Source organism: Scleropages formosus, chromosome 25 (genome assembly GCF_900964775.1).
Source record: "Scleropages formosus chromosome 25, fSclFor1.1, whole genome shotgun sequence".
Taxonomy (NCBI): Eukaryota; Metazoa; Chordata; class Actinopteri; order Osteoglossiformes; family Osteoglossidae; genus Scleropages; species Scleropages formosus.
The window spans coordinates 644,451-716,539 of NC_041830.1; the positions used below are offsets into that span (position 1 = coordinate 644,451).

The 72,089-nt window shown below is 46.5% G+C and overlaps 1 protein-coding gene across 4 annotated transcripts; it reads right to left on the minus strand.

Moving 5' to 3' along the window:
• Nucleotides 1-2,814: 2,814 nt before the first annotated feature.
• On the minus strand, nucleotides 2,815-47,900 carry LOC108928231 (monocarboxylate transporter 1-like). 4 transcript variants are annotated; one of them, XM_018742077.2, is made up of 5 exons: nucleotides 47,641-47,900; nucleotides 11,297-11,553; nucleotides 6,685-6,828; nucleotides 5,692-6,504; nucleotides 2,815-5,316 (listed from the first exon to the last, which is right to left on the minus strand). In XM_018742077.2, exons 2-5 carry the CDS (start codon nucleotides 11,511-11,513, stop codon nucleotides 5,066-5,068), a joined length of 1,425 nt encoding a protein of 474 aa, XP_018597593.1. In that variant the 5' UTR covers nucleotides 11,514-11,553; nucleotides 47,641-47,900; the 3' UTR covers nucleotides 2,815-5,065. The 4 variants fall into 4 exon arrangements, with proteins under 4 accessions (XP_018597593.1, XP_018597594.1, XP_029105029.1 ...); XM_018742078.2 differs by lacking the exon at nucleotides 47,641-47,900 and adding an exon at nucleotides 38,390-38,619; XM_029249196.1 differs by lacking the exon at nucleotides 47,641-47,900 and adding an exon at nucleotides 35,090-35,176.
• Nucleotides 47,901-72,089: the final 24,189 nt, after the last annotated feature.

The following is a 72,089-nucleotide window of genomic DNA, read 5'->3' on the forward strand; positions in this document are numbered from 1 at the left end:
GAGGCGATATACCTCACCTCTAGTGAGTGGCCCAGCCCTTCATGTTTTTTCTGTATGTGGCCCTCAGTGAAAAAAGTTTGGACACCCCTGATCTAGAGGAAACCCACATAGACACGGGGAGAACATGCAAACTCCACACACACTGAGCAGGAATCGAACCAATATCCTCTAGCACCACCCAGGCGCTGTGAGACGCCAACGCTACTTGCTGTGCCACCGTGCTGTCAGAAAATGTTTCCCTGTATGGGACCACATATGGCACTGTAACAACATCCCTTTGGAACAAGGCCCTGATCGCTGTGTTATTTCTACGAAAACTGGGTGAGACACAGATTTGCTCCACAGCAGAGGAGCGCGGATCCATGTGTGGGGTGGCAGGCATTAAAAAAGGTTGTTGGTTTTTAACAGCATGATGACACTTGAAGGTATTGCATCCATAACTATGGCGAATTCCTTTGGAGTAACAGATATCTAATATTTACTCAGGAATTCATCATAGCGCATTAAGTGCTCACTAGAATTGAAGAGCTGTTCCACCAATAAAATGTCGTTTCGAACCTAGTTCTCAGGAAACATAGACTTGCGTTTATGCGGAATATCCCTGTTGTTCCAGATTGACATATTTATATGGAGAGAAGTTGTGTTTATAAGCCAGTGACCAGGCCAAGAGCACCTGTTTATGGAAATGTGACAATTTTATGGGGATTTTACTAACACTGTATCATGTGGAACTGAGGACTTGGGGACAGCTGGACCCAAGTTCAGGATCGTTTTTTAGGAACTGTGGGGTCAGGCGAAGAGCCAGTCGATAGGCGGTCAGAGTGGCAGCAAGGATCCATGGACATAGTCAGGAAATGAGGGGAATGGTCAGAAGCCAGGGAACAAAGATCTGGGACTAGGGATCAAGGAGATCGGGCCATGAGCCCAGAGGGGACAGTTGTCTCAGTGAGATTCTATTAGTACAAAGACCCTAAAGATGCTCTTTTAAAGCCGAATACTCTAATTGTCATCAGGTGCCTGATCGCCGTCAGGTGCTGCCGATTGCAGTGCGAGTGTGGACATGGATGTGACACACTGCCATTAGAAATCGCAGGCCACCTATCTTAGAGAAGATATGATGAGGGATGAGATTCCAAATAGAAGATGGAGTATTAAAGAATTGCTTTGGCCACTTTACATTAAACGTGTTATTCAGTGTTGCAAAGTCAAGAAAATTCATATCCCCACATGTGAATGTGTTCATTATTACATATTTTTTAACACAATGTGTCCTGTTCTTCCATATAACATTGAAAAGCACCTTGTCAATTGGTTTGCCCAGGGTGGTGAAACATGGTGACGTCATGCGAGGGGACAGAACAGATTTGCGACACGGATCCTTTCGTTGCATCCCTCAGCGAGCTGTCAGTGGAAGGACCACTGATGTCCTCAACACACCGATTGCTCACACAACGGCCTTGCTTCGCCTTACCATCATTCCGTGTGAAAATGTTGTGGGTTCCGGACGAAAGATGGTACCTAATTAAAAATTAACCTGAAGATAGTTTCTTGAGGTGTAACAATTACATCACCAACACATCTGTCACACTAAATCATTGAATTATATCAGTATCTGCATTTTTAAAAGCTGGTAAATGTTTCAGCCATCAGTGTCACCACTGGACTCTAACTCCTGACCATCAGGAGACGCACCTTTTTATTCGAGTAAAGCAGCACAGTGGCACAGCAGGTAACACTGGTGCCTCACTTCTCCTGGGCTGCATATCGCTGGGCAATTTTTCAGGGTAAATACCTTCCATCAAAGGTACTAGAGCAGGTGGGATTCAAACCCAGGTCATTCTGGGCTGCATATTTGGTTGTGGGTTCAAATCCAACTTGGTGTGTGCAGCTTGTGTGGCCTCCTTTACCACAGATACCTCATGAGTGGTTTTCAGTCAGCATCATTCCACTTTGTGTGTTAGAGAAACTGTGGATATGGTTTAAATCAGTTGTATTTAAATGTATACAGCTTCTTGTCCAAAATGAATATTGAAGCTGCTCTTAAGCTGTAATGTATTTGCTGCAATTGGTTGAGACTGTCCATGTGACTAATACAGCGGCTGGTTTTTGTCATATAAGCATATGGCTGAGCTCTGTAAACTGTAGTACAGTGGAGGAAGTAAACACCTGGTTAGAGAAATAAAATAACCACGTGACAGGGCAAAAATGCTGTTACACTAAGAAAAATGGTATTTGTTTCTGTAAAATGTTGCAGTATTTTCTTCATTGTGTGTGACCCATCATTATGTAAGGGCTGAGTGTGTTTCAAATGTGTAAAATACAAGTATTCATATTTTGCAGAAAAATATTGCAAAGTACATCACCACATTAAACAGCTACAGTCAACATTTTGTCTCACACACACACACACACACACACACACACACACACACACAGGCTGAAGTTGCTAGACCCAAGCGGGGTCATGGCGAGCTGGAGCCTAACCCAGCAACACAGGGCGTAAGGCTGGAGGGGAAGGGGACACACAGACCCAGGATGGGATGCCAGTCCATCACAAGGCACCCCAAGCAGGACTCAAACTCCAGACCTGCCAGAGAGCAGGATCCGGCCAAGCCCGCTGCACCACCGCGCCCCCTTACATTTTATCTCTTGGAAGCTTATTTGAAGGCACAGCTGATGAGATTTGTGCTGTATTTTCACACCAGTGTTCACTGTGCACAAGATGGGAGTGCTTGTGTTGGCCAGCTGAATACAGACTTCCCTGGAGATCTGCTTGGAAAAGGAACAGCTATAAAAACCACCACTACCAAGGGCTTGGCTTTTGGAAAAGAATTTATTAATTCTCTGTGGTATAGAGCAGAAAAGATGAGGCACATCAATAAGTCACTCATTTCTTGTACATAAAACTATTGTCAGAGTCCACGTCAGTCACTACTTTTACAGTTTAAAGCTTTTGAAATGTTATGTTGCCCAAATGTCTCTCCCTTTGTGATTAAAGCCCGAGAAGAAAAAAGACATCAAAATATCAATGTGCAACACTGTCTACTGGCAGCCTGTTAAAACTCCTTGCCTACCTGATGCTTTATTCAAAGCAACTTCAGATTTTATCTGTTCATAAAAGTATTTTATTGTATCAGTTCAGGTTGAGTACCTTTCTCACGGGCTCGAGAGTGAGTAAAGCGGGAGTCAAACCAGCAACCTTCAGGTGAGAAGTCTGTGTGGTTAACACAGGAAACCATGTGCACTAAAGGTGTGACAGAAACAGACATCAGTAGTCAATGCCCCATAATGTCAGGGTTGGGGACCGAAGCTCTGCTAGCACCCACACAACTGGGCTCAATTCACCCCACCCCCACCAGGTCCATTGACAGTGTTAGTGTTTGAAGTAAAACAATTTGGAAATAGTTTTGTATAATTTGTGGAAATAAGTCTAAAAAGGAGCAAACAGCACCTTGAAGCCTTACCTTTACAGTTTACAGGTATACAGTATAATATACTTTGTTTTCGGCTCAATATTTATTCCTCGTATATCCAAGGATTGCACATGTACACACGACATTGCCTGAGCAAAGATTCGAGTTATTAGTAGCACATGCAAATTTGGTCAAAGATGTGACTTCTAATGAAAAGTCACATATGGGCACCGTCCTTCAAGTGAGCATTAACGAACTCGCTTCAACAACAGCACTTGTAAGTGGGCAATGAGCAAAAGTGTTTTTTTTTTTTTTTTTTTTTTTTAAAAGACATTTTTAAACACATTATGCACTGGATATGGTGGGCTCAACTTGAGCGGGGACACTTCCATGGGGTCTCCGTTACATGTCCTACTGGTTTGGCTCTAGCGCTTCATCCACATATTCTTACCACGTATTGAAGTGAAATGACCAGTTGTCATCATACCACAGGCTGTGTTAAACTAGCCAGTTCTGCATTTACTGCAGTACAGCTCAGAACCAAGAAGCTTTTTATTTTTAAAAGGTGAACTCAGGAATGGAGTCCTGCACACTACTGTACACTACAGTGCGAGCTCCATCAAGGCACTTTGGAGCCAGTGGCTTTGCTGCTCTGCATCGGGTTCGAGTAACAGAGACAGAACGAGTGCAAGGATGACGATTACAACACAGCAGCTAATTGTACAAACTGTGTATACTTGTCAGCAAGCTTGGCACGAAAACAAGAGGCCCCAAAACAAGGTAGGTTGCTAACAGGAGGGAGAATAGGAGTGCACATTCCCACCAGAACTTTCTACAAACACTAACACGTGAGAACGTCCTCCTGTATCCCCACAATTTCAACAGAATTCTAATCAAACCTCAACTTTAAAGATACTAAAATCTAAAATAAAATTTAAAAAAACCCTCAAATAATACCAGGAAATTAATATAAGAAAGATCTGAAGAGGTGGGGAGGAGCACGATAGAAAAAAGTAATTAAAATGTGTGAGATAAATGCAACAGGATTAACTGCCCTGTGCAGCCCTGGATTGTGTGTCAAACGTGGCTGTACTGTGTAGCGCAGTTACAGTAGCCCTCGGAGTGAGTTCACATGACGCGAACAAGTTGCTTGGTGACTATTATGTTTTACCATAGACATCTTCGAGCAGGAGTGCATCTGTAGCAGGGGGCTGCTGTTGGCGTGTCTAGCAAAAGGCAACTGTGCCCCACCCTTCCTGCAGGGGGCACTGCTCACTCACCATTTTGAGGCAGGTGGCTGAAGTGGAGGTAGCCTACTCAGGTGTCAAGCACCCACAGGCCTCTGGGTGCAAGAAAAGAGCCCTTCAGAGAAAGACCCTCCTCAGAAGAGCCAAAACCAGTTTGCTGTGGGGAAAGGCTCCTCCTGGCTGATATGACAAACGTCGTTACCACGTTGACCCAGTGAGCCATCGGCTGGGTGGCACAAAGGGCCGTGTCCAATGCTGGTGAGAGGAAAAGGGCACTTTCGCAAAACTGGCTTCTTGTTGAACTCGGGTACGACTGTCCGTAGAGAGTAGTGGTTGAGCTGAGGCCCGAGCTGCCAGGGGACTCTGGAAGACTACGAGGCCTGCTAGGGGGAGGATGGCATGTCCTCACACTGTCTCCTCCGCCACCTTGTCCAGGTCGGCTGCTCGCAGGGGTGTTGTCACGTCTCCGTCGCCATCCTGCTTGCCGTCTTTGGTGCCCTCTGCTTGGTCGTACTTGGCCTCCGCGTGCTGCTCACGCTCCAGCAAGCGGTAGTTGATGCTCATGCCCACAAAGAGGAAGATGCTGGCGATCATGAGGACGATGCCGCACGCATAGTACGTGTACTTGTAGTCATGGTAGATGTCATTGAGCTTGCCTGTTTGGGGCACAAGGACACCAGTGTGAGCGCTCTTTCTGCAACACGCTAACGTGGGGCACTGCAGCGCTTTCATTCTCACATTATGTCATTCACACTTCAGTGTTACAGTCTTCCACTGCTTCTCCTTGAGGAGGAGACGCCTTCTTAAAAAGCCCTTCATAAGCTCTATATTCATAACTCAGTTATTTCCAATGGAATTTTTTTCTGCAATAAATAAAGCCAAAATATTAACATAAGGCAACGCAAGGTAATTTCCCCTATCCCAGACTCATGTGGATATGCAGTGTGTGAGGATGACCTCACATACAGAAAACACTACCCAGGCAAGGTTGCCCTTGCATCTGAGCAACACTTCACTCTCACAGCACTCACCCAACAGGGGGGGCCCCAGTAGCACAGGGGCGCACTCGACGATGGTGACGAGGCCCACGGCGCTGGAGAAGCGCTGCGTTCCCACCAGGTCCATGAGTGTCTCGAAGAGCACAGAGCTGAGCCATCCAAAGGCGAAGCCGAAGAAGATGGCATAGATGACGAAGCCTGTGTAGTCGGCCGAAATGGGCGCCAGCACATGGCACACGCCGTTGTACAGGATGGAGGCGGCGAAGAAGAACTGCACGCGCGGCCGCACCAACGCTGTGTTGGCCACGAGGCCCATTGACGGCCTCGCCACCATGTCCACAAAGGCAAGCACAGAGAGCAGGAAGGCCGCCTTCTCCTTGGAGATCTGCTTGCTCTTGGCGTAGTTGCTGAGGAAGACGAGGGGTGCAAAGAGGCCGAAGAACATGATCACGTTGCCCAGCAAGTAGAGCAGGAAGCCACGGTGCGCGAACAGCGTTAGGTCAATGAACGAGTTGATGCGCTGCAAGAGCCTCCTGGGCCCTGCCGGCTCGCTGCTACCCCCGGCCATCGCCTTGGCTGAGTCGCCAGCTGCCCTGGGCACTGCCGGGGGCCCGATGGGTCGCATAAGTGAGCCTGCCACGCAGCAGTTGAGCAGAAGCCCCCCGAGGATGAGGAAGCTGCCACGCCAGCCAAACTGGTCAAAGAGCCAGCTGTTGAGGGGCGCCAGCGTGGACAGGAAAACGGGACTGCCTGCCATGGCGATGCCATTGGCAATGGGGCGCCGCTTGTAGAAGTACTTGCCAATCATGGTGAGCGCAGGGTTCAGATTGAAGGCCAGCCCCAGACCTGCATAGAGTTCGCAGATCAACGCCGGCACATGAGCTAGTCACAGGAAAGGTCCTCGTTTACATGCACAGTGACAATGAACCAGCAACGATGCTTGTACCATTTAAACCGTTAAAGGCCGAAGCAAAGTTCAGAGCACTGACAAACTCGTCAAGTGCACATGGTTTAAAGAACACGCACCGCCAATGACGCCCACGCAGAAGTAGAGGCCCTCAACCGTGTTGCAGAAGGAGGCGGCCACTAGGCCACAGCCAGCCAGACAGCCCCCGATGATCATGATGGGACGGCTGCCATACTTGTTTACCAGGATGCTGCTGATTGGGCCTGAAGAAAGGGAGAGGTGCCAGCATTAGTAGTAGGGGAGAGAACACACACACACACAGTTAAGATCAACAGTTTCTGGTGACACATGAGCAATCAAAAGGAACTTTATGATTCTCAGGAACAAGAGTCAGTTTCGTTTTCCTTCAATGTCAACATGTACCATCTAGAAAGCTGTAAATATGTATTATTCTAGTACTTTGACATAAGTTGTGATGTTACCAAAAAGACACACACACACACAAAAAAATGCAGTATTCAGCCAGTCACCCCAAGGCATTCACTGTGGTTAAGGTTTTGCAATAACTTGCACAACACACACGTCATCCGCATGCACTTGGAATGGTCACTAGGTGGCACCCCAACTTCGGCAGCAGCAGCCTGCTCATGCCGCACCACTCTGCACCTGGAGACGGTCAGAACCGCACTAGAACTCCTGCCATCTTGTGCCTTCACCAGTACTGGCACGTGACTCCAGGGTCACAGGGCTGCTGCTGCTGCCATTGACTCAGCTCATTCTACTGGACAGTCAGGCCATGAACTTTGATAATGAGGACAGGAAGTGGGCTTCAAATGCAGGGTTCCCAAGACCAGGACCGACACGGCCAGCTTTAGAGTGGTGGGGAAAATGCGTCACACTCTTGAAAAAGTTAAGTTCCTTTAGCATGGCCAACTGTGCCAGTATACCTCCTGCTCAGTACTGCAGAAGACCCACTGTTGGGTACACATAATACATGCGAGTCCATTGAAGGACGCATGCCAGCCGGCTCAGACACTTCATCTTCGGAAACACACCTAGATCACAGAGAAAGATTGCAGGCTGACTGCACTCAGGTCTCATTTCTACACGTACACCTCTGGGTCACTACAGAGGACACTCTTCACCCAGCCAGGTTGCCCCCTAGCGCACAAGGCAGCATTCCTTTTGGGAAAGGTCTTCCACGTCATGTCAACATGCTCCACATGTGAACACTTGACAGAAAGAAGGGCTGGAGCAGCACACTACTCAGGCACACCTGTCAAAATGCTCGTGATCTGGGCAAGATGGGCAGAGCCTCTGCTAGCTTGTTTGACCATTACTGTGGTTTCAGCTCCAGTAAATTTAAACTCCCACATAGAAGTCGGGCACGCTGGGTTTATGAGGTATCGACATAAAACAAGAAACAATGGCACGGCTAATGGGCCAGCAGGTGGCATAGTGCTTAAGTGACAATATCCAAATGTATGAACGTGTATAAATCAGCGTAAAGTCAACCAAGTCACCATGGACAAAGAAGTCAGCTGATTTGACAGTTAATTCAAAGTTAAAGCAAATACCCAATCTGTTGAGAACATGCAGAAGCTGTCTAGCTGGAACACCTGTCCTCAAGATCCATGAGGTGTGGCTGAATATTTGAACAAAGCAGCTTCTCAATGTCATAGCCAGCCTGCAGGAGGCACTCCAGAGCACCTGTGTGACAATTTCCACGCAGTAAGGCATCAACACTGTACCACAAAAGCACAGGACAGGGTTAATTTGTTCTGCAAAGTCAGTGAGACAAAGTCATTGAGTTCCTGGATGGGGAGTGGGGTGACACCTGAAATTTAAATGACAATTTTCATTCCTTTTATTTTGGAAGCTACCACGACAATGCCAACATATATTTAACAAAATTATTTCTAGCTTGTCTTAATGTTCATGTTAACATCCTTCATTACTAACAACTCCTTGTCCAGTGGAGGACTGTGGAAGTCTGGGATCTACCCAGGAAACAGGGTATGGCACAGGGACACTGATAACCTGGCTTATGCATGCTGGGATGTAAAGAAGTAAAGTTCACACAAGATCACTGCCTGCACATTTTATTCTGCAAAGTAAACACTGTTTCATGTCCACTCTTGCTCTAAGTACCCTTGAGAGCAGGGAAAATCGTGACAGACCCCTCTCACCCGGAGCACTGCTTTTTCTAACTTCTCCCATCCAGCAGGCGTTACAGATCACTGTGCGCTAAAGCAACCAGATACAAAAAGTTTCTTTTCCTACACTTTTAAGTCCATGAATAGCTGATTGCTGTTTGCCTGTGCAAAAACTCTCTCCCTCTTAATTATTCCCTCCCACATTATTTTCCCTGGTTTATTCTCCAGCACTGTCAATGCATCTTTGCAGATCTTGTATGTATGTATATTGTGTGGGTTTTTTTTTTTTTTTTTTTTTGCCCTTCTCTACTCTACACAATGAGCCATTGGGAACCAAAGCCAAATTCCTTGTATGTGTGTACATACTTGGCTAAATAAACTGGATTTTGATTCTGAGTAAGACAATCATCAACCCCCCACGCAGATTAATTTCACTTCCTTACTCAAGGAAATGCTGCAGTACCATGCGGGTGCGAGGCTCTACGTGTTGCTGCGATTATTAGGAGAGATACCACAGCATGCCACTTACATTGAGCCTCTGACTGCGAGTGTGTGCATACCTCCCTGGAGCCAGCCACCATAGCAACAGTAAACAGAGTTGAAAAACCTTCATTCATAAGGGTGCATTACTGACACACGAGAAAAGATGTGCGTCAATATTTAACCAACCTGGACGCAGCCATGCACTTTAGAGATAACTGGCTGATTACGCTCGACTGCTGCTTGCACCTGGGCCAAGTCGGGCAGCGACACAGCCAGAAGAAACAAGAGGAGCAGAGTAACCCGGCTCTGCGCACCATGCAGGCTTGTGAAAGCGGTGTGAGCGCGTGACTTGGAACGCCATGACATATGCACAATGGGGTCACCATAGAGGACACTGTGCCCCCCCGAGCTGCCATAATGTGCGCAACACCTTGCAACCAGTCGGTCCCATGAAGGTGTGTCTTATGGACGTTGACTGGGATGCCGCTCGGCTCTCCTGTTGGCTGTGTGATGCCGCTCAAGGAGAACCTACAGAGACGAGAGCCAGACAAAGTGAATCACCTGTCTGGACAAGATGCCAAATAAGCGTGTCTAAACAGGACCTCCTCACACAGGCCGAACAACAAGAAAGCTCCCTGCTGACTTGGCACCATTTTGCAACACTCTGCATCGATCGCTAACACTTTAAGAACTGATGTCCTGCTCCCAAGAACGACACTGTCAAGGTTTCAGCCAGATTTCCCCCAAACTTCAGCCCTGCTACTTTGCAGAGTGCAATCCCGTTTAGCTTTTTAACCTTTAACGTTTCAATGAAACTAAAGCCAAGCGCATGTACTTTGACATCACCTTAGCTTGTTCAGCCTACTGCAGTAGATGTCCTCCTGTTGACAGGTCTTCAGCGCTGTAAGAAGAACTGTCAGGGACTCTCACACTTGGCGTCTAAAACAAAGGGGTTTCATCCCTCAGCGGTGTCAAGCCAGCCATCTTCTGGTCAAATCTAGGTGTTTTAACCACTACATGACGCTGGAAGTGGTGTCCACTAGCATGATGTTGGACTCTTAACATTCAAATTTCAATTAGCAACGCTACGCAGAGCCTCTAACAGCATAGGATTTGTGCCCTTTAGAGTGACACAAAGTGACCTTAACATTACAGGTCTTCATGTCTTAAAGACCCGTGAGGCAAAATTGCCAGGATGTTCAAGGTGCACCCAGTGCTTCCAGGACAGAATCTGGACCTCCAACAATCCTGCACTAAACAAGCAAGGACAGCAAGCCAGAGAGTGAGCGAGCGAAGCCGGCTAAGTGAGGAATGACTGCATTAGGACTGTTTATTTAGAAAACACACACACACACACACACACACACACACACACACACACAGAAATTAAAAAGGGAATCATGGCCAACTCTGAGCATGAAGTGATTCATTCTTTTGTGTTTCATAACTTCCAAGCCTGTGACTCACCGTGGAGCCGTACCCGACTCCTGGAAATGGACACCAATGGCGCGGGCACTCAAGGAGGGAAGGAGAAATGAAAACCCAGAGCAGAGCACAGTATAGAACAGGCTCTCAAGAGGCCCGGAGTGCAGGAATAACCGCAGGTACCACTGCTGATTTTCAGACATGCAGGGTGCGCTAGGCGGATTTTCCATTCACAAGCAGTCTATAAGTGGAGCCGCACACCGCGTGCCTCCAGAACAGGAACTGGAAGAAAACCTGACCGTCTTTTCTAACCACAAGGCCGACTGTCCATGCTTGGCAACATCATTCAACGCTCTACAACGGGCAGTAAATCTGCACTCTGCCCAAACCGCAGATCAGCTTCCCCAGCCATGGTTGTTTCCAGGTTGTGTGTCTGCATATTTGCGCGCGTGTTGCAAGCCCAAGAAGTCAGCTAGACCGCAGTACCTAGGACTATGCTGTTGGACACACACGAGTGCACACCCACACTCCACACGTCAAGGGAGAGAGCTCTGCATCGGCACGACGACAGCTCTTCTGGGAGCGCGTGGGTTTTAGTTCAAACATAACGAGAAGTTTATAGGACCACCTACATACGTCTGGCACTCCAAATGGGTGTTGTACTTACCGCCACCATACATGACAGCCAGCATGATAGAGGAGATCCAGGAGACCTGGCTGCTGGTTGCATTGAAGATCACCTCAATCTCCTTGAAGAAGACTGTGATGGACTTCGGGAAGGCATAGGAGAAGCCGATGGAAATGAAGGCGCCAACTACCACAACCCAGCCCCAGCCTCCTTCAGGGGGAGTGTAGCCCACCGGTCCTCCAACAGCAGCTGGCATGGTTGTTCTGGCTCGGTCCAACTGGGCTGCTATTCACCACCTTGTGGGGGTGAGAGAGACAGCAGGGTTACAGGAATGTAACTGGTGACATGTGTCAACGTCTCACCTGGCAACCAGGGCTGCAATGCACCCGAAGCTTAGTTCGCAGACAACACCACACTCATTGGCCTCATCCAGGATGGTGACGAGTCTGCTTACAGACAGGAGGTCCAAGAGCTGGCTGTCTGGTGCAGTCATAACAACCTGGAGCTGAACACGCTCAAAACAATGGAGATGACTGTGGACTTCAGGAGAAACACCTCAGCATTATCCTCACTCACCATCATGAACAGTAGTGTGGCAACAGTGGAGTCATTCAGGTTCCTGGGCACCACCATCTCACAGGACCTGAAGTGGGAGCCCCACATAGACTCCATTGTAAAGAAGGCCCAGCAGAGGTTGTACTTCCTTCGCCAGCTGAGGAAGTTCAACCTGCCACAGGAGCTACTGATGCAATTCTACTCCGCAGTCATCCAGTCTGTCCTCTGCACCTCTATTACTATCTGGTTCGGCTCAGCCACGAAATCAGACACCAGAAGATTACAGCAGATAGTTCGGACTGCTGGAAGAATCATCGGCACATCCCCCCCCCCAGCTCTCCAAGAAATGTACTCGTCCAGAGTCAGTAAAAGGGCTAGCAAAATCATTCTAGACTCCTCGCATCCAGGCCACTTCCTCTTTGAACCTTGGCCATCTGGCCGGCGCTACAGAGCACTGAGCACCAGGACAGCCAGGCACAAGAAAAGTTTCTTTCCTCAGGCCATCTACCTCATGTATGGCTAAATCCCCCTAGAGAGTAAACCAGTGGAATACACGATGCTATTTACAACTATTTATCACATCAGATATCTTAATCACACTCCCTTGCATTTGTATAGAACATACCTGTACATACATACAATGTCTAGTGACTTTTTTTATATTGGGTACTTTATATTTTTATATAATTTTTATCCTTCATTCACATACTCTATCTTCTCATGTCTTGTCACTGTCATTCTGTCTGTGCTGTGGAAGTCTGTCACCAAGTCAAATTCCTTGTATGTGTGAACATACTTGGCAATAAAGCTCGTTCTGATTCTGATGCTTAGCGTTCCAGCTTCCCAAATCTGAATAGCACATCATTTAATATTTCCAGGTACAAACAAGCCCTTTAAGGTAAGCCCACCTGCAGCACACAGAGGAATGGGGGGGGGGGGGGGGGGGGGGGTGTCACAAGAAAATTCCAAAACGCAGCACAAAAGGTTCAATTTATGTGTTCTGGAAACATGTCATGTGGTTCAGGCTTAAGGCCTTTTAAGCCATTTCCTCCCTAGTGAAAATAATGGTGAATGCTAGAGCTGAGTTTTTCCCCACCCCCCACACACACACACCTTATACACATGAATGATGGGACTTACCGCACACCAAATACCTTCCATACATCAACCACCACATTGCTGCATGTGTATGAGGAATTGATAAAAGTTAATGGTACGGTACTTTTAGCATTACCTTCCATCTCAACACCATCACAATCATATGCAATTTGCTGTCTCTCATTCAACGCTTGCTCTATGCATACTGCAGTCACAACGCTATTGCACCTACCTACCTTCATAAAGAAAATTACTCTTACATGTTTTGAATCACTACCACAAGTTGCACTAATAGCAGAACGCCTGCCAGCCATGTTCACACAATGCTGAAACCGTACCATTAAAAGTACTACATGGGAGACGACTCGACCATGGCTGGGACCACAGAATCAGTACACCAGCATGTCTGACGCAGCAACAACAGTGCCTTCCAGCAGCCAACAGCGTAACTCATTTGCATTGACTTGCACCGCATACTTTAAACAACTATATACATGAGGGTGTAAAGCATTATTTTATAGTTATCTATCAAGAACCTTAACACTTGGAGCCACACACTAGTTAGAGCCTGCAGTCCACCTTCTACGGAGAAGTGTTTGAAGACATAGCTGGATGTCCCTATGATACTATGTTCATGATGGTGCCGCGGACGGCCGCCTCGGTGTGGAGCTCCACAGTTGTTTTACTGTTTTTGTTAGTTTGCCCTGTCTTTAGTTATACTCTGACAATCAGTTTTACCAGGGAAGAACTGCTGAACATTCGGCAGTACACACCACCCGACATTTTACCGGTTTTCGACTATTCTGACGTTTTGCTGGACATTGTAGTCGGAGGTGCAGCGGCGCTACTCAAGCGCTCCAAGACGCGCAAGCGTGGAAAGCGAGCCGGCGCGCTTGTCAAGCTCCGAAAGCGCGGCTTTAGAACAGCGCTGCCTAGTATCCATCTGGCGAACCTCCGCTCCTTACCCAACAAAATGGACGAACTTTTCCTCCTGTCCCAAAGAAACAAGGACTTTTTCAACTCTGCTGCTCTGTGCTTCACGGAAACCTGGCCGAATGAAGCCATCCCGGACAGCGCGCTACATCTGCCGGGCTTCCAGCTGTTCAGAGCGGATCGCGACGCGGAATCAGCGGGGAAATCACGTGGCGGTAGGACATGCTTCTACATCAACGAAAGGTGGTGTACAGATGTAACAGCGTTGAAGAAGATGTGCTGTCCCGACCTAGAAGCGCTCTTCATCAACTGCAAGCCTTTCTACTCGCCGTGGGAGTTTTCCTCGTTCATCCTCGTAAGTATTTACATTCCACCGCAAGCGTGCGTGAACGCAGCGCTGCAACAGCTGGGCGACCAGATCACAGACACAGAGCAACAACACCCGGACTCTGTTATAATCATTCTCGGGGACTTTAATAAAGCAAATCTCTCCCGTGAACTGCCAAAATACAGACAGCATATTACATGTCCCACCAGAGACAGTAATATTTTGGACCACTGCTACACCACAGTAAAGGATGCATATCACTCTGTCCCCCGGGCAGCTTTGGGGCTCTCTGATCACTACCTGGTTCATCTTATACTAACCTACAGGCAGAAACTGAAATCAGCTAAACCTGTAATAAGGACTGTTAAAAGATGGACTGGGGAAGCAGAGCAGGACTTACAAGCCTGCTTCGAGTGCACTGATTGGAGTGTTTTTGAGGCTGCTGCTAGCGATCTACATGAGCTCACAGACTCTGTAACATCATGCCAGTTTCTGCGAGGATATGTGCATCCCTACCAGGACTCGTTTAACATACAACAATGACAAACCGTGGTTCACTGCAAAACTCAAGACAGCTTCGTCAGGCCAAAGAAGACGCCTACAAGAACGGGGACGGAATCTTGTATAAACAAGCCAAAAACACACTGGCAAAAGAGATCAGAGTGGCTAAGAGAAACTACTCTGAAAAGCTGAAGAAAGTTTTCAGCCAACGATCCTGCGTCAGTGTGGAAAGGCATGAAAGACATCACAAATTACAAGACACCACCCCCCCAGCACCGTGTCAACTGAACAACTAGCCGACGATTTGAATGAGTTTTATTGCAGGTTTGATAAACCCTGTCTCACACCCCACACCCATTCAGACCCTCTCTCCACAAATCAATTAACAGCTTCAGTAACCCCCACCTTCCCCCCTCCTGCACCTTTGATCTGCGAAGAGGAGGTGCGTCGGGTCATCGTCAAACAGAAGACAAGGAAAGCACCAGGCCTAGACGGCGTCTCACCGGCCTGCCTAAAAACCTGTGCTGACCAGCTGGCCCCTATCTTCACAAAGATCTTCAACAGATCACTGGAGATGTGCGAAGTTCCTTCCTGCTTCAAATGCTCCACCATCATCCCCATCCCAAAGAAACCCAAGATCACAGGACTTAATGACTACAGACCTGTCGCCCTAACGTCTGTGGTCATGAAGTCACTTGAAAACCTGGTGTTGGACTACCTGAAAGACATCACTGGACCCTTGCTGGACCCCCTGCAGTTTGCTTACCGAGCAAACAGGTCTGTGGATGATGCAGTCAACATGGGACTGCACTACATTCTACAACATCTGGACAAACCAGGGACTTATGCGAGAATCCTGTTCGTGGACTTCAGCTCAGCCTTCAACACCATCATCCCATACCTCCTCCTGTCCAAATTAACCCAACTCTCTGTGCCCACCTCCATCTGTCAGTGGATCACCAACTTTCTGACAGACAGGCAGCAGATAGTGAGGCTGGGAAAATTCTCATCCAAAACTCGCACAATCAGTACTGGAGCCCCCCAGGGATGTGTGCTCTCCCCACTGCTCTTCTCCCTGTACACCAACGACTGCACCGCAAAAGACCCCTCTGTCAAACTCCTGAAGTTTGCAGATGACACCACACTCATCGGCCTCATACGGAATGGCGACGAGTCTGCTTACAGACAGGAGGTCCAAGAGCTGGCTGTCTGGTGCAGTCATAACAACCTAGAGCTGAACACGCTCAAAACAGTGGAGATGATCGTAGACTTCAGGAGAAACACCTCAGCATTATCCCCACTCACCATCATGAACAGTAGTGTGGCAACAGTGGAGTCATTCAGGTTCCTGGGCACCACCATCTCACAGGACCTGAAGTGGGAGCCCCACATAGACTCCATTGTGAAGAAGGCCCAGCAGAGGTTGTACTTCCTTCGCCAGCTGAGGAAGTTCAACCTGCCACAGGAGCTACTGATGCAATTCTACTCCGCAGTCATTGAGTCTGTCCTCTGCACCTCTATAACTGTCTGGTTCGGCTCAGCTACAAAGTCAGACATCAGAAGACTGCAGCGGATAGTTCGGACTGCTGGAAGAATCATCGGCACATCCCCCCCAGCTCTCCAAGAACTGCACTCGTCCAGAGTCAGTAAAAGGGCTAGCAAAATCATTCTAGACTCCTCGCATCCAGGCCACTTCCTCTTCGAACCCTTGCCATCTGGCCGGCGCTACAGAGCACTGAGCACCAGGAAAGCCAGGCACAAGAAAAGTTTCTTTCCTCAGGCCATCTACCTCATGAACACCTAAATCTCTCCCCTAGAGAGTAAACCGTGCAATACATAAATAGTTATAAATATAAATAGCATTATCACATATCTCTTACTCACACTCCCTTGCATTTGTATCTAGTGACTATTTTTGTATATTGGGTACTTTATATTTTTAAATATTTTTTTATCCCTTGCTCACATACTCTTCTCACCTGTCTTGTCACTGTCATTCTGTCTGTGCTGTGGTAGTTCCTGTCACCAAGACAAATTCCTTGTATGTGCGAACATACCTGGCAATAAAGCTCGTTCTGATTCTGATTCTGATTCTAATAAGCAAAATGTGCCTCCAGAATTCCTCTCGGCTCCCTTGTCAATCCTCAAGGTTATGAGAGTCACACACACAGACATTCTTACTTGAGCAGCTACAGGGTAACAGCTGTAAAAGCTGGCGACCAGGAAGTGCAGGAGCCCAACGCAGAGGCAAGGTGAGGAACAGCCATAAGTGCTGCAATTTCACGTGACAACTGTCGCCACTTAACTTTGCATACATTTAAACACACCGTAGCAAACTGAGGGAGCACTCTGATTCCTCATTCAACTCAATTCTTTTTTATAGAGCGCTCTTCTCATACTGTGACAGAGCGCTGAACAAAGGGAAAAGGGCAAAGAAAGAAAAATAACTTGATTACAGACTAGCATAACACATTATTAATGTATTAAAGTTATAATTATGCCTACTGGCCACGAAGAAGAACAACAAAAAACTCCCAACTGAAAGTCGAGGGAGGAAAAAAAGACACTCTGGGGGTCCAAGTGCCAGTGGCTGCCCACCCCGGGCTTTCTACATTAAATAAGACTTTTAAGTCAGTTCACAGCTAATAATGGCATAGTTGCTGTATGTTGTCGATTTCCCAGTTCACCAAGGTATGTCTCATCCATCATGGTAGTTGCTCATCATCTTCAGTCAGCATAGCGTGCTAGAACAATGGCCGGCCAGCAGGCCTCCTCAGGTCTTATCATAAGGGAAAAGCTCAACAAGAAGAAATTGTTAGTAATTTATAACTTAAATAAATTAAATACTGAGGGGAAAAAACAAACACAGCTCAGCGGGATTACGTTATTTACTGAAAATGCCTGAGTGAACATGTAAGTCTTTAGTTTGGATTTAAAGGGTGAGACAGGGCATTTCTAACAGTTACTTGTAGACTATTCCACAGTTTAGGTGCTCTGTAGCTAAAGGTGTGCCCTCCTACTGATTGATCACAGGTACTTTAAGGTAACTCGCATCTAATGAACAAAGATATCGTCCTGGGATAAAATAATCACCCTCACAAAGGAAAGCATTGGAGCAATGCAAAAACTTAAGTACTGGTGCTATATGATTATACTTCCGACATCTAGTGACAATTCGCACAGAAGCATTTTATACCAACTGTACCCTGGATACAGTGTGGTATAGACAACCCAATAATAAAGCATTACAACAGTCCAGCCTGCTTGAGACAAAAGCATGAACCAGTTTCTCAGCATCCTGCCTACAAAGGAATCGCCTTAATTTAGCTGTTTCTCAACTGAAGGAAGCACTATGTAGTCAGTGTAGTAACACGAGACACAAATGACAACTTTCCGTCCAACAAGACACCCAAATCCTCAACACAATCTGTACACTTAATGCTTATACCACTTGTGGTAAAGATTATTATAATTATGTCAAGAGTTTTGCTATCACCACCCACCACAAGTACCTCTGTTCTACTGGCATTCAGAGATAAATTTTTCCCCATTCATAGTTTTATATTGATAAAACAATTAGCTAAAGACACCACATGTGAAGAATCATCAAGCTTAAATGAAACATATAGCTCTGTGTCATCAGCATATGAGTGGAAACTTACATTTTGTTTGTGAATATCATCACCCAATGGTAACATATAGAGACAACATTAATGGACCCAGCACAGAACCCTGAGGCACACCATATTGAACCATAGATGAGACAGAGGGGGTGCAATCATCTGATTCAATGCAAATTGCTCAAGGTTAGCTAAATATGAGTCAAACCACTTCAGGAGAGTACCCCTTAATCCAAACAGGTTTTCAAGTCTACTCAGTAAAATACTACAGGCAGTCCCGGGATTACAAACAAGTTTTGTGTCCTCAGTCTAAGTCGGATTTGTATGTAAATCAGAATAGTTAGGCATGGTGGGTATCTAACATCAGTTTGTCAACTGTTTGTCTTAGTATATCGTGTACCTTTCTGTGCATGAAAAGATTAAAGAAACACTTCTGAACACACTAAAACATGTTTAACATAATGCAGTAATAGTAATAAAAGGTAACGAGAATAAATGTAACTACAGCATTCATAAGAAAGACAGAGATAAACATTACTAGTGCCACGATGAACAGAGGACACGGAGGAGGGCTGGACCCAAGTGCAGGATCGTTTATTCAGAATCGAAGGGACTAGATGTGTTCTTGTGGTTGGGGGCGGTCGGTAGGTCGGTGAACTGAACAGAGGCGAGGATCCTAAATTGTGGTCAAGGGACAAGGCTGGCGGTCGTTAAAGACACGTGGAATGGGTATGGAGAACAATGAGGGACAGGACTTGGATAAGCAAAGCAAGATGGGTTTGAGAATGCAGAAGGGGGGTTGTCTGGACTGAGATTCTGCAACTGGAAAGAGTCTTTTATAGCTGAGTGCTCCGATTGAAGCGGCTGGTTGAGGTGCGAGCATGGCGTCGCAACTACACAACTACAGTATTTATAAGAGAGAGAGAGCGCACGTGCAAAACAAGGAAACTTCAATGATTGCTTTTCCAATGTCCGTTGGCGTTTCACCTTTCTCTATTATTTCCACTTTAGTTTCAATCGTGATCATTTTCCTTTTCTTGGAAACATCACCATAACTTGCATCACATTAACGCTTTGGTGGCATAGTTAGGAGCGGGGAAAAAAAAAAAAAAAATTAAAGCCAAATACAATGACACACAAGACACTCTTTACAGCAATTTGGTCCAACTGAAAAGAAGGAAGTCTTCGTCCTACCTCGGCTCAGGCGCCCCTCCCGAGACTACAAACTGACAAACCATGTTCTGATGCGTGTCACAAGTAGCACCAGTTTGTTATTACAAATCATGGTATGTCACTCAAATTTTAAACAGAATGACACTATGGGTTCTGCTGGGGGGGGTGACAAACCTGAGAATCAAGACTAGGATCTTATGCCTTATGATGAGGGATCCAACCATTTTCAATTTTCTACAGGTGGTCCTCTTCTGACATCGTATTATAGACGATTAACCTCGGTGCAGCAAGCGGTAGGGAACAAACTAGGTTTGCTTGAGACTTTCATGTCTGCAGCTATGTCTCCTTCTCTCAATGTAATGCATAAATTGTACTTTTGCTGAGATGTACGCTGCTTTGGACAAAAGTGTCTGCTAAATGAATAAATGTAAATATAAATTATATGGAAATAGAAGCAATAAACACATGAATGCTGACTGTTGTACAACTTCCACATCTTGGCAGCAGCTGGGGATTGGTATAATGGCCGGATGCACAATCTCGCCTCTGGCTTTTACCATGGCTATAGAGGTGTTAATAAGGGCGTCGAGATGGGTGGTTAGGGGTATGAGGCTGAAGGATGGTTCTCGCCTTCCACCAATCAGAGCATATATGGATGATATGACTCTGCTTACTACTACTGTCCCATGTACTCGTTGCTTATTAACGAAGTTGAATGGAAATCTAAAACAGGCCGGATTGAAAATTAAACCTAGTAAGTGTAGGAGTTTGTCGATAGTTAAAGGAAAGTTATCACGGGAGAATTTCCAGATTGATGGGGAGAAGATTCCGTCAGTGGCTGAAAGGCCAATTAAGAGCCTGGGTCGCTGGTATGATTCTTCATTTAGCAACAAGGAGCAGGTCAAAAGATTAAGGGAGGATGTTGTACAGGCAATTAATAGGATTGATAAATCTTTTTTGCCAGGGAAGCTGAAGGTTTGGTGTCTTCAGTTTGGTTTATTGCCTCGTATTAGATGGCCGCTAACTATATACGAGGTCTGTATGTCAGAGGTTGAAAGACTGGAAAGGGTTATGAGCAAAGCTATTAGGAGATGGTTGGGGGTTCCTCATTGTTTGAGCAGTGTGGCTTTGTATGGAAAGGGGGTCTTGGAATTACCACTGACTAGCCTCGTGGAAGAATTCAAGTGTGCCAAGGTTGGTTTGGAATTAACACTGTCAAGCTCAAGAGACCCAGTGGTGAGATCGGTTCCTGTAAGTTTAAAAAAAGGACGTAAGTGGGATCCAGGGGAAGCTGTTGCGCAAGCGCAGACAGCGCTTGAGCACAGAGATGTGGTCGGTCAGGTGCAGGTAGGTAGGGGGGGGCTCGGTGCCGGTGATCGAATGAAGCTGTGGAGTAAAGCTAAGTTGCCGGAGAGGAGAAAGATGGTGATTGGTTTTATTCGCGAAGAGGAGACAAGGCAGGTAACTGCGATGTCACATGGTGTGCAAGGGCGATGTTTGGCTTGGGAGCATGTGGAGAAGCGGAAGATCAGCTGGCGTGATCTGTGGGCGATGGACGCCGGTCGTATTAAGTTTCTCATCGGAGCCACCTATGATGTTCTCCCTACTCCGCAGAATCTTAAATCGCTGGGTAGGTACAGAGCTGACTTGCAGCTTGTGCGGTGGTGTAGCCTCTTTGAGGCACATTCTATCTACATGTAAGGTTGGCTTATCTCAGGGAAGATATACTTGGAGGCATAATGAAGTGTTAAGATCCTTGGCATGCTTGTTGGAGAACAAGCGGGTTGAAGTTAATTCACTCCCGCAGTATGGAAGAAATAAGCTTATTTCTTTTGTGCGGGAGGGGGAGAGTGTTATAAGTCACGTGTGTGGTCGTGGTGATACGAGTTTTAAATGGGGGGAGGTGCGTGACTGGAAGTTGGTAGCGGACGTGGGAAAACAGCTGCAGATGCCGCAGTGCATTGCGATCACGGCCTTGAGACCCGATATTGTGCTGTACTCTGAGGATGCACGGATAGTGTACTTCATTGAATTAACAATACCCTTGGAAGATGCCTTTGAGAGGAAGAAATTGAAGTACACCGAGTTGGCTGGTGAGGTGAGGGAGCGAGGCTGGCAGTGCGTTATTAGACCAGTGGAGATCGGTACTAGAGGGTTTGTTGCAAAATCAACCACGTCGCTACTGTTGGAGTTTGGTTTTAGGGGTCAGTTGTTAAGAGCAGCCATTAAAGGCTTGTCAGAGGTAGCAGAAAGATCCAGTCAGTGGTTGTGGATGAGAAGGCACCAGGGTGTTTGGGGGAAGCACACTTGAGTGGGGAGTACTCACCTAGGTGAACATCAATGGTTTGAGTTTTGTTGTCACCTCCATATGCTGATGTGGTGTATTGGTTGGTTGTTGATGGTTGGGGTGGGTTTCTTTCTTTTTTTTTTTTGTGGGTGGAGTCGCTGGGATGGCACTGTGGGCATGGAGGGGGGTGGGTCTGGGACGCCAGATCTCGCCGTTGAGCCTTCTGGAGGTGTCGTGGGCTCAATTCAATGAAACATCAACGAAGGAAGGTGCCCACTTGACAACCCCAACGAAGTGCAAACGGTGGCTCCTGGTAAGGAGGATGGTGTTTGCCCATGATGTGGGCTGGTTCTTGTGAAGGGAATCGTTTGGTGGGGTTTTGGGAGGGATGGAATATTGCGGTGTGGTTGGTTTGTGTCTAGCCCCCCTTGATTTTGGCACAAGGGGTTGAACATCTTTCCCTGTGTATTATTGTATAATGTTCCACTAATTTCAACACCCATGACCCTTGACCTGCTCAACTGGAGGCTGAGTTTCAGGCCCTGGCACACAGGGCATCCATGAGAAAGTGACCTTGGAGAGAAGAGCTGCTTCATTAGGTAGCTCTTCAGTGACACTGCCATTTCACCTTGGGCCTAGAAACCAGTCCTGGTGTATTATCTAGGGAACACCGAAGTCGAGCAGAAGCTATACACCTCCAACAGACCGGGCGGCACAAGACGTGGGGATGGCTAAGAACTGGCCATAGTGCTTCCCCACCGCTGACTAGAATAGGCCTGGACAGAAACTCCTTCCTCTTTTGGCAACAAAGTACTGCTGAAGGTTTAGACAGAAGCACACAGTCACTTCACAACTGCGCTTTCAGGAGGATTCCATGTTTCATAGCAAGCTAGAGGGGAAGGTGGTGTGAAAAATCGTTCAAGTAGTTAATATTTTCAAGCGATTAATATGTTTTAGTGTAATGCAAAAGCTAAGACGTTCAGAAAATGTATGCTATCTGTTTAACACAATGGAGAAATGTTGACACGGAAACTGATAAAGTTTAACTTTTAGGATGCGTCTCGACACAATTAAACGGGGGACAAATTGTGTGGAGTAAAGATCACTTTTGCGTCCGACGCAAGGGAACTTTCGAAAGTGTTGCCATGGCTTGAAAACCTGGTTGAACTAAGGGGTAATGTTCTGAAGTGGTTCAACTTGCATTTGGCTAACTGAACAATTTGTACTGAAATCTGATGACTGTGCCTCCATCAGGCAGTAGGACAAAGTCTGTTTCAAGCGAAGGTTGTTGACATATCTGGTTATGTATTGTACTTTGCGTGTTAACGTAGTCTGTCATGTTTGTGTGTCAAATTTGCCAGTTAGAGTTGCAATCCACACAAAATTGTTTGGGACTGAACGTGACAGATGCGTGAAATTTTAAGTGCCCATGTAGTTTTGTAATAATATTGTATTTGCAAAAATAAAAACAAGTCAAACTGCTGATTTCTGTTAAGACTAACAAGAAAGGAAACTGGCGTTCAAATAAATTGCTAATTAGTTAATGGGTCTCTCTAGCTGCAGGGAGGAAACAACAAGCCCTAGCGATGGTTGGTCTGCACAGTGAAAAACAAGTCAAATTAACTGACTGAAAGAATAAAAAGACAAGTCAAGTTAATTTCAGTGGCATACAGTTAACGGGTCTGTATCTTGCAACCGAAATAAGACGTGTCATGTTGAGCGCATTGAAAGCTGGTAAGTGATAAGTCCTTGCGATCAACCTGTACTAGCTCCGCCGGGTGGGGAGGGCTCCAAGTGCAGGGTTATTTCTGTAAAGCCTGCGAAGATTCAGTCTTAGCAGACCATACGCTGAAATTCATGCACGTTGGATGGTTCGTTGCCACTTGTGTGTAATGGAGCCGATATCCTATGGAGAATGTTCATTTCCCTGTGTAAGAAATTAGTTGCAGAAAAAGAAATGGGATCAGCCACAAGAGATCCACGCAAAACACTGCCACGTACAGACTTTTCATGACAACATCAGCCAATGGGAGAGCTCTGTAGAGGTGGAATTCTGAGATTGGTTTGCGTTGCCTCCTTTTATTTGCAAGCTCATTCACAGGTAATCACAAGGCATGGCAACACTTTTGAGACTTCCCTTGCATCGGACACGAAAGTGATCTTTACGCCGCAATTTGTCCCTGTTTAAGTGGGTCGGGATGCATCCTAAAAATTACTTTCGTTTTCCCTATCAACATTTCATTTCAGTAGACACCACGCTCTCAGTCTTTATGCATGTATAATACTTCATACACTATATACATGATATACAATGGTACCATGTGGGTTTGTTGGTTTGGTTCATTGGTTAGAGAAGGTAGTTAAGCTTCTTGGTCTCAAGTCATGGAGATAGATGGTGGATACGCTAGAGGTTGTCCTCTGTGGCTTCATGCTGTTGGATGAACTGGGTCTTTATGTACAGCCATTATAATATACACGGGGTATAACATCTTGTCCTGTCTATCTTGAACGTACAGTATATAGAGCAGTACAGGCAGTCCCCGGATTACGAACGAGTTCCATTCCTAAGTCCGTCTTTTTACGCAAGCTGACTGTTAGACACGAACCATACCTGTTTGTCAAGCGTTTGTCTTAGTATATCGTGTACCTTTTGACGCATTAAAAACATTAAAGAAACACAGATACACAAACATCTTTACTATAACAATACAGTGATGAGAATGTAATAATAGTCACGACCACACCCACACCTCAACCAGCAGCACCTGGCTCCAATCGGAGCACTTGGCTATAAAAACACTGCTCAGCCTCTTCCCATTTACAGAATATCATTTGAGACAACCATCCCATCCATGCTTTCCAACCTACGTCGCCTTGCTTTTCCCATATCCAGAAACGACCACCCACCTTGTCCTCCTACCACAGCTTCTGATCTTCGCCTCTGTCCAGATTGCCAATCGACTAGCCATGAGAACAAGTCATCCCTTGGTTCTGAATAAACAATCCTGCACTTGGATCCAGCCTCCTCCATGTCCTCTCTTGTCCATGACAAATGTAATATTTATACTAGAGAAAGGAGGAGGAGAGAATGTGTGTGGTGGTATAAAAACAAAAAATTGTTCGCTTTTGCAATATTCGTTGGTATTTCACCATTTTCCCCGATCGTTTTATTTCCACTTTAGTTTCAATCGTGCTTGTTTTCCTTTTTTTGATGCATCACCATTACTTGCACCACATTTATGCCATGGTTAGAAGGGTAAAACCAAAAAAAAAATTAAAACCAAATACAGTAACACACCAGACACTTAACAGGAACGTGGCCCGTCTCATATTGAGTGGGCAAGAGACTGAGGTAGGGGTGTGTGTGGATCCAATTGCAGGCTCTTTGTCGGTACACAAGGGGGGGTAAGCAAGATTAAGGGTCAGGGACAGGTGCGGGTTGGTCGATGCACAAACATAGGTCTTGGGGATAAGCCGATGTAGTCAAGGAGGCGCTGCAAGCGTCGGGAACCGAGGACATCAGGAGAGGGAACAAGGGACTTAGACTGGACGAAGGAAGGACGGGTAGACTGTTGGGGGTTTACCTGAGAGCGCTGGAGAAACAGGTTTCTCAAATAAGATTCTGCAACCAGGGTGTGCAGGTGCGGCTTCTTTAGACTCTGTTACTCTGACTTTGGGCAGGTGCGGACAGTTGGGGCCAGGTCATGGGTGTGACAGTTCGACTGAAAAGAACGAAGTCTTTATCCTACCTCAGGCTCATGAGCCGATGAACGGCTGTAGACGAGCAATGTTTTGCTGCGCGTCAAAGTGGCATCTGTCTTATTACAAATCATTGTATGTAACTTGAATTAACATAATAGGCTTTATGGGGTCAGTGGTTCGTAACTACGGCTTGTACGTAACTTGGACATTTGCTCCTCTTCTGTCACGACATTGTGTGTGTGTGTGTGTGTGTGTGTGTGTGTGTGTGAAAGTCCCGAGTTACAATCACGGCTCTGAAAACAAAGTGTGCAAATAAACGAAAGTACTTGTGGCAGCACAATACCACAGGGACAAAATGAGGTAAAGGTTCTAGTCCAACAGCAAGAGCACTCACTTTAAAGCCTAATGGCTGTCGGCAGGAAGGAGCTCAGGAGGATCGCTAGAACAGCACAGCTGGGCCCATCTGTTGCCATAGGTGCCCCTCTAAGCCAGGCTGGCATGCAGTAATGTCAAGGGCATCAGGAGCCAAGTCATAAAGCGCAATTGTTGGCATCCCATGAGTCAGCAAGTCATAGCGAGGAACTAAAGGAGCGGAGCAGAGCAGCAACACAGGCAGTCAAGTACAGGCAGAGCTTACAGTGCAATTAAAGTGGGACTCTGGGGAAAAAGTTCAAGCTTCACCGAAATCAACACTGCTGTGTTCCATTGCTTACTTGTAGTACTAGCTGTAATTGTGCACAGACCGGGTTTGACTGCAAGCCTCTCTTCCCAGACACGGAGAACTTAAACACAGCGACAGCCATTGTAACAAATTATCTTTGAAACTCTACCTAGGCGTATGAGAAATGCACTGTTTAGCTCAATCCATAGTGCAGAATTTCTGTGGAAAAAAGTAAACTATAAAACTGTACCATCTGAACTACACTGCATTAGAACAATGGCAATGCCTCAAACTATGGTGCTGTAGCACAAATACTCCAGCAAGACAAGTAGAGCGGCAACCACCCAGAGAAGGAGCCGTGACACTCCGCATTTCGTTCGCTCAGAGGCACTTCAACACACGTGCTACAAGCATGCTACTGCGGCCTGACCTTCAGCCTGCGCACACAGTGAGGTGTGAAGAGCCACACACAACTAAGAATGAACGCATGCCTGGCAGCACGTGGAGACCCAAAATAAGTCACATCGCTGAGCTGCAGCCTTTGCTGGAATGCAAAGAGGGCCATGGAATGTTCTGGAGAGGAAGCAGAGCAACTCCCCTAGTCAGCTACTATAACCTGAAAAGGAGAGTTTCTAAAGCAAAGCACAGGGAGCAGCAAAGAAGAGACAGAAGAGCATGCAGCTGAGGCAACAGCCTTGACATGGGGTCAGCGCTTTGAGTGAAGAGCAAAGCTTTAGTATGACACCCAACTGGGACAACGGTCAGTGCTGACAAGAAGCTGTGGAACACGAGGATGCTGAGGACCTGTGTCGGTAAGAGTGCGTTGCAGGCGCTGTTAACAGTCCATAGCGAAAGCCAACCACCGCACAAGTGGCCATGCAACCTGCTAGTCCACTGTCAATGCAGACTCATGTCATGGTCAGACTGGTCATGTGGCCAGCTCTGACATGGCACACCAAAGATGATACACCGTTGCTAACCTATTAGCTCTATTCCAACACATCTAATTCCACACAGCTCAAACTGCTAACAGATACAAAACAGAAGGTAAATGCATACAGACGAGGCATTTACTGGAGTAGGGGAATTATTGGGTGGGATTTCAACCCTCAGATGAGTACAGAGAGGGAGTGCTAGTCCCCAAAAGCATCCAGGGCTGCTCTCTTCCAGAGCAGATGTCCAAACACAGTGTTGGACTCTGAGCCCTGCTGACAGACGCCTGTTGTGCGTGTTGCCCTAAAATCTCCCGTGTCTACTTTGGAGTCAATGGAAAGCAGCAGCTGATCACTCCCACCCAACAAGGGAGCAGACAACATACAGAAGGTGCCCTGAGAGCACAGCCTTCATTCATACTGTAGAACGACATAAAGGCATTCTTCCAGTCACTTCACCTTTTCAGTATGACATTTGTGACGGTTACAGGACACACAGCAAATTTTGAACCCTGAGATGTTCCAATACACTTACTGACCACAGGTGGTGGTGGTGGTGGGGGGGGGGGGGGGCAGAACACTCCAGTCGTACAAAAATGGTCAATGCTGACTGATAGAGACTACTCTTTGAAGCAATATCATCCTGACTCAGAACTTCTGATCCTCCAGAGGTGTCCCGAAGTTCATGTGCAGAAGTTAAACCAAATCCCACTACAACCCAACATTATCTATAGATTGCAGTATCTGTAGGAGAACCTCTGGATGCCACCATTCCATGACCTATGCTATTCTGCCTCTGTTCTTCAGTTCCATCTCATTTTCTGTACAGCCCTGAAAATAGAATTCAATAAACAGACAAATAAGAAGGGATATTTGTCAAAGTCTTTCGGGGGGGGGATTGTGGCCAAAGCAGTCATCTTCCATTTACATATATTCTTCTAGCAGACACTTTTCTTACTTTACACCTCACAGAAAAAAACAAAGTGTGCGTCAGCAGAAAAACAGGCGTTCTATAGATTGCTACAGCTGCTATCCCCTTCTTTAATAAAATTTAATGTAGTAATAAAAATTTAATGAAATTTAATTTAAAAATGAAAAATTTTCAAACCTTACAACCTTATCATATGATCAAAAAAAAATCTTTAGCAACATAGGGCAGGGTTTAACCTGTAAAATTGGCTTCATATAGCAATAGTGAATCTGTTGTCAATGTTCGTCACCTGTGTGAGAGTGTACATGGGGCAGTGGTCCAGCAAATGTTTTGCAGTTTGTTGCTGCTCTTCACATGCGCATTAAAGGCTGTCTACTAGTCATATTTTGTACACGTGTGCCCTGAATCGGCCGTGCCCAGCGCGTAATTCGTTTAAGCGCTCCCAGCAGCGTCAGTGTAACTTGCTTCCAGGCAGTTCAGAGGATGGCACTGGGATAAATCTGTATAGCCATGAGTCGCCAGTCTTTGTCCATTGCTTTTGCCATGCAACGAATCACCAAAAGCCTGGGTGGAAACTATTGCTTCTGTCAAGTAGCTGTATCACTTATTGATGGAATGGTTTGAGATTTCAGGCAGAGTTGCTTTTGTTGGCCAGAGGCAATAGCAGTTACATAACTGTAAAGCAATGAGCTTTTGTCATTTATGGAGTGTTTTCCTAGTGATATGCATTGTGCATTTCTTCTGTTATCAGGAGGAGGTATACCACTTACAATAGGTAGGGAATTTGTTGGTATGGAGCAAATACAGCCAAATAAAATTCTCATTGTGGTGTTCAAAGCAGTCTACTTTAATATGGGCACTTGTAGCCCATACTGGTGCACAGTACTTTGCTGCAGAGTATGAGTGCTATTGATGTTATCTGTAGCACTTTGAAGTTTGCCCCCCATGAGAGGCCAGCAAGTCTTCAATAGGTTGTTCCTTGCGTTTGTGACAGTTTATCTAGATGGTGTTTGTATAAAAGTGTTCTGTCAAGTGTTACTCCAAGATGTTTTGGGAAATTGAGAGAACAGCATTTCCTTTGCATGTAACTTTCAGTCTGTAGTCTGCTAAGGCATTGGTAAGGTAACGACAGGGTCCCAAGGCAAGGATTACTATTGCAGCAAAACATCAGTAGAGTAAAACTAACCGGCCGCCACAAGCCAGTTATCCCTGTAGTAACTGACACCTCCTGCTTGGAACCCAAAAACCTGACGGTTCATGAGGCCCCGCTTTCATAGTCTGTACTCATTCTGAAAATCAAGATCAAGCAAGCTTTTGCCCTTCTGCTGCACGGTAGGTTTCTGTCCTCCCTGAGCTCGCCTTAGGACCCCGTGTTACTTAGGAAACTCAGAATTCCAAACAAGACACTAGTCAACACACTCAACCAACCAAAGCTTCACAATGACAGTAGGTAAGGACAGGAAGTAAAAAGTCCTGGAAAATGAGTTTCAAGGATCAGTTCCTGCTCCCCTGCTGTTCAACATATACACTGCAGATATACCAACAAGTGTCCAAGAAATTCATCTACGCAGACGATGTTGCTTTATTAACTGTAGCAAAAAACATCAAGTTCTGACAAACTAAGTGACTTTCAAAACTGAAGACTTAAGCTCAATGTCAGTAAGACTATGTAACCTTAGAACCTGTTCTGGTGTTATGGTTGTAACACCAAACTGAACTGCAGTTTCAACCATGCATTTACACTTCAGAACAAGGCACTGTGAAACAGACAAGTCACTGGATGTAGCTTGAAATTATACATGGGTCAATCCAGCTTTCAAAACAGAGACCCAGACTGTGGAGTCCTGGAGATGTGAAATAACCCCTCCAAGTGTAGCCCAGCCATCGCACGTGCACAGCTTGAGTTCTGAGAAGAAGCAGTGCCACGCTTCAAAACGAAAACTATTATCACGAGGTAGTTGTCAATATGCAGGGAGGCATGGTTTCCAAAGGCCAAGGAGGCAGTGACATGAGGAGCTGCATGAAGACTGTACTTGTCACATTCATCCTCCAGTGAGCAAAGGCTGTAATGCTACAGAATGGCACAGATAAGTGCCATGGAGTTTGTGAGAAAGCATATGATCACACACAGAGTCACTAGCAGAGACGCAGCAAAGCTCAACAGCCACCTCTTTTCCCCGAAAGCCACTTGCGGATTTCCATCTCCAGTGAGCATTTGTGCTGTAAACATGTCATCCTCCTGAGCAACCCACAACAGAAAGCATATTTAGCTAACTGTGAACAATTTGTACTGAAATCTGATGACTGCATCCCCTCCTCTCAACTACAGTTCAGTATGGTGTGCCACAGGGCTCTGTGTTGGGTCCATTACTGTTCTCACACTGTATGTTAGCATTGGGTGACATTTGCAAACAATGAACTTCCATTTGTATGCTGATGACACAGTTGTGTTTTGTTTAAGCTTGATGATCCATCACATGGTGTCTTTAGCTATTTGTTTTAACAATATAAATAAAAATAATTAAAAAAAAAAAAAAAAAACACTTCATCCATAGTTTCTCTAAACGCCAGTAAAACAGAGGTACTTGTGGTGGGTGCTGATGTCAAAGCTCGACACAATCACACCAGTCTTTACCACAAATGGTATTAGGTTCCAGCATACTGATTGTGTCAAGGATTTGGGTGTCCTGTTGGATAGAAAGCTGTCATCTGTATCAAATACTTTAAGACATGCTTCCTTCAGTTAACATAGCTAAATTACGGTGTGTTGAGAAACTGGTTCATGCTTTTGTCTCAAGCAGGCTGGACTATTGTAATGCTTTATTATTGGGTTGTCCATACCAGACTGTATCTAGGCTACAGTCAGGACAAAATGCTTCTGTGAGAACTGTCACTAAAACTAGGAAGTCTGACCATATAACACCAGTATTTAAATCACTGTATTGGCTCCTGGTCACATTTAGAGTTGATTATAAAATCCTACTTTTTACCTATAAGGCAGTACATGGCATCGCTCCCACTTACCTTTGTGAGATTGATTCTCATACCCCAGGACGATGTTTTCATTCACTGGATGCAGGCTACCTTAAAGTACCTGTGGTCAATAAGACCTCAGTAAGAGGTTGTGCCTTTAGTTACAGAGCACCTAAACTGTGGAATAGTCTACCAGTTACTGTCAGGAATATCCTGTCTCAGTTTTTAAATCCAGACTAAAGATTACATGTTTACTCAGGCATTCCACCTTGAAATTTAATTCCACTTGGCTGTGTTTTTCCACCTCTATACCAAAGCAAATTAAATTTACTAACCGTTTCTTCTTGTTGAGCATTGTCTCTCTACTTAAGACCTGAGAAGGCCAGCCGGCCGGCGGTCACAGACGCATCCCCATGCCAACTGAAGATGACCAATTGCCATGATAGACGAGACATACCATGCTAAGCTGGGAACTCAAGCTACCATACAGCAACAGTATCATCATTATCAGAATCAGAATGAGCTTTATTGCCAAGTATGTTCGCACATACAAGGAATTTGTCTTGGTGACAGGAACTACCACAGCACAGACAGAATGACAGTCACAAGACAGGTGAGAAGAGTATGTGAGCAAGGGATAAAAAAATATTTAAAAATATAAAGTACCCAATATACAAAAATAGTCACTAGATACAAATGCAAGGGAGTGTGAGTAAGAGATATGTGATAAATAGTTATAAATATAAATATAAATAACATTATGTATTGCACAGTTTACTCTCTAGGGGAGAGATTTAGGTGTTCATGAGGTAGATGGCCTGAGGAAAGAAACTTTTCTTATGCCTGGCTGTCCTGGTGCTCAGTGCTCTGTAGCGCCGGCCAGATGGCAAGGGTTCGAAGAGGAAGTGGCCTGGATGCGAGGGGTCTAGAAAACTGAGAAAAATTATTACTTGTAAACTGGTGGTGGCGCAGCAGGTTTGGCTAGGTCCCGGTCTCTGGTGGGTCTGGGGTTCAAGTCCCGCTTGAGGCGCCTTGTGACGGACCAGCGTCCCGTCCTGGATGTCCCCCCTCCAACCTTGCACCGTGTTAGGCTTGCCGCGATCCCGCTCGGGACAAGCTGCTTCAGCCAGTGTATGCGTGTGGCTTAGAATTGTTACTTAATCTAGAATGCCCAGGAGGGATGGGAAGCGACTAGCCCCCTTGGAGCCCCAGAGGTTTTTTTTCCTTTTTTTCCCCCTTCTTTTCTTCCTCAGTTTTCAGTTGGGAGTTTTTGTTCCTTTCCTCTGTGGCCAGTAGGCATACTAATAGCTCTATAAAAGCATTATGAGTCAACCATCTTCTTTATTTCTTTATCTGATGTACGCATTTTTCTTGCCTTATGCATGTGTCACTGCGTGAGAAGAGCGCTCTATAAAAATAAACTGAACTGGGTGTCAAGAAAGGTGAAAAGCAGACACTGCACTGAGGCAACTACACAGGAGAGTGTGTGAATGAAAGCAGCATTTCAGTTCAGCGTTTGTGGTGGAAATCTGCCACTGGTGGGACACCTCACTTGCTGCATACGGTCACCTATAGGAAAGTCACCATGTTCACCAGCAGGGGTTGCTCTGTAGAAACTCAGGCAGAACTGCACCTCACCACGCCACATGTACCACCAGGTGTGGGGGTGGGTGTCACACACTTCAACAAGTGCTGGACCACAATGACACTGCAGCGAGGGCCTCACAATTCTGCACTTGAGCGCTATACAAACGGAGACAGAGTGACCTACAGAACTGCTACCTACCATTCTACAACCACATTTGCAGTTGCAAATCAAGCATTAAGTGGTTTCACCACGAGCCCATTTGACTGGGCCAGGTGCACCAGCTACACCTGTGTAGAGAAACAGCTCTCCAAACATGTCTGTTTTCCCAGAACACACCACAAGCCAGCCCACATTTTTACGTGTGTCTGCGAGACAATGAGCTAGGCAGTGTCCCCATGAGAGAGTGAGAGGTGCCTCACAAACCATCCTCAAGCAGCCGTGACCATTCTGGGCCATTCCTTCGGCACTCCTTACATCAGGAGTAGGAAGGACCTCCAAGCAAGGCATCAGCAAGCACTTTGTGTGCGTTTCATACTGATTTATTCTCCCAATCAACATTTCCCAACAAGCACCATACTCTGTAGCGGGACACACCTGTTAGTACTGTGGGCTGCATCAACACATTCAGCATCTGACATCCTCTTACGTAGGCCTCGAAAGTAGACAGCTCAATAGACAGGCCAGCTCTTCAATGTCTGGAGGTGGCAACTAACAGCACCATGCACACATAGTATTGTAATAAGGTGGAGAGCTGAGCTCTGTGGAGGTGATCACTTTCCTATGTATTCTGCAAGCTTGTAGCACCATAAGGACTTGTCATTTGGACTTGGGCACTGATCCACTGAACTAGCAATACACAGTCCTAAACTTGTCAGAGTCAGTTAGTGTTAGGAACATCAAAACTTCAGGCCAGTTTACAGCTCAGAGCTGTTCTCACAAGTTTCTGTGAACTCCCACCCCATGTTCTTTATTCTTCAACCACCTTCCACATACCCAGAGATGTGGGGGAGGGAGGGTTTACAAAGCCCTTTGTCCTCATGTCTAGCATGGCCGGCAGGGAGGGGAATACAAGACAAACAGATCTTTACAGGGTTCACATAAGTCTGCACCAGTCAAGGTGCATTTTACCATGGAGCAGGGCAACCCAGTGGGAACTACACTGCTTGGGCCTCACCTTTCACAGCAGGTTCAGCTCAGGGCACAGCATTTCCAGGTGACCAACACAATGTTTTTTGTCTGTGGCGCCTGGGGGTCTCACTGCAAGGCTGTCTGGATAAGATCCAAACGCACAGCAAATGGGATCCTGTGTGAAGCGGTAACATAAGAAGCACTGGTGCACAAAGAGTAGCTCGATCAACCGACACTTCAGAGCTTTGAACGCCAAAACCTGTCACTCGCAAGCAAAGGCCAACCGATAGACACAAAAAGCCCATCCAGTACTAAGGAAAGCAGCTGTCTTCTGTGAAGTGAGTGCTGTAAAGGAACAGTTCACGTAAAGCACCACTGGGGATCAGGTGGCATTTGGGCACTGGGATATACACATCAATGTAGAAACAAGTCACTACAATACCAGCGTAAAATTAAGGTAATATGGATTGCAGACAACTAACAGGGATCATGCCATCAATACGTTGCTTGTAGAAATGGGTTTAAGTATCACACAACACATACAGATTTCCCCAAGTCCAGCACAATGCGAGAAGCAGGTGTGCGTCAGAGGCAGACTGATCCAAAAAGTAGCAGATCCCACAGAAAACTGACCAACCGCTGCGAGTGTAACATAACTGCAAAGCACAATCAGGTAGTGCTGTAGCCAGGATTTGGGTGTCCTGTTGGATGGGAAGCTGTCATTTGTATCTCATGTAAATGCTTTGACTAAACCATGCTTCCTTCATTTAAGCAGCAGCTAAATAACGACGATTCCTATGCAGACGGGATGCTGAGAAACTGGTTCATGATTTTGTTTCAAGCAGGCTGGACAATTGTAATGCTTTATTGTTGGTTTGTCCATGCCAGACTGTATCCAGGCTACAGTTGGTACAAAATGCTGCAGCGAGAATTGTCACTAGAACTAGAAGCACGACCATATAACACCAGTACTTAAATCGTTATATTGGCTCCCGGTCGCATTTATAGTTGATTTTAAAATCCTTCTTTTGACCTATAAGGCAGTACATGGTATTGCTCCTGCTTACCTTTTTGAGATTATTGATTCTTATATCCCTGGACGATATCTTCGTTTGTTGAATGCAGGTTACCTTAAAGTATCTGCGATCAATAAGAACTCAGTAGGAGGTCGCGCCTTTAGTTATAGAGCACCTCAACTGTGGAATACTTTGCCAGTTACTGTCAGAAATGCCCTGTCCGTTTCTGTTTTCAAATCCAGACTAAAGACTTACATGTTCACTCAGGCATTCCACCTCAAAATGTAATTCCACTTGCCTTGGTTGTTTTTACCGCCTTATATATATATATATATATATATATATATATATATATATATATATATATATATGCACATTAAATTGACTTAAGTTACAAAGTACTAACCTTGTTCGTTCTTGTTGAGAACTGCCTCGCTACATAAGAGTTGAGAAGACCGGCCTGTGGTGACAGACGAATCCCATGCTCACTGAAGATGATGACCAACTACTATGATGGACGAGACGTTCCATGCTGAGCTGGGGATTCAAGATACCATATAGCAACAATATCATTATTACTTGTTAACTGGCTTAGAATTGTTATTTAAAGTAGAATGCCCAGAAGGAGTGGGCAATCACTGGCCCTTGAACCCCCAGAGGTTGAGGACCTCCCTCAACTTTCAATTCGGAGTTTTTGTTCCTTTCCTCTGTGGCCAGCAGGCATACTTATCTCTATAAAAGTACTATATTATGGTAATTAGTCAACTGTTTTCTTTGTTTCTTATCTGATGTATTTGTTTTTCTTGCCTTAGGTCTGCGTTAAAGCGCTCTGTATCACTGCATGAGAAGAGTGCTCTTTAAAAATAAATTGAATTGAATCAGTGACTGTTCCCCTCCCAGTCAGTTTTAATGACATTAAATACTTAGCAGCACACCTAAGCAGGAAACTAAGCCTTGCACCAGAGGGCGCCAGCTCTGCTGGGCTGTGTCCAGCTGGCACCGGGCCTCTCCAACAACTTGCTGCACCTCTGGGGCCTGATTAATACCCTCCCCCAGCACATCTGTGTCTTTGGCACCACACGTCCACACCACTGTCACAGGCCAGCAGTGAGAGAAGACCGCACACAGGGCACTATGTGTTCCGAATGACCTCACAGGTTCAGCAGAGATGGAAGATGACCATCTCCACAGGAACTAAAGACACCAACATTACACACAGCTCTTCACTGCATCACAGCAATATTTTGTAAAAGTTTAATATTTCAAAATTAAAGAGGGGAAAACTTTCATTTCAAAAAAAGTGATTTACTTGCATAAAACTTGAAATTATGAACTAGAACTTATAAGGTCATAAAAGCCATACTGTTTTCCAACATCTATTTTGTCATATTGTTTCAACAAACATTTAAAATTGTTCGTCACGTACAGTGCTGCTTGACAGTACGTAAGCCGAATGTCCCTTAGTTTTATCACAAAATAGTTAATGAGAAGCAATTTTTCCTCAGCTGGCATAATAGGTGTAATTACAAATTCCATATGTTGCTTTGGACAAAATCGTGTGTAGTAAAAACTCTGTAGTAGTGTAGGTACAAAAAAGTGAACTGCAAGTTACACTGGTTACACCAAGTAGGTAAGTAGAATCAGGTGCATAAGTTACCACCATTTTGTCATTTTAACACAAATTATACAATGATTACCACCCATACAGGGTGACTTCCAATCAGTACTGTGTATGATACACTGGAATGTCTCAGTTGAATGACTGGACACTAGGATGGTCATGTGGGGGTCAACTGAAAGTAAAGGTACAAAACATTGTGATGTTTTTACACCACAAGCTTAATGGAAACTAAAACTTTGAACAGAAAGTATCAGAAAGTGCACAGAGCGGTAAGTATTTCAGACATGTCCATCTCTTTCAGAATTCATCCTTCCAGACAGCTGTGTGTGTGGGGGAGGGGGGGATACCTCTGCACAACAGGGCTACCAAGCAGTCCTGCTGAACACACCCTCTCATCCCATGACACAGTGAGTGAAATGTAGCACCGAGGGACCCTGTGTATTAACAACCCACAGCTATGAATGCTGTCACATCTCAAACACACACACACACAGAAACATTTCCAAATGACTTCAGAAGAGCTTGATAAGCAGTAAAGATAAGAATCTCCAGCAAGATGGGTTGTCACACAGGATCAGGACAAAGATCAGATGGGCAGACCAGCACTGTCCACCTGACCCAACAGAAGCTTAGTGAGCTCATTTGGCCATGTGACCCACACACATACATAGAGCAGTCCTTGCCACTCTAATGTAGTGTGTCCTGTATAAGAGCACACACACACAGGCCAGACTGTGCTGAAGGTCAGCACCCTTTATCATGCAAGTGAGCAGCATAATACCTACTGCTGTGCCTTGAATTCCAAAGGTACTGGTGAGCCCATCGACACACACTGTACTGCTGGTGAGCAACAGAGCACACGAACAAGAGGAGACATCTTCACCACATCTTCCTGGACAGCAGAGTGCTGCACTTACATTTACCTCACACTTTTCTCCAAGACGACTTACATTAATCTACTTACAGCTAGATAACCATACAGCTGGATACCTTCATCAAGGGTGCTAGAGAGCAGGAAGCGGGATTCAAACCCAGGTTTTTCAGGTTCAAAAAGGCAGCAGCTCCAAACCCTACCCTATCTGCTACCCCACCCCCATGCCATGGTACCATGTATAGTAAAGCAACATGAAGAATGTGTACACTGGTAGTAGGCAGGGTGCACTCACTACCACAAGGTGAGCTGAGTCCAAACCCCACTGCCACCACAGCATGCCTCCTGAGGGGGCTAAGTGGATGCAGTCAGATAGACGGCCCTGCTACAGCTTATAGTAAGCTAGATGAGAGACGCGCGAAGCACAGGACAGCTACATGATGAACCACTGGAAGCGCCGACAAACCCAAACGGGGTGCATGCGGGGGGCTACGAATGAAGAGCTCCTGCTGGCCACGAACACAAACTTGACGCACTTCGTTGGCGAAGGCTCTAAGGCTTGCCTTAAGTGACAAACGGCCACTCCCGCGTCCACTTCAACTAACACAAGTGGGTTAAATTAACTTTAATATTTAACAAAACGAACCGAAAAAACTGTTACAGTTAAGTGAGGCAGACCGGTCGTCGCGCCCAGAAACTTTGTGAGAAGGCAGCCGCAAGTCAAGCACTGGAGGCACGATTTGGCGCGACCGAGTCGGAAGCGGAGGGATCGCGACAGACCGCACGTGCAGCTCATCAGCGAACTCGCGCCACGACCTTCCCGAGAAACGCGAGGGCAGTTGCTAGGGGGACTGGCGTCCGCATTGTCTCGCGCTGCCGTCACACTCGTCGTACTTCCCCTACATGGATGCGCGTCGCGCCGAGAGCCGTGGATAGCGTGAACACGCAGTCAGGCGGAAACGTACCGAGAAGGCGGATAAGAAGATAGCGAACGAGCGGGCTGCTGGGAAATTGCCGCGTCAGATGTTCCCGCTGAACGGCCCTCTCCGCAAACACTGTACACTAACAAACAAAGTAAAGTACCCGGCACGGAAACAGAGAAAAGAGAACGAGAGAATAAACTTAAAAGAAGTGGGGTGAGCAAGGATGCAGCAGCGCACCTCTCTGTCCCTAGTTTCGCTGCACTGCAGCAGTCCACCCAGTACCCCACTCACCCTTAACGTGTCCAAACGACGTTTCCTTCTTGTCCTTTGGCTCTGTTCTGCCGCAAGATGCGCGTGACGGCGCGCTGATGCACGCGTGAAGGTAATAGCGGCGGCTCACACTGCGCATGCACCACTAGGGCATCACTCACCGCAGGACTCCGCTCTCGGAATTACAATACAGCACCGTGGGCGTGGGGAGAAGAGTTTGGTCGCATCTCATTGGTCCCCAGCATTTAAATGTCGCTTTCACACTACCTGTGTGGATGTGAAAGTTGGATTTTAAAATTGTACAGAAAAGACTGCTGGTGGTTTAGTAGTGTTTAGAACTGCTGCATTTGGACCCAAATGAAATGTCACAGGTTCGAATCCCACCTCCAGCTGTAGTACCCCTGCAGGGTACTTACCCAAACAAGTGCTCCAGTAATATTACACTGCTGTAAATAAATAAATATTGGGGTAAATATCAGTAGGTAGTTTAACACTGTAAATCGCTTGTTTGGAGAAAAGCGTCAGCTAAATTAAAAAATTAAAAATTGCGGAGCCAGAACTGTGAGTGGGAGCACGAGACGAGTAATGAGACTGGACATATGACGAGAAGATCGGATCCTGTTGAAAAGAGGGTGGTGACGGAAAAATTGGAAGAGGAAGAAGAAGAGGGCGAGCCGCGATGGATGGAGTGGAGTGGAGCACAGAAAAAAGCGGAGGACAGAAGCTTGGAGGAGCCCAACAACATCCGAACAGTTGTTAAACCACCGATTTTGAACTTTTTTTCCTCACACGTTTAAAGTAACCGAATGAGACAAATATAAAGATGCATGCTTCACCGCTCCACGTGGTGCCCTGCTGCTACGTTAGCGTGTAGGACAAAATCCCCGCAGGACAAATAATTAACAATTTTTTTCTTCTGATAACACTTCTTTGAGTTGTAAAATATTATACTTATTATATAATCATAATGAGACCGCAATAAGGAAGGCATTATAAGTTGTATTGTAGCACAACATAATACTTGCATTATTATAAATTTATAGCTCGACGTTGTTTTACAACATAAAATTATTTGTACAATTATAAAAAAGCATAATTAAAAAAACATATCTTTGAAAAATAAAAAACATCATTAAGCGTTAAGGTTTATTTAAATTTGCCACGCCCACACCTCCGGGCCGACACGGAACACCTGGGACGCAACGCAGACTACAGCATAAAAGGCTGCGTCAGACCACCAGCTGATGCGGAACCTTGATTTGCCTCCTCGTTAGCGGCCTTCTCTAGCTATTTCCTGTTCCCGAACGCCTTCCCCGAACCCGTCCCTTGTTCCCCCGATCTCCTGCCTCTTTTCTGATCATCGACCTCTTGCCTGTGTACTGACCTCGCCTTTTGGATCCTCCCTGTTACGACGTTCGCACCTCGAAGACCCTTTGCCTGTTCTTTGACCTCCTCTCTTGAATTTCCCCGAAGACACCACGATTACCGCTCTGCACTTGGGTCCGCCGCTTCCTTCAGGACCCGACCATGACAAAGTTTCATTTACTACCACCTGAACCTAGGCTATGCCATGGCATTGAGAAATGAACCAACACAGAGAAAGATTGTAATTTTTTTTTTTTAGGGTTACAAATACTTCACTATTAAATTACTTCATTTATATTTTTTCTCCCAATTATAGTGGTATTAAATTGCAAAAACAAAAAAATGGGCTTTTCATTTTTTTATTAAGAAGGCTTTGTTCCACTTGTTTTGACTACCCCACATTACCATAGTTACTGTATCTTGTTGCCTTTGTTCCTGTTACCATGCTTTGTGCCGAGGTTACTTTTCTGCCTGCTTGTTCCTACGTAGAAAATGCTTGACTCTTTGCTCACAGACAGCATCCGATGCCGAAAGGTGAATAACGCTATTCTGAAATTACATGTGCACTAGTGTAGTTTTTTTAATTAAACTTTTGGTAAAGTTATCAGTAATACACAACCAAAACAATACATTAAAATCCCCAATCCAACAAACCCAACACCATTTTCCTACAGTTTGTCAACAAAGTTACTAGTCTAAGCAACTGTTAATCACATTGTCAAGACAAAGTCTTTCCCATAACAATCCCTTTCTGGCTTCCAAAAAATATAACTGCCCCGTGTCTTCCCCACACCAACATACCCAAAAGGGCTGTCCCCCAGTAGCAGCTCAACTGAAGTCATCATCATAATACATGCTTCCTTCAAAACACATGAAATACTTCTAAATTACAACATAAAACTTGATCATAAATAGACAAATAAGTAGTGCAGTTACGACATGAGCGAGCCGCTCTCGCGTGCTTTGTGGGTCGCGCGGCCGCACGTCCCTGTTGTCCTCGAGAAAGAGTAGAGAGTGAAGCTACTTTGATGTCGTCACGGGCTTTGGGTCGTGCGCGGCTGATACAGCACTATTAATCCCATTGTTCCCAAGCCAAATGCAGTATCGTGGTACTGTACCCTGCTTCTGAGCAGAGAGCGGCTCAATGTCAGTACCACATAGAGAACATTCAAACTCCACACAGACTAAAGAGGGATCGAACCCACGTCTTCTTGCATCTTCTAGGCGTAGTGAGACAGTAGCACTACTCACTATGCCGCTGTGCCACTGTGCCACCTGTTTATTATGTGGAAAGTTTAGGGTGCACCACATTTTAACAGTGAGTTGCTTATAGTCATACTCTGCTGCTATAGTCTAATTTTAGCTTATTGCTTAGTAAATTAAAAGGGATTATAAAAATATTTACGCTGATTGTATAAATGTCACTGAGTTGCGCTGTTTGGACAAAGAGTTAGAAGATCAGTCACTTGGAATTTATGTCCTCTGAGTATTTCAGATGCAGCTCTTTGGTGAGTAGCATGGATTGACATGGGAAGTAGTTTTGGCTAAACTGAACCCTTTCCCATGGTCTCTGGAACACTATGAGCAAGTTATTTGCCTGAACTGTTGTGAGTGGACTGTGATGCAGAGAAAAGGGACATTTTCTCCTGTATCAATTGTACAAATCTCTGAAATCTCTCCCATCTAAAATTGTTTCTTCCCAGTAAAAAAAAATCCAGGTTTACCTTTGGAAAGAACAACCTTCTCATCTCATGTCATCACAAAGCATTGATGGTGGTCAATGTAACCACCTGCTGTGAATGATAAACCATGAGAAGACATCAGAATTTTGAACTATGTAACCAAATATGTTGACCATAGATCATATTAGCTGTTTGGCCTTGTGCGATGTGAATAAAAACAAAATGATGATGTCTTCCAGATCAGATGTCTCCCACACTCACACTCAAAAGGTCACGCAGTCTTTTTTATTATGCTTTTTCTCCCATTTCCAGAAGAGGACTGCTTATTGTCTTACAGGAATTGGAACAGGTTAGCATACATATTTATGTACGTGGTTTGCACATTTACATTATTAGCAGTTGTTAACATACCATTGTTTAAATGTTAAAAATGTGCTACATATAGATTTGAAACTTCACAGATTCCATTTATTAGAGAAGGTAATGCTGGGAAAAGAGCCTCAGGGGAGGGTTCAGCCTTTTTTGAGCGTGTGGTGCTTGAGATTTAGCTCAGTCAAGACCATCTACTGATAGTGTGTGCCCTGTGCACATCCCCAGACATGTTCACTGGGTTTCGTCTTATAAATGTTGAAGACATTTGATTTAAAGCACCCCCAGCACTGACTGCAGTTTTATTATTGCACTCAGTAACGTTTGTGCAATGATTCTGCAATGTGCACTCACTTGTAGCTCCAAAGTAAGCATAGAACTCCCAGTGTAATTGTCACATCCCACGGGGTCACTGCCCCTCCTGGTCAGAGGCGGCGCCACTCAGTGCCGCTAGCTAACGCTTACCTATCACCTCACAGTCTCGTAGGACATGGAGGTATAAAAGGAGCCAGCGGAGCAGAACTAGTCGTGGATTCTTAATCAGCAGTTCTCTTGTGCTTCGTTGGCGATTGGTAGTCTCTTGTTCCCTCAGTTTGTTTCCTAGGTGTGCATGTTCCAGTCCCGAGTGCCCGTCCCGTCACTTCCTGCCTCTTGTTCTTCAGTCCTGGTCCATCGTTCCTGTCCGGTATTTCGTCACGTCTCAGGGTTGCGGTCAGACTCACAGATTAGCATTTCACTGTTCACCGTAGTTCCAACACCGTGTGTGTTTCCTGGTCTCGTGTTTCTTGTTTCTCTTCCACCGAGTGTCTTACAATACTCACCGTACACGTCTAACCTCACACTGCACGGGAAGTCATTATATATTTCGTCTGTGTTTGGACGTAATAGCAACGCGCGTCCGTGTCGGACTCCCGTCCGGACGCTACAGAAGAATCCGCCTGCTAATATGACTTCAGCGGAATGGCGTGAGCTGGCGGAGCTGACAGAGGCGAACCAAGAACGACTCCTGGTTTGCACAAACGCCGCTAGCCGCCTCACAGATCAGTTGGAGCAGTTGACACGACTCCTCAGTCACGGTGGGCGGGGCGCCGATCCGACCAGTTCGCAAACGCATGATGATTGGCGGACATGTCTTTTTGATCGTCTTTATGCTTCCTCGGGTCCTCGCGCGGAGCCCACGAGCCCTGTGCAGACCAATGGGATCAGCGCTACTGAGCAGCTGTCCGTTCCCTTCCAGGAGGCTTTGCAAGGTAGCAGAGGTGAGAACCAGAATTACACAGAATACTCAATCCCCAGTCCAGCCTCTCTGTTCCCAGGGCCCTACTCTCCTGAGTCACCCCCTAGCCCAGACAGAAAGACAGAGAGACAGTTCTTCCCCAGCACCAGGAGTTTTCAGGTGCGTTCCTGGTCTCCAGTGGAGAAGACATCCAGCCCCCGATTGTCAAGACCACTCTCTCAGGAGTTCTCGCCGGATTACCGGAGCAACTCCGGGTCCAGCCGGACCCCGACGCCGCCAGGGCAGCAGGTACCCTACAGCCCTGTGGACAATGAGCCGGCTCAAGCACGCAACCTTGTCAGCTGTGCAGGGCTCGAAGAACCGTGCGTCAGACAGGGAATAATACGACTCAGTAACGGGCGTTTGACAGAGGAGGAAAGGAGGCGCCGTTTTCTGCAACGCTTGTGCTTTTACTGTGGAGCTGCGGATCACGTGCAGGTTTCCTGTCCAGTGCGGCCACCCCGTGGATCCCAACGGACCGACTTACTGGTGAGTGATGTATCTCTCCATACCTCCCTGTTGACATTACCAGTTACAGTATCCTGGGGTTTCCAGCAGCAGCAGATGAAAGCTATGGTAGACAGTGGCGCTGCAGGGAATTTCATGGATCATGATATGGCCGCGTCCTGGGGCTTGCCCTGTGCCCGATGCCCCAAACCCCTGGCTGTTAAAGCTATTGATGGCGCTCCAATCGGGTCGGGGCGTGTAGAGCAGCGCACAGAGCCCGTTACTATGCAGGTAGGGCCACTCCATAAGGAACAGATATGGTTCTATCTGATTAAGTCCCCTGATAACCCCATTATTTTGGGATATCCATGGTTATGCACCCATGACCCTGTTATCTCTTGGAGGGAGGGGAAACTGCTGTCTTGGGGACAGCAGTGTCCCGAACACCTGGAGACGTCTTGTAACTCCACATCCATAGAGAGCCCTAATGCAGATCTGCCCCTGCAGCTTCCAAGGGAGTATGCAGATCTAGTGGCGGTGTTTAGCAAACACAAGGCTGCAGAACTGCCCCCTCATAGACCTTGGGATTGTGCTATAGATCTTTTTTCGGGCACTACACCCCCTAGGGGGCGGGTATACCCTCTTTCTCAACCTGAACATCAGGCAATGGAGGCTTATGTAACGGAGGCACTAGAAGCCGGATTCATCCGGCCGTCTACCTCTCCAGCTTCCGCTGGCTTTTTCTTTGTTGAGAAAAAGGACGGGGGTTTGCGCCCCTGTATTGATTATCGGGGGCTAAATGCCATTACTGTGAAGTACCCGCACCCCTTGCCTCTTATCACGTCGGCCCTCGAACAGGTTTCTGGTGCTACCATCTTTACGAAACTGGACCTCAGGAGCGCATATAACCTGATTCGCGTTAGGGAAGGGGATGAGTGGAAGACCGCTTTTAGCACCGCCCTCGGCCATTATGAGTACCTGGTCATGCCTTTTGGCCTGGCGAATGCACCTTCCGTATTCCAGGCTTTTGTTAATGAAGTACTCAGAGAGCTAATTAATCGCTCAGTATTAGTGTATCTGGATGATATCCTGATCTTTTCTCGGTCCCGTGAGGAGCATATTGGACATGTCAGGGAGGTGTTGCAAAAGCTGGCAGCACATAAGCTGTACGTGAAAGGGGAGAAGTGCCAGTTCCATGTGCACTCTGTGGATTTCCTGGGGTACATCCTAACACCCAACGGGGTCACGATGGATCCACAGAAGGTCTCGGCAGTTCTGTCATGGCCCCAGCCAAAGACAGTAAAGGACCTGCAACGGTTCCTAGGTTTTGCGAATTTCTATAGGCGCTTCATAAGGAACTTCAGTTCCGTTGCAGCCCCGTTGACTGCCCTGTTAAAAGGAGCCCCTAGGCGCCTGACCTGGACTCCTGAGGCGAGTCAGGCCTTTGAAGACCTAAAGAAGCGTTTTACTTCTGCCCCAATCCTGAAGCACCCTGATCACAAACTGCCCTTTATTGTGGAAGTTGATGCTTCTGAGGCCGGGGTAGGGGCAGTGCTCTCACAGCGCCAGGGAAGTCCCCTGAAGCTCTATCCATGTGCGTATTTCTCACACAAGATGTCGCCTACTGAACAGAATTATGATGTAGGAAACAGGGAGCTCTTAGCCATAAAGATGGCCTTGGAAGAGTGGAGACATTGGTTAGAGGGGGCTACGCACCCATTCTTAGTGTTAACTGATCACCGGAACCTGGAGTATCTGCAGAAGGCAAAGAGGCTCAATTCCAGACAGGCGCGGTGGGCCATGTTCTTCACCAGGTTCCGTTTCACGGTGACCTATCGTCCTGGCTCCAAGAACGGCAAGGCCGATGCCCTGTCCCGTTTGTTCGAGGTATCGCCTCAGCTCTCCCCACCAGACACCATCTTGTCCCCGACGCAGTTTGTGGCTCCTATCCGTTGGGCTTTATTGGACGATATCCAAGCAGCCCAACGTCAAGAACCCGGTCCCAACGAGCAGCCCCAAGACAAAGAATACGTCCCGTCCACTGTTCGGTCCGAGCTCCTGCACTGGGCCCATGATGGTCCAAGTACAGGACACCCAGGGGTCAACCGAACCTTGAAGCTTCTCGCTGAACGCTTCTGGTGGCCATCCATGAAACAGGACGTACGAGACTTCGTCCTTGCCTGCACCACATGTGCCCAGGCCAAGGTCCCACGACAGCTGCCAGCAGGGCTTTTAGAGCCACTCCCGATTCCCAACCGTCCATGGTCCCATATAGCGGTGGACTTCCTTACTGATCTTCCGTGTTCTGATGGAAACACCACCATATTGGTCGTCATAGATCGCTTTTCCAAGGCCTGTCGACTGATTCCTCTGAAAGGTCTACCTACAGCCCTGGAGACCGCGGAACTGCTGTTCCAACATGTCTTCCGGCTGTATGGCCTGCCAGAGGATGTCGTCTCGGACAGGGGACCCCAGTTCACCTCAAGGGTCTGGAAGGCCTTCTTTGCCCGCTTAGGAGTCTCAGTCAGCCTCTCCTCTGGTTATCATCCACAGTCTAATGGGCAAGTGGAACGCCTCAACCAGGAGGTTGGACGTTACCTGCGGAGTTACTGTGCTCAGAATCAAGCGGATTGGAGCAGATACCTCCCCTGGGCAGAGTACGCCCAGAACTCCCTGGTCCATTCGTCCACAAACTTAACTCCTTTCCAGTGTGTGCTCGGTTACCAGCCTCCGCTGTTCCCGTGGACGATGGAGACCAGTGGGTTGCCAGCTGTGGACGACTGGTACAAGAGGAGTGAGTCGGTGTGGGAGTCCGCACATGTCCGTCTCCAGGAGGTGGTATCCAACCAAAAGGAGAAGGCCGACAAAAGGCGTAGGACTGTATTGTACCAGCCAGGGCAGAGAGTATGGTTGTCCACCCAGGATCTCAAACTGCATTTGCCCTCGAGGAAGCTTGCCCCCCGTTTCATCGGCCCCTTCAAGATCCTGAAGAGGATCAACCCGGTTTCTTACCGTCTTCAGTTGCCCTCGCATTATCGTATCTGTCCCACGTTTCATGTTTCGCGCCTCAAGCCCCATTGTGTTTCCGCCCTGCAGAGCCCAGCAGTCTCTCCACCTCCACCGTTGGATGTGGATGGTTCTCCTGCCTACTCCGTCAGGGCCCTCCTGGACTCCAAACGGAGACGGGGTACGCTGTACTATCTGGTCGACTGGGAGGGCTATGGGCCGGAGGAGCAGTCTTGGGTACCAGCACGGGACATCTTGGACCCAGCTCTTATTGAGGACTTCCATGAGTGTCATCCAGATCGGCCTGCTCCGCGACGGCGGGGGCGACCGCCTACCCGCCGGCGTTCTGCGGCTGGAGCCGCCCCTGGAGGGGGGGGTACTGTCACATCCCACGGGGTCACTGCCCCTCCTGGTCAGAGGCGGCGCCACTCAGTGCCGCTAGCTAACGCTTACCTATCACCTCACAGTCTCGTAGGACATGGAGGTATAAAAGGAGCCAGCGGAGCAGAACTAGTCGCGGATTCTTAATCAGCAGTTCTCTTGTGCTTCGTTGGCGATTGGTAGTCTCTTGTTCCCTCAGTTTGTTTCCTAGGTGTGCATGTTCCAGTCCCGAGTGCCCGTCCCGTCAGTTCCTGCCTCTTGTTCTTCAGTCCTGGTCCATCGTTCCTGTCCGGTATTTCGTCACGTCTCAGGGTTGCGGTCAGACTCACAGATTAGCATTTCACTGTTCACCGTAGTTCCAACACCGTGTGTGTTTCCTGGTCTCGTGTTTCTTGTTTCTCTTCCACCGAGTGTCTTACAATACTCACCGTACACGTCTAACCTCACACTGCACGTGAAGTCATTATATATTTCGTCTGTGTTTGGACGTAATAGCAACGCGCGTCCGTGTCGGACTCCCGTCCGGACGCTACAGTAATAGCAGAAGACAGGAGCCATCTGTGTCCATCTGTGTTGGTACTAATCGTGGTGGACCATGAATTCAACAGCTGAATGCCTATGAATACAATATTGTTACACACGGCTTAATAATATCCATTACACGTGGCTTCTTTGTAACTGTAAAGAGCAGGGAATGTAGACAGAGTACAGGTACACAGCAGCAATGACATTCATTAGCTCCTTACCTTCTCCTGAGGAAATGGGGGGGATCCTCTTCGGCTCAGACCCCTCACTGATGGTAAACGAGTCACTTGTCACATCCTCATGAGAGTCTTGCTCCACCTTCTAGGGACGATGCACACTAGGCTGCTGTTGGGTGGAGAGGACCCAGGATATGTTAGTGGTGGGTTGCTGTGTTTCTGGATCCTGTCAGTAGTCCAGGAACTGTGCCACACCTGGCAAGGTGTGTGTATCTGGGTGGATCAGGCACTCGGGGACTGCCATGTGCAAGTGGAGACAGCGTGTCATGTCACGTCCTCATACTTTCCAGCTGATGAAATACCAATGGAGGGATGTACCGGTTTTAGCTCAGCCCTGCCTCCGCCGTGTTCCTGGCAGATAACGGAACAGAACCAAGTGCACACACTACTTGCCCTGGCACTGCATTGTTTAGTTTAATGGCAACTGTTGTGTGGATGACTGACAATTCAGCCATTATGACTATACTGTCTGTCTTACAATCAACTAAACAATTAAAAAGGTTCACCACAGAAGCCACTCAGTACTAATACTATCATAAGGTAGCGTTTGTTAGTGCTTATGCAAGATGTTAGGCGTGCTGACCTACACTGTGTTATAGGTAAGCCAGAACTACCCTGTGAAAAAATGCTTTTATCTGTTAGTTGGTGGTCATTAAGAGAAGGCAAAGTTTATTAATGTTAGAATTAATGTTAGAAAATTTCTCTTGGAGCAATGGAGACTGATAGTGTAAAAAACAACCTTGATCTTTAATTTATCTGTTGTGGATAAGCCAGTAAAGTGATGCTGACTGACCCTTTGCTTTGCCTGGCAGCTCCATGACTCCTGTTGGCAGTGACTGAAGCCAGAGATGCAGGAACCAGAAGAAAAACAAAATGATGGAGCCGGTAGTGCTGGTACAATTTGTGTCAAGTCTTCTGAGGACCTTCATTGACTGGCTCCTGCGCTACCAGCCTGCATCTTTGTTCAAGGCGATCCGACTCTCCAAAAATCAAGTGACGGTCACAGGGCTTGGCCTCCTTTTCTAGTCATACCCCCGTGTTCTCCCCATCTGACTCCTTTTGGCCTCTCAACCCTCACCTTTCTCCCTGGTCTCCAAGGAGGCATGAATTGGAAAGTTGGCAATGAGATGAGCTTGAGTACCTCAGCCAGGACTACTTGTCTATGGAGTTGGATACCATTGCTCACTCTTAGATTAAGGAAGGCCACAGCACGTTTTTGATCTGGAAGGAAGGTATCGGGTTCCAGTAAAAAATCCAACAGTGCCTTCACTAGACTTTGCAGGACTCTGGCTGTCAACAGTCGAAAGTCCGACACAGCATAGTTCTGTGGAAGGTATCGAGGTGTTGTGATACGGCAAAGGTTTGGTGTGTTCACCAGGATTTTCACTAGTATCCAACTGTTAGGCTTACTTTTTCTATTAGAGGCAACAAGTATAGTTCCTTGGAGGGAGTTACTCCCTGCCTTCGATTTATATTCATGCTGGGGACTGAATAGACGGGGTTTACATTACATTTACATTTATTCATTTAGCAGACGCATTTCTCCAAAGCGATGTACATCTCAGAGAAATAAAATGTGTACATTACATTAGCAAAAAGAGAGACATAGTTGTGGACGTGTGATTCATAAGAAAAGCTAGTTTGTTTCTTTCCACTGTATGCACCAATGGACATCACACGAGTGGCTGCACAAAACTCAGAATAGACAAATCCTGATGACCTCTACATTTTTTTCCGAGATACATTTACATACAGTACAGGAGTAGCGACTATGTAAAGGGTTCACACCAGTGTTGTCCTATATGTAGAAAAAGACCCAGCTGACAGGTGGGTGTCCCCACTTTCTCCCAATAGCCATGGTGAGACAGAGATCTCTATCTAGAAGAGGGGCTATATTGGCTCCGGAGTGCAGACAGGCAGCGGGAGGTACATTTACATTTATTTAGTTAGCAGATGCTTTTTTCTCGAAAGCGACTTCCAATGAACTTTATGTGGTGTTACCAGTCCACACACCTTATTCACCAAGGTGACTTGCACTGCTAGATACATTTCTTACAATGGGTCACTCATCCATACAGCGGTGGAACACACTCTCTGTCACTCACACACTATAGCACCAGTAGCAGCACCAGCAGTGGTAAGAAAGATCTCCACTGTGCTGGCACCCCACTTCTACGAGGTATGGGATGTTTTACCTGTGAGCAAATGATTGAATGGTAGTCAAACGAGATCAACAGGTCACCTATACTTTATGTGCTAAAAGGCTTAGACATGCAGGAGGAGGTTACACAATTGTTGGTTCCCCAGGGCTGGCAGAAAATGCTGTTTCAGGTAATGCATTGTAATCCTACGGCGGAGTACATCGAACAGGACAACACTGGACAGCGCCTACTAGCCCAGTTCTACTGGTTAGGGATTTGGGAGGATGTCCAGTGGTGGTGCGTGGAGTGTCCCCACTGCCAAAAGATAAATTCACTGGTGGTTTCCTTGGTTGCTGTTACATCCCCTCCCTTTAAAGAAGATTGTGTACGACAGAACAAACATGGATGCCATCAGGCCTTTAGAACATCTTTACACTAGTTATTGTAATGTGGTGCCAAGGCCATTGTGTTACATGTTATGGAAAAAAGTTGCCAACTTCACTTGTTTGTGTTTCTCTGAGTGGGAATTCCCAGAGAAATTCACATGGATCAAAGCACGACATTTATGTTTTGCCCCCTATTGTGTAGTATAGCCATTAGGACTGTCATCCATAGATGAACGGACTGATGAAGCGTTTTAAAACAACATTGCAACATATATAATTGTTAAACATGTTAAAAGCATTTGTAAATTATTAAGGCAGAATCCACGGTATTGGGACAAAAAGCTGAATAGGCCCCATTTTGCATTTTGAGAGGTCCCTGAGGCCTCCATAGTGTTTGATTTCTTACATTCGATTTCTTCTATGGGCATCATGTCCAGAGCTCCTTGAATATCATTGAATACCTCTGGCTGTTGTACCCTGGAGCAAGAAACTTACCTTAAATTGCTCCAGTAAAATTACCCAGCTATATAAATGGGTAAATAATTGTAAGTTGCTTTGGAGAAAAGCATCAGCTAAATGAGTAAATGAAAATGTCATTCTACAGGAGAATTTGCTGCACGCTCTAGAATGCCAGGTAGCATTCAACATTTTTATAACTGGAGGACTCCACTTAGAATAGGAGATGAAGTCCTCAGATTGTTCCTCCAATTCCAAATTGCTTGCCAAGTAGCAAGGACTATTTGTGATCACACAGCAAGTTGGTGATGTAAACTATGAGATGATTTGGTCAGATAAAAGTTATGCATACCAAATATATCACCTCAACCCTTGCCTCCTTTGTCACACTGGTCCAGAACCATGATAAGCTAACGCCAACCTGGAAAATGTCATTCTAGCAAGCAGCAAGTGGCAGTGGCATGTGGTGTTTCTCTGGGCTCTCCTGAAGTCTGTGAAACTCTCTGGGCTCATGGAAGCTCTAGAAAAGTGTGCAACTGGGAGGAACAATGTACAGCCCCTGGGGTCAGGTCCAGCCCCATGTAAAAAAACAAAAGCAGAGGCTATCTTGGTCTGCTCAGATTCTAAGATGAAAAGAAAAGAAAGAGGTACAATCTTTGTGGAGTGGCTAATTATTGTCATTGGTTTGCAGCTAATGGCCCTCATTTTGAGCTTGGATCTGAGCAGAAGCCTCACAACAGTTCCAGCGGACAAACCTTCTCAGTGAAAAAAGTAATAGAAATCTGTGGGGTGTTCACCTGTTTTAATTTGTCCTGATTTTTCTCTTTCTCCTCTGCAGCAGATGAATTACTTAAACGGGGGTTTAGGTGCTGTCCTCATCCAGGGGAACTGGGGGAGGAGTGAGCCATTCTGTATGCGAGCCAAAACCAGTCTCCATGGGAATGACTCTACAACACCGTAGAGAAAGAGCGTCTGGCAATAATGTGAGTGGTCCTGATCCTGCGGTATTACCTCCTGAGAGGGTCGAGGGAATGGGCACCCAAAGCACACCTTTTCCCTCCTATTCAACGCCGATGAAACTCGATTTCCAGGAGCACAAGTGTTCAAGTTACCCCGAGTACGTGTATAGAGTGTTTCAATCCCTGTACCGTATTTGTACACCCCATCATGTTTACTTCTGCTCATGCAGCACTGAAATTCACAACAAAACTGCCACTGTTTGCACTTTAGCCTCTGAGTCTCCACCTCATTCTGTCCTGGAGAACCGGGGCATAGAGCCACACAGCCATAGAGCAGAAGATGGTTTGTTGTTTTTGCTTCAGCAGCAGACAATCCACATTTTTCAAGTTCTCCCATGTAAGACAGCAGCTCTGCGGCTGGTCATGGTCAGGGAGAGGCTGGAGGAGAATTTGGAAAACACCTTTCTGATACCTTGCTCCTACAGGCTCACTTGCAGCACGTTTGACTTACATTTACATTTCCATTTATTCACTTAGCAGATGCTTTTGTCCAAAGCGATGTACATCTCAGCAAAAGTACAATTAACACAACACTACATTAAGAGAGAAGGGGGTGCGGTGGCGCAGTGGGTTGGACCACAGTCCTGCTCTCCGGTGGGTCTGGGGTTCGAGTCCCGCTTGGGGTGCCTTGCGACGGACTGGCGTCCCGTCCTGGGTGTGTCCCCTCCCCCTCCAGCCTTGCGCCCTGTGTTGCCGGGTTAGGCTCTGGTTCCCCGTGACCCCGTATGGGACAAGCGGTTCTGAAAATGTGTGTGTGTGTGTGTGTGTGTGTGTGTACATTAAGAGAAAGAGACATAGCTGCAGACGTGTGACTCAAGTAAACCTAGTTTGTTACCTACCACTTGCTGCGCCGAGGTTAATCGTTCAAGTAGGTGCATAAAACACAGGATAGACAAATCCTGATACCCTCCCACCTTTTTTTTTTTAAAAAAAAAAATATTAAAAGACACACAAACAAGCAAATGCAATGCCGGTGTAGTGGCTGAATAAAGGCTTATCTGGGGATGCTCATGAAGTTACGGTGCATAAACATTTATACCGTACATGAGCTGGAGAGATATTGGGTGAAATGGGTCTGGAAAAGGTGAGTTTTCATATACATTTACATTTACATTTATTCATTTAGCAGACGCTTTTGTCCAAAGCAACGTACATCTCAGCAAAAGTACAATTTATGCATTACATTGAGAGAAGGAGACATAGCTGCAGACATGAAAGTCTCAAGCAAACCTAATTTGTTCCCTACCACTTGCTGCACTGAGGTTCATCGTTCAAGTAGGTGCGTAAGACACAGACGAATCCCGATACCCACACCATTTTTTTTTTTTTAAATTAAATTAAGATACACAAATGAGCAGTACAATACTAGAGTAATGGCTGAAAGAAGGTTGTATCTGGGGATGCTTCTGGAGTTACGATGCGTGAACAGTTACACCATAGACGATCTGAAGAGATCTTGGGCAAAGTGGATCTGGAAAAGGTGGGTTTTCAGACCCTTCTTGAATGCAGACAGAGTTTCTGCAATTCTGAGTGAGAGGGGAAGGTTGTTCCACCACAACAGACCCAGAACCAAGAACCTCCGTGCTTTATCTTTCATGCGCGGGACCACCAAGCGAGCAGAAGTAGACGAGCAAAGGGGTCTAGCTGGGGTGTAGTGGTTGATCAAGACCTGTAAGTAGCTGGGAGCAATTCTATTGATGCATTTGTAGACAATAACCAGGGTTTTGAATTTGGTTCGGGCAGCTAGCCAGTTCAGAGAAATGAGTAGATACATGGGAAGACTTTGGCAAATCAAACACAATTTGTGCAGCAGCATGTTGTAGAAGCTACAGAGGTTTGACGGCAGTAGCAGGAAGGCCACACAGGAGAGAGCTGCAGTACCCAGACGAGAAGTCACCATGGCCTGGACAAGTAGTTGGGCGGAGTTAGTAGTGAGGTAGGGACGGATCCTATGAATATTATGCAGGACTTACACAAGCTGTTGGACATCTCCAGAGTGCTCACTCAGCATCTACTGCTTTGCTGATGAAAACATCAAACTGCTGTTCTTACAACAGGGCAATGTAAAATATTTAAGGCCAAATTGAAAATATAGCTGAGATTGTCCTGATTGTAAAGAAAAATGTGAGACTGCAGGTCAGGTACTGTACATACAAGTGGTGTAGGGAGATTTCTGGTAACACTTCCTGTGCCAGTAAAGGAAATAAAGTCAATAAATTAGAACATGTCACTGGAGCGGTTCACATACAACGAAAAGGAAATTGTCTTTTATGAAAATATCTTGTAGCGTGTTATGACAAAAGCAGAAGGATGTGCTCCTCACAGACCCACGTATGATTCCTGCATTTCTTACATTCCTGCTCATTGAGTCCAGGATGCCACTTGCCATTTGTCAAGTGTTCAATGAAAGTTTCTTACGCTTTTTTCATTTCCTGTGGTTTCCGAGCTTTCCTGTTCATCTCATAGAATGTGTATTACCAGGCCAAACATTCCTGCACGGGAACTTGCTCTGAAATCGGTCATCTCTGGTTAAAGGCTTGGCTTAGGGTGGGGGGGGGGGGGGGGGGGGCGTAATACTGAAGATAAATGGAAACGATGGGTGGAAAAAACAACATGTTGCTTCACTTGCTGCCTCTTTCTCTATGATGCTAGGCTGCCTGACGGTCCACCGTATGGGGTGTGTCTATAGGCTACCACAAGCACTCTCCGGCACCTTGGTCACACGTTCAACATGGGGTGGGGCCGCCGTAGCCCTGTACCCTAAGCCATTTGCCTGTTGTGAGACTGCTTTAGGGACCTGGGTTACGCCATCTTATATGACACTTTCCACACTAATCTGTGGCATTTAGCCTTGGTGGCCCTGTGTTTACACGCCTGCTCCCGCTGGGGTGTGAACCTCTGGCACAGTTAGAGCGAGGTGCGGAGAGGGTAAACCAGCTAGTGCTGGAATGCACACATCATATAAATGCACACACACACACACACACACACACACACACACACACACACACACACACACACACATTCAATACACAGCATGGGGCTCAGTCAGTATTTATAAACCCCGTACCTGTCACAAGGACAGGCGTGGTCATGTGAGCACTGTTCCCATACGGCTTGAGAGGACGGGCCCTTGTCAAACCCCGCGCCGAGCTGTGATTGGTGGCCGAGCGCTGGGTGTCCACTGTACATCTGTCCCTGACTGAGGTGCAGCTGGTGGGGGGCTGCAGTGCTGGAGTGACGCAACGGCCCAGAGGTCAGGGTGAGTGACCTTCATGGATGTTCTGGGACGACTCAGTCAGAGAGGTGTCTTTGTCCTCCTTACACTGTCAGTGGTGAGCGTGTGTGTGTGTGTGTGTGTGTGTGTGTGTGTGTGTGTGCGTGCGTATGTTTGTGTGAGGGAATGTGTGTGTGGGTGCATCTGTGGCCAAAAAGACATAAATTCCGGAGCCATGAGTAAAGCGGAAGAAGGAAACAAGCACAAGCAAAAGCACTCAAACATTTTGTGAACACTCTGAATATATAACAAATGTGAGAAAAGTTCTGTAAATAACGTACTTGAAAAGATCAGCTGTGAATATAATTATACAATTAGACTCGTCCTCACTGTATGGTCACGTTTATGAGACTGTGAGTGGCTCTTTTTCGAACTACACACACTTATCTGACACTTTTTTCTAAGACAACTGAAAATGACAGGTTTGCACTGTAAACTATATACACTGATTTACCCAGGTACACAGCCAGGAATTTTAATTGTTTCACTTCTGGGTAAGTGCCTTGATTGCAGATAAAAGAGAAAGAAGTGGGGTTTGATTTCACAATGTTATGACTGCAAGACCACTACAGTGTTTAGTTAAACACTGCGCCACCTGCTGGCCGTCATATAAAACCGTGCGGCGTTACGAAACGGTGACGAAAACCAGGCACGCAGGCACACACGCGCAGCATGCAGGCAGGTCAGCTGAGGACACTCTGTGTTCCCAGAGTGCCCACCCGGGGGCGCCATCCCAAGTCGGCACTTTCCTGAATCCTCTAGATGGCGCCATTTGAAGGGACGCCCTCATTCTCGTGCATGGAGAGCAGACTAAGGTCATGTGCGAACTGGGAGGGCTGTACGAACAGTTTACCACGTTTCACTGTTGTTGACTCCATGAGCAGCTCTTACTGCTGTCAGTTACAGTGAAACACACATGCACACACCATTTACATATTTACATGTATTCATTTAGCAGATGCTTTTCTCCAAAGTGACGTACATCTCATAGAAAATACATTGAATGTGTTCATTACATTAGCAGGAAGAGACACTTAGATGCAGACATGTGATTCTTAAGTGCAGTTACTTTGTTGTTATGAACCAATGTTCATCACACATGTAGCTGCATAGAACTTTATACCCATTTACCTGACACTCTATATATAGAGACTTACAATGAGTTACTAATTTAAACAGCTTTATAAACTTTTACTGAAGCAATTTATGATAAGTACCTTGCTTAAGGGTACTACAGCTGGGAGGGTGGGGGGTGGGGATTTCAACCTATAACCTTTTGGTTCAAAAGCAGCAACTCTCACTACAGGAATGTGAAAGACTCACAGGAGGTAGAGAAGCTAATAGGACACGAGGCTTTACCTATGTTTTCAACGACGTGAAGAAGCTCTGGAAATTTCAGGATGCGCATGAGCCCTTCCAGTAAAACCTGTTTTGTGGACTGAAGTCATTTACTGTGTAATGGCGACACTGAGTGGCCGCAGCAGGAACCGTGCCTCTTCCTTTTGAACCTCAAGGACTTTTCCTCCACGACTCTGCTGCTATTTTGTAGGTAGCACTGTGGAATTTGTGCTATTGTGGTACTTTAGAGTACTCTGGAGTGTCTTGGGTCACTTTACACTGGGAGGCATAGATCTGTCTCCCCTCCTTCAAGCCTAATTTCCGCCCCCCCCCCACCCCAAGTACCTGTGTGTAACTCTGCTGAGTGTTGTTGCTCACCCCCCACAGCTGAGGAGATGTTTTTCCTGCTGGGAGGTTACAGTGTATTTGATCAATGTGACAGTTCATGCAGCAGTGCATCAAGGCTGCCTATGTCTCAGCTGAGAAAACAAGTGTTAAATGTGTCACGCAGCGATGTCTCTTCATGTTTGTACACATAATGAAGAAAAATCCAGTTAAAAAGAGGTAGTACAAAATAGTAATTACTGTTAATAGCCTGGGAAAGTCCACTTAAATTGTTATGAAAGTGACAGCTTTGTCCAAAGCACCCTGTTGTTTTTGTACATGGACTGGTGTACAATGATTTACCCATTTACGGTATAGAAGGATATTTTTCACTCTATCAACTCAGGGCGAGTACCTTGATCAGCAGTACAACAACTGAATGTGGAATCTGAACCAAGTGAGGGCCTTAATCACTGCACCGCCTACAGGCCCAATCCATCAGCCCAACTGCACACTGCACTGTAACGCACTGCAACGGAAGTGCTCTCAATGGCCTCGGGTTAAACGCAGATGTGCCCGAGAGCCCTTGAAGAACGTGCTGCTCATCTTACTGTCGTCCCAGAACTGTGTGCAAACCCAGCATTTCGCTGAACGGCCTCAAATGAGCCTTCTAAAAAATTGATGAATCTTCTCATAAAGGCATGGCGCTCAATGTCTTACAAGGAAATCCAACATCTGTTAACGCTCAAATAAATATTTAATGTGTCGTGTTAATCGTCAGATTGAACCATAAAACAACAGAAGCAGCTCGTGTCCTGGAGAAGAAGCCAAAGACCAAATTGAAGTACACTAAAATGAAAAATGTCGACTAGAGCTAATAGTTGCAGCTTGATATCAGGGAGAGGGGGGATGTGGTGGCGCAGTGGGTTGGACTGGGTCCTGCGTTCTTGTAGGTCTGGAGTTCAAGTCCCGTTTGGGGTGCCTTGCGATGGACTGGCATCCCATTCTGGGTGTGTTCCCTCCCCCTCTAGCCTTACACCCTGTGTTGCCGGGTTAGGCTCCGGCTCCCTGCGACCCCATATGGGACAAGCAGTTCAGACAATATGATATCAAGGAGTATCGCATCACACTGACACGGTAAAGGACTGAAACCGGCAGAGAGACCCTGTATTGTTAGTTGTACACATACTTGTGAGACGACTAAATTCCTTGTGTGTGTGGTATGTGCGCACATGCACGCAAGTCATGGAAATGGTTTGTCTCAGCTGACTGAAATACTGCATGTGAAAACAACAATAGTGATGATAAATTATTTATCTGTGATTGCTCTCTGTATGGAGAGTAGGTCAAATATGAATGTGTGTAAGTGCTGCCCAGAGAAACAGACCACATGAGCATATGCAGCAGGGTGGAGATGGGTTCACACCCTGGCATTTCCCATGCACAGCCACTGCTCATATGGAAAACAAGTAATATTCATCATTTAATGCACAGAGAGCAGGCCTGGTGCTTGGCAGAGCAGTGACCACTTCCTAACTCATATTCACATGTCACTGGACTCCAGAACCAAGATGCTTGCAGCTGCACTTATTTATTTATTTATTTTTATTTTTATAGAGCGCTCTTCTCACACAGTGACACAGAGCGCTTTAACACAGGCATACAGCAAGAAAAATTGATACAAACAAAGAAGACAGTCAACTAACGGCTACCATAATGAAAAAATTATAGAGCTATAAGTATACCTACTGGCCACCGGGGAAAGGAACAAAAACTCCCAACTGAAGGTTGAGAGAGAAAAAAAACCTCTGGGGTTCCACTGGCCAGTGGTTGCCCACCCCTCCTGGGCATTCTAGAAAATAACAATTTGTAAGCCAGTGTGTAACAAGTAATTATCATGTTGTTAAATGGCATCTTGGATCCCTAGCTCAGCACTTATACACTGTTTTTACACCAATTTTTGCCATGTGTCCAACAGACTGATGGAGGCCCCACTAATACAGGTACCATTGAACTGGCAGCCCATGAAATACCATAGGAGGGGCCATGACCCAATGACCAAAGTATACATGTAACACCAACACTGTGTGTTTTTCCACACTTGGGAGATGGCTACAGCAGCAGCAGGAAGCCCAGCATCCAAAGGGTATACTCCCATGTGCAAACACAGCTAGCACAAGGAAGAATGCTAGGAGGCAGCTGTTGTAAATATACCCCATGCTGTCACCACAAGGACTCCACACATATACCTCACCTTCCTCACCCAGTCACCCTTTCCAAAGCACCTTGCAACAATGATGTAGCCATTTACTCAGCAGGGTACTTTTTAGTGTATCACTTCAGCAGTAAGCACTTTGTTCACAGGTACTGTAGCAGGAGAAGGATTAGAACCCATACCCTCCACATCCAGAGGTAACAGCTCTCACCACTGTGCCACCTGCCTTTGGCCCACAATGTATCTTCACCACATCAACTGGTGACCCTTTGCACAGGAACATGGGAAGAAAATCCGGTGCGTACCACACTTAGATATGTATGTCTAAGTGTCTCACCAAAATGCACACGTTTCCCACGAACACAAAGGTTAAAGTGCTGAAGTGGCATCGATTCAAGAGCTCCCTTTGGGCACCACAAAACGGAATCATTATTCCCTCATAAATGGACATCCCTCCCTCTTAGCTTTTAAAATCTCCTCTTAGCGCAGGGGCAGAACTCGGGGCTGCCTTTGAGGTTGCCAGGTTACCAGCCCAAGGTCTTTTTAGGAGGGAAAAAAACATCTTTTAGCACAGTTGCACTTTGAGGAAGCAGGCAGGCTATTCATGCTCATGGCTGCAATGAAGGGTTCAAAGAGACATTTCACACAACTTGGTGCAAGTGTATCACTCAAGATTTTCCTTCCTACTGGACAATAATTGTCATGCTCAGTTGTACAGTCCTTTAGAGAACCATCTGCTCAATGAATCAAAGTACATTTTTATTTGGGTATGTTTTGCTGTATATTCATTAATTTAGCTGACACTTTTCTCCAGAGCAACTTGCAGCATTAAGCTACTTACAATTATTTACCCCATTTATACAGCTGGGTAATTTTTACTGGTGCAGTTTATGATAAGTGCCTTTTTCAAGGCTAATGCAGCTGGAGGTGGGATTCGAACCTATGTTCTAAGTATCTCACCCATATGATCCTTGTGGTTTGAATTGCTACATATCAAGGGTTGTTATCCATGTTGTGGGTGTGGAAAAAAGAAAAAGTTCATTTCTGATTGTAATTAAAATCCTGCAAGAAGCTTCTGTAATAGAAATGCATCATATTTGCTAGGGCAATTTTTGCACAAAAATAAATCAGTAAATATTACACATGCAATATAATTAAAAACTAAAATGTCATGGATTTTTTCTTACCTTGTGAAGGGTTTAATTTTCATTTCAGAATTGAGGCCCATGACAGTAAATTGAAATATTTAATGTTTATGTTCGGTATCAGCAAAAAATAAGCACCTCATGGAAAAACACGTGAGACAAAGCCAACTTACAGTTTCAACAACAGCTGCACAGGTGAGTGTTGTTGAAAAGCACTTGGCAATGAATCACAAGAGCTCCAGAAAGAACTCACGGCCACACCGCACCTCAACTGGAGCACACACACACACACACACACACACACACACACACACACACACACACACACACACACACACTTTCAGAACCGCTTGTCCCATACGGGGTCACGGGGAACCGGAGCCTACCCAGTAACACAGGGCGTAAGGCCAGAGGGGGAGGGGACACACCTAGGACAGGACGCCAGTCCGTCGCAAGGCACCCCAAGCGGGACTCGAACCCCAGACCCACCAGAGAGCAGGACCGTGGTCCAACCCACTGCACCACCGCACCCCTCCTCAACTGGAGCATCTTGCTCTAAAGAGCACCACTTGACCACTTCCCAGTTGCGGAATCTCACTTTAGACAAGTGTCCCGTCTGTGCTCTCAAACCTACCTCGCTTTGCTTGTCCAATTTCGTGTTCCTCATTGTCCCTAGTCCTGCTCCACATCGTCTTGGTTACGACTACTCGCCTTGTCCCTTGACCACGACATTAACTCCTCGTCTCCAGTCCAGTACCTGTCCAGTTCGTCGATCGACCAACTGACCATTCGCCCGTCCACAACCACGAGAACAAGCCTAGTCCTTTGATTCTGAATAAACGGTACTGCACTTGGGTCCAGCCTCCTCCGTGTCCTCTGTTCATCATGACCGCTCTCAGCAATATGCAAGATCATACTGTATAATAGCAAGTGATATGAAGTATTACAATGAAACAGCAATTTGGGAAGGATAGAAGTTATTTAAGGAGGCGCTACTTCCTGTTAGGTAATGCACGTTCCTGCATCATTTGCCGAATGCTCCTGACTGCTTGCTAACATCACTGCCAATGTGGACGTTCTGCTGGTACTTCCTGTGTTCAACCTTTGCTCTCTTCCACACTCACAGCTTGCGACTGCTGGACGTGTCGTATGACTAAAAAGCACTGTTTTTAAGCCAAGGAAAGAAAACGCAGAAGCAACATGAGCAAAGAGAGCTGTCAAGCAATGATGTTAACTCACGAAGAACAGTGCAGTCAGGTTTTTGCTACAAGAACCCTTAATTTTTCCAGGTGACTGACAGCCATCGAGCCACATGCTCAGGAGAGTTTGATATCCGGAAGAACACTTTGCTGGACATGGTAAAGCCAATTACCTAGCAGTCCAATGAGTTAGGTGCCTAAACGGGTTAGTGTGGAGAATCAGCACACTTACACACACACACACGCACACACACGCACACACACACACACACACACACACACACACACACACACACACACACACACACACACACACACACACACACCACTGCGAGGTGAATCTAAGAGCCCTGCAGCGTTAAGGGGGTTTGGTGCTTCGGGTCAGCTTCCATCAGAAGAATCTACCGGGTTCTCCGAGCAATAGACCAAGCAGCCTGTGTGACATTTAATACCTGACAAAACTTAAGTTTTAGTGGAAATTTTCCAATTTGATGGTTGTTTAGTCACTTTGCAGTAACATTTTCTGAACATGCAGAATGAAACAAGCGTATGGATGAAAACACTGGGCCTCAGCTTCTTGCAAAAGGCTTTCTTGTAGATCTAATGTCACCTTTACCATTAAGTCACTATCAATGGAAATGAATAGAAACACTATTCAACTTGTTGAGATTTTTTTTACAAAACCTCTGTAAAGGTGTAATGAATTAAAGCACGCGCGTGCACACACACCCGCTTGTCCCAGACAGGCTCATGGGGAACCGGAGCCTACCCGGTAACACAAAGGGGAAGGGGATGCACCCAGGACGGGACGCCAGTCATCCGCAAGGCACCCCAAGCAGGATTTGAACCCCAGACCCACCAGACAGCAGGACTGTGGTCCAACCCACTGCACCACTGCACCCCCTTTCTGAATTAAAGCATTTGCTGTAAATTTATTCACTCCCTTTTCAACCCCTTGTCCAGAGCAGTGTTGCTGTGTCCCAGAGCATAGCTTGGAAACATTGGTATTCAGGCAGAGATCACTTGATGGGAAGCCAATACATCACAAGAGACAGTTTGAATACAGCTCCAAGGCTTTCGACATTAACTCTGAGCTGGAGTCTAAAAATATGTCCGAAAATGTCTATTCAGCAGTTAGAAGTATTAGACCAGTTGTGTGTTTGAGCAAATGCTTGGTGTACTTTCCATTGCTGCTGTTGAGCAGACATTAATGGGTGAACATTGTTCTGAAGGAAAATGCTGTGAAACACATAGTGTAAATTGCTTCATGACACAGATTAGGAAACTTGAATTCGATTTAATAGAGTTTTCTCCCATGGAGTGAAACTAAGGGCAGAACAATAGGTGTAAGTAGGGTAGGTACAGAAAGGGATATGACTTAGTTCAAGTTTAATTGTCACATACACAACCATACTTAGTACGACGTGCAGTAAAAGGCTTTTCCGACTGTCCGTAGTACAAATAAATAAGGCAATACATGGCACGCCCACACCTCCGGGCCAACACGGAACACCTGTGACGCAACACAGACTGCAGCATAAAAGGCTGCGTCGGACAACCAGCTGATGCGGAACCTTGATCTGCCTCCTCGTTAGCGACCTTCTCCAGCCATTTCCTGTTCCCGAACGCCTTCCCCGAACCCGTCCCTTGTTCCCCCGATCTACTGCCTCCTTCGGATCATCGACCTCTTGCCTGTACACTGACCTCGCTTTTTGGATCCTCCCTGTTACGACGTTCGCACCTCGAAGACCCTTTGCCCGTCCTCTGACCTCCTCTCTTGGATTTCCCTGAAGACACCACGATTACCGCTCTGCACTTGGGTCCACCGCTTCCCTCAGACGCGACCATGACAGAAGGTTCCGCCACGTATACAGATCCAGCGGAGCTGAACCATCTCCAGGCGGAGTTGGACTTGCGTGAAGCACGCTTGGCCGGTATGGAACAGACGCTCCACAACCTCATTGCCTCTTACAAGCAGGTGGTAAGCGTGCTGAATACGTCGCGTGCGCCCACACAGCCCATTAAGAAACGCGCAGCCGGTCCTGCAGCGCCTGACTTGTCGAACGCAACTCCTTCTCCATCATGCTGTTTCCACTTGTCTCCCCCGACCCGCTTTGACGGGACCCCAGCGCAATGTGAAGGTTTCTTGTTTCAATGTGAGCTCGTTTTTTCCAGTATGCCCCTTGTTTATAGCACAGAACAGAGCCGGATCAGCTACACCCTCTCTCTGCTCACGGGCAGAGCACTTGAGTGGGCGACAGCAGTCTGGACAAATGGCTTCCCCAGCACTTATGTGCAGTTCAAGGTTCATGGTTCCTCGCCATTTTCGGACTGGCTCACCCGGAGGAACAGCTGAGTGAAAGACTCATGAATCTACAGCAAGGTGACTGACCCGTGGCAGATTACGCCATAGAATTTCGTGTCCTCGCAGAACGCAACAATTGAGGAGAGAGAGCCTTGTTGGCTAATTTTCGCCGTGGTCTAAACCCACGCATCCGCAGTGAAATAGTGTTCAGAGGAGAAAGATGGACCCTTGATCGGTTCATAGAAACCGCTGTTACCTTAGATCACCAGATCAGAACCCAGGGACCAGTCTCAGAACTACCCTGTCGAGCTACGTCTATAGAAGGCTCAGAATCTGCACTGCAGGTGCCAGTTCCTCCCGAGTATCAGGATCTTGCGGAGGTTTTTAGCAAAAGACACGTATCCGAGCTCCCACCGCATCACCTGTGGGACTGTGCAATTGATCTCCTGCCGGGTACCACGCCTCCGCGTAGTCGCATTTACCCGTTGTCCAGACCTGAACAATCAGCCCTCCAGACTTATATCACCAAAGCCTTAGAGACGGGAATTATTCGACCATCCACGTCCCCCGCGTCTGCCGGGTTTTTTTCAGCGAGGAGAAAAGATGGGGGGGTTACGCCCCTGTATTGACTATTGGGGGTTGAATAATATTTGTGTGAAATATCCACATCCTCTGCCTTTGATCACAGCCGCCCTGGAGAACATTCAGCAGGCGCAATGGTTCACGAAGCTAGACCTGAGAAGTACGTACAATCTAGTCCGTATCCGGCAGGGTGACGAATGGAAGACTGCTTTCAGTACCACCCTGGGTCATTACGAATACCTGGTTATGCCTTTTGGTCTTGCGAACGCACCCAGCGTATTCCAGGCATTTGTGAATCGTGCTCGGGGACATGATCCACAAAGGCGTCCTGGTGTATCTTGACGATATCCTGATTTATTCTGATACGTTAGCCAGGCATGTACTGACTGTCCGACAGGTGTTCCAGAGACTGTTACAAAACAGATATGTGAAGTTGCAGAAATGTGAATTCCACAAGCAGAAAGTCTCCTTCTTGGGGTTCATACTTACCCGAGACCGCATTGCTATAGATCCAGGTAAGGTCCAGACCATCCAGCAATGGCCTCGCCCAACCACCACTAAGGCTCTCCAGCGATTTTTGGGGTTCTCCAATTTTTACCGCCGGTTCATCAGGAACTTCAGCATGATCGTTGCACCGCTTACAGCGAGTAAAACCCCTTGTCTCCCGTGGAACCCAGAAGCCCAATGAGCCTTCGAGAACCTCAAACTCAAGTTCTCTACAGCCCCCATCCTGCATCAACCCGACCCAGAGTTGCCATTCGTGGTGGAGGTGGCCGCCTCAGAGGCAGGGGTAGGCGCTGTTCTTTCACAGAGGCAAGGTAAGCCCGTGAAATTTATATCCTTGTGCATTTTTTTTTCCAGGAAACTGTCTGAGGCCGAACGAAACTACAACATAGGGAATAGAGAGCTGCTAGCAATTAAGTTAGCCCTAGAAGAGTGGAGACATTGGCTGGAAGGGGCACAACACCCTTTTTTGGTGCTCACTGATCATAAGAATTTACAATATCTGCAGACAGCCCGGCGCCTCAACACGCGTCAGGCCAGGTGGGCGCTGTTCTTTGCTCGGTTCAACTTTACTGTCACTTACAGACCAGGTCCAAAGAACATCAAAGCGGACGCCCTTTCCCGGCTGCATGACGAAACGCAGGAGGTATCGGAACCAGACTACATCCTGCCCAGATCCTGCTTTGTGGCACCCGTTCAGTGGGACTTCACCCAGGACCTGGCCCAAGCCCAACAAGCGGACCCCAAACCACCAGGTAAACCTTCTGGAAAACAATACGTTCCACCAGGTCTGAGGACCACTCTCCTACAATGGCCCATGACCATCCAGCGGCGGGGCACCCGGGGTTTGGGAAGACTCAGGCTAGGATCCAGCAGCTCTACTGGTGGCTGTCCCTCCGGGAGGACGTACAGGACTACATCCGGGCGTGTCCAGTCTGTGCTCAGTCCAAGGCTTCAAATCAGAGTCCAGCAGGGCTCCTGGAACCCCTGCCGGTACCCAACCGTCCCTGGACGCACCTAGCGTTAGATTTCTTAGTGGACCTCCCACTGTCAGATGGTAAGACCACCATTTTGACCGTGATCGATCGTTTTTCCAAGGGCTGTCGCTTGATTCCTTTGCCCAAGCTCCCCTCTGCCTTGGAGACAGCAGAGTTTCTGTTTCAGCAGGTATTCCGGCTCTACGGTATACCCGAAGACATAGTGTCCGACAGGGGTCCTCAGTTCACATCGCGTGTGTGGAGGGCCTTTTGGAAAAAACTCTGGGTCACAGTGAGTATGACATCGGGGTACCACCCTCAAGCCAATGGGCAGGTAGAACGGCTACAGCAAGACATCGGTCGGTACCTCAGAAGCTATTGTCTTGAACACCCAACTCACTGGGTTCGATACCTTCCGTGGGCAGAGTATGCCCACAATACGCTCACCCATACCTCTACAGGTGTCTCTCCATTCCAGTGCATCTTGGGGTACCAGCCACCATTGTTCCCATGGCAACCGGGATCCAGCGATGTGCCGGCTGTGGACTCTTGGTACCGAACCAGCAGCGAGGTGTGGGCAGCTGTCAGACGACATCTCCAAGAATCACAAACCCGTATCAAACATCAAGCCAATTGACATCGGCGGTACCTCTCCCTTACACCCGGACAGAGGGTATAGCTATCAACCCGGGGTCTCCAAGGACCATATATGTCAAAGAAACTCAGCCCAAGGTACATAGGACCCTTTAAGATTATCCGCAGAGTTACCCCGGTCTCATATCGCCTGCAACTGGCCCAACACCTACGCACACACCCGACGTTCCACGTATCCTTCCTCAAACCCTTGGCCACCTCCCTACACCAGCCCGCAAGCACGCCTCCAGACCCGATTCTCCTGCCTGACGGTGGTGCACCAGCGTATGCGGTACGGGCGATCCTGGATTCCTGCCGTCGTGGAGGGGTACTCCAGTATCTGGTGGATTGGGAAGGATACGGACCTGAGGAACGGTGCTGGGTAGCGGCACGAGACATCCTTGATCCAAGCCTCATCGCCGACTTCCACAGGAGTCATCCGGATCGGCTCGCACCTCGGCCTCGAGGCCATCCCCCTGGTCGCCCTCGAGTGTTCGGGACCGATCCTCGGGCGGGGGGTACTGCCACGCCCACACCTCTGGGCCAACACGGAACACCTGTGACGCAACACAGACTGCAGCATAAAAGGCTGCGTCGGACAACCAGCTGATGCGGAACCTTGATCTGCCTCCTCGTTAGCGACCTTCTCCAGCCATTTCCTGTTCCCGAACGCCTTCCCCGAACCCGTCCCTTGTTCCCCCGATCTACTGCCTCCTTCGGATCATCGACCTCTTGCCTGTACACTGACCTCGCCTTTTGGATCCTCCCTGTTACGACGTTCGCACCTCGAAGACCCTTTGCCCGTCCTCTGACCTCCTCTCTTGGATTTCCCCGAAGACACCACGATTACCACTCTGCACTTGGGTCCGCCGCTTCCCTCAGACGCGACCATGACAATACAAGTAAAGTAGGAATTAGGAACATACTACAGGAATGTGAAGAATATAAAATGATGAAAATAATAGATACAATGATAGATACACACACACACACACACACATTCTCAGAACCGCTTGTCCCAGACGGGGTCACGGGGAACCGGAGCCTACCCGGCAACACAGGGCGTAAGGCCGGAGGGGGAGGGGACACACCCAGGACGGGACGCCAGTCCGTCGCAAGGCACCCCAAGCAGGACTCGAACCCCAGACCCACTGGAGAGCAGGACCTGGTCCAACCCACTGCGCCACTGCGCCCCCCACAATGATAGATATTTAAAATAAATAATAAAATATATTTATTAAAATAAAGTTGGATAAACTTAGTGCTTAGAAAGAATTCAATTCAATTTATTTTTATAGAGCGCTCTTCTCACGCAGTGACACAGAGTGCTTTAACACAGTTATAAGGCAAGAAAAACAGATACAAACAAAGAAGACAGTTGACTAATGGCTGCTATAATAAAGTACTTTTATAGAGCTATAAGTATGCCTATTGGCCACCAAGAAAAGGAACAAAAATTCCCAACTGAAAGTTGAGGGAGAAAAAAACCTCTGGGGTTCCACAGGCCAGTGGTTGCCCACTCCTCCTGGGCATTCTAGAAGGTAACAATTGTAAGCCAGTGTGTAACAAGTAATAATGATTATGTTGCTAAATGGCATCTTTGATCCCCAGCTCAGCATGGAATGTCTTGTTCGTCATGGCAGATGGACATAATGGGCTGACCAGACCAAAAGTACAAACTTCATGGCATCAGTAGACTGAACTATTGGGCTAGTGGAATGGCAGAAAGCGTGCATAACTAAAGCACAAACAAGAGGTCTGTGGTGAGACTGGGGTGGGGCTCAACCTATAGAACACAGAAGGTAGTAGTCATGTACGGGACTGATATGAGCCATACAGTGCACAATGAGGAAACAAGCAGCACTGAGCTGCAAGGAGGACATGTAGCACAAGCAGGGCCAGACACAAGTGAGTAGATCCCACCTATAGCTCTAGATCCAGGCAGCAAGTGCCCAGGTGCCACAATCCTCCCACCTCAGACTGCCTGGGTTCACTCTCCTCCTCTTCTCCCAGCTGGGAATCAGTCGTACGTAACCCTCTGGCCCTGGAACAACCCCTGGTTCCTACTGTGGATCTGTGAGCAGCGCTGCAGTGAGGAAAAGTGTGGTGGTGGTGAAGCCAGCAGGAAGTAGGGATTCAGTTCCTTCCCACAGCTGAGCTCATCTTGCATGGGACTCTTGACAAGTATAGATTCCTCCTGAGGACAGGGCTACAAGTCTCTCTGAACTCCCCTTCTTAGGCCAGCCTTCTCCCAGATGACTGTCTACAACTTCCTCAGCTCCTCCTGGATCTACTGGCTCAGTAGCTGAAAAACAGCTCGTCATCTGTCTACTGGGGCAATTCACTAGCCCATGGTCACACCCATCACACTCCAGGCTCACTGGTGCTCCTATTGCTGCGAGGCTGTCCTCTCCCTACCGGCCGGTAGGTGTAGAAGCCGCAGTTCCCACAACAACTGGCTGTCCTTCACTGAAAGCCATTCAGGATCTCCGCTGTATGCACAGTAACTCCTTGGTTAGGGCCCTAGATGTGGCATGTATGGCTGTACCCACTTAGAAAGTTTAATTCCCCACCCCCCATCATCTTTAAATAACAGCAAACAAACAATTAAAATGGAAATGAATTTTGAGGAGCCAAACATCTTCTTGGACTTTAATGCTAAAAAGCAAAGATCAGGAATAAACACAACCATAGGCAAACTTTTACACAAAGCACTCAAGAACACAGCTTGAAATATGAAAAAGTGCAGTCTTTACTCACAGAGCAGTGTTGTCTTTATCTCTACTGAGAATAAGAAAGAAAAAAGTCCCAGTCTAGTCTGTCTATCAAAGTCCTGATTCTTCCGAATTGGCCACACCTGGTACTTGGTTCTTCCCAATGAGCACACAGCCCCAGATGCCAATATCCTAGAAAGCCAGTGTGATTACTATAAGTTATTCCAGTTGCCATTTTCGCTCTTACGGTGGCATTCCTGCTCAATGCTAACAATTTAAAACCTAATTCCATGCCCTCCTCCTGTTGATGTCTCATTAACGGGAAAAAAGGAAAGAGGTCACAATGCAGGCAAAAAGCTCTATTTTTATGTATTACAAGAAACACAGTGCCATATTAGAGGGCTCTTACATTCTGTTTTGTTGACTTCGCTCCAGCCGGTGCAGTCCATGGGGGGACTGCCTGATGGACAGTTAGCGTGGCTCTGGGTAAAAAAGGTGCACAGAGCCCCATTGTGCAATTTTACTGCTGTCTTCCATAGAAAATGGGTTCCTATCATTTACTCTCTCACTGCCTGTGGGGTTATTTTTTAAATGCTAATACCAGCTGGCCTGCAGGCCCCTCACTGGGGAAGGGGGGATTTACATAGTCCAAGCCAAAGAAGTTGCTAATACATTATTAATTGGCACCGCTGCTGTTTTGGATAATTTGCCCTTACGATTCCTGGTGACTTTTTTATTAAAATTTCCAGGGCTGGTCAGGCAGTCAAACTGGGGATCCATGTAATATTCATCACACAAGACTCATGGGCCCAGCTGCTAAAGCCTGGGAACGCAAAAAAACATACATATCCAGGTCTCTCTTTCTTTAAATAAAATAAAATGAAATAAAATAGACTTAGGGCCCTCACACCTGTCCACCCTTTACCTGATGGGTTTGATCATAGCCCTTCAGACAAGGACATAGAGTTTTACAATGATACTATGGGTATTTTTCCTCTTTTGTGATGTGAACATACATCCTTGTTAGTTTAAGTCCTTTTCTGCCAACTGTACTGGTTTGTTGGGACAAGAGGACATGGACATAAAGATCTCTGTTCAGCTGTAACTTTGTTTCCGGTCGGGCCAGGAATTTTCCTCATGCTACATGATGGAATAAGTCATTTTGTTATCCAGTTTTTTTATATTGTGTTTGTTTTCAGGAATGAAGCAGAACTGGATAATGGGGGAAAAATACATCCTAATTGCCCGACCCTTAGTTAAGTCCTACTTATTTATCTATCTATCCATCAGGCTTTCTCCAGCTAACTAGTTCTTATCACCAGCAGTCCAAAACTTTGAAAATTCTGCCTTTCCTACACTTGTCAATACAGCAACAAAGGAACTAAAAAAATGACGTGCAACAGCAAGTTTAAAAAAAAAAATTGATTCAATTAGTCTAAATATTACAAAATGAAATCTAACAACGGGCTTTTGTCACGGTATATTCATTAGCATGAATTCTACATATAAAAATAGACCATAATGTAAATGTCCAAGATGTGAATTTGTGAAACTATAAGATGTAAAGAAACAAGTAAAATGATAAAAGCTTGTATAAAAATGGGTTTCATTGCAGTCAGTGTGAACACCTGCTATCATTGTGATAGTAGCGACGGGAGGCAATAAAGACGCTGCAGTACATCCGACTGGCCAGACTTGCATCCCTGGAATGAAGCACAAATGAAGTAGTAGTTGCAGGAAGGCAAGTTGTGGCACCACAGTGATACCAACACTACATCTTGGCCATTCCTGTGGGATTTACCCAAAATTGCATCTTTTTAAAGCATCAGTTTGAGGAAAGTCTATGGGACACTTTATCATGACGTCTGACTCCTGAAGATACAGAGCCAATGGCACCACCTTGGCCAGTGATATTGTACAAGTGGAGAAAAAACAAACCTCCTTTGTCATCAAAAAGTTCATAACTTCATTTATTAATTTGTGCTGATTTAATTTTCAGTATCTTCCTTTAAATAACATTTAATTGATTTTATTTCAGTATGCTCTCTATAGTATGTCACTGTGTGAGAAGAGTGCTCTATAAAAAAGAAAAATAATAATAATAATAATAATAATATAGTTGCTTCTGGGGCAATGTGCAGACAAGCTCACTATAAATACCATTCTTCACTGTTTCATTCTAATCATAGCCATGGCAAGTTCTACTTAGTACAACAAAAACATGCAAAAAAGTCAGGTTGCTGAAACTGATGTCAGACTGTTATTGGCTAGGGGCAGATAAATAATTGCAAAAGTACTTTGTTTCTTCCTGAGGGGGCTTTGTGACTAGGGGGTGGTTTGCAGAATGAAAAAAGAAGAGAGCACTCTCAGATGTGCTGTGTACACATACATAAATGCTGATAATGCAAATTAAATGTACACATTAAGTTAGAGAACAAGAAAAAGGAGGATGGCATTCTGAAAATGACTGCATTCAGATGGGATTTTAGCTCCCAAACTCATTAGTCAGTCTTGATTGTTGAGTACAGCACGTCGTATTGAGCTCACTAGTTTAGATTACATGAGGTGGCATGATGGAGTATGAAATTCAAGGCCCTTCTATCTGAAATAATGGCACACAAGGTAGTGCTGGTATCTCTACAGCTCCTGAACTATGTCCAGATGTAGGTTTCAGTCTGTGTGGATTTTGCATGTTCTCCTCGTGTTTGTGTAGATTTCCTCTTACAGTCCAAAAAAGCAACAACATACCGCTTTTGTACACTCCCAGGGTGTGAAAAACATGTGAGTGGTCACCAAGAGTTGGCTTTGAGGAACCATTGTAAAAAGCTTATGTGACTGAATGAGTTGCACCAATTTTCCCAGTTTAATTGGTGTGGCACTGCATCACCTGCCCTTTCGCATTTCTTTGTCATTTCATTGGGTGCGCTGTTTATAAAAAGAAGTTTCCCAGCAGGGGGAACCTGCTTCATCTTCTTCCGAGCTTATGTGGATGACTGTGGACCAGTGCAGTTTGCTTCATGCTTGAGATCATTTGGTGTGAGCTCTGGCATGCTGCTTTTTGCCTTCAGTGTAAAAAAGCAAACAATTTGTGTGTACAGGAGCTCTGTGCTAGCCAGGTACTGTACATTGAGGTTGGCTTCAAATTTGACCTTGCTTTTTTTGTGTTGCTTCTGCTTTTAAATTCAGTTTTGGTTTTGTTCACTATATATTTTTTTTTTT

Excerpts from the sequence above, each read along its gene's own strand:
- LOC108928231 (XM_018742077.2), bottom strand. The coding sequence starts at position 11,513 with ATGCCAGCTGCTGTTGGAGGACCGGTGGGCTACACTCCCCCTGAAGGA. Across the intron at positions 6,829-11,296 it reads GGCTGTCATGTATGGTGGCG|GCCCAATCAGCAGCATCCTG; the intron begins GTAAGTACAACA and ends CCCTTTCTTCAG. Across the intron at positions 5,317-5,691 it reads ACTGGGGCCCCCCCTGTTGG|GCAAGCTCAATGACATCTAC; the intron begins GTGAGTGCTGTG and ends TGCCCCAAACAG.